At 36.4% G+C, this 72,089-nt stretch overlaps 3 protein-coding genes across 4 annotated transcripts; 2 read left to right on the forward strand and 1 right to left on the reverse strand.

The window, feature by feature from the left end:
* The first annotated feature begins 26,736 nt into the window (after nt 1-26,736).
* LOC113302605 (casein kinase II subunit beta-1-like) lies at nt 26,737-32,237 on the forward strand. Its single transcript, XM_026551550.1, has 5 exons — nt 26,737-27,287; nt 28,153-28,374; nt 30,976-31,085; nt 31,168-31,333; nt 31,793-32,237. The coding sequence occupies exons 1-5, from the start codon at nt 27,038-27,040 to the stop codon at nt 31,921-31,923; spliced, it is 879 nt and encodes a 292-aa protein (XP_026407335.1). The 5' UTR covers nt 26,737-27,037; the 3' UTR covers nt 31,924-32,237.
* An 8,090-nt stretch (nt 32,238-40,327) lies between these two features.
* LOC113302607 lies at nt 40,328-44,363 on the forward strand. Its single transcript, XM_026551552.1, has 3 exons — nt 40,328-41,736; nt 42,859-43,117; nt 43,623-44,363. Exons 1-3 carry the CDS (start codon nt 40,553-40,555, stop codon nt 43,800-43,802), a joined length of 1,623 nt encoding a protein of 540 aa, XP_026407337.1. The 5' UTR covers nt 40,328-40,552; the 3' UTR covers nt 43,803-44,363.
* A 613-nt stretch (nt 44,364-44,976) lies between these two features.
* On the reverse strand, nt 44,977-46,582 carry LOC113304351 (60S ribosomal protein L37a-like). Of its 2 annotated transcripts, XM_026553438.1 has the most exons (5): nt 46,444-46,582; nt 45,814-45,853; nt 45,623-45,711; nt 45,373-45,455; nt 44,977-45,274 (listed from the first exon to the last, which is right to left on the reverse strand). In XM_026553438.1, exons 1-5 carry the CDS (start codon nt 46,444-46,446, stop codon nt 45,211-45,213), a joined length of 279 nt encoding a protein of 92 aa, XP_026409223.1. In that variant the 5' UTR covers nt 46,447-46,582; the 3' UTR covers nt 44,977-45,210. The 2 variants fall into 2 exon arrangements, with proteins under 2 accessions (XP_026409223.1, XP_026409222.1); XM_026553437.1 differs by lacking the exon at nt 46,444-46,582 and having other exon boundaries at nt 45,814-45,859.
* Nucleotides 46,583-72,089: the final 25,507 nt, after the last annotated feature.

The following is a 72,089-nucleotide window of genomic DNA, read 5'->3' on the forward strand; positions in this document are numbered from 1 at the left end:
GGTCACCAATTCTTAGCTACATCCAATGCGATCATTAACTGCCGAAATAGTATTATGAATTTGTCTTTTGGTAACATGATCATTGAGATGAACATTTTCAATATTAGTAAGCTACCCTCAGAACTAGATGACTAGAGCATAGAAGAGGTGAACATGACAGGAGCATTAGTTGAGGAGTCATTACCAAATATTTTGTTAGAAGATCCATTAGAGAAATGCCTGGACCACTTTGGGATTGATTTTGATGATAATAGTGTGATTAATGAGGTGAATGATTTGTTAGATTACGTCCCTTTGATAGACACTAGTAATGGATGGAAACCAAAGTTCGAATCACTCTCAATTTCTAAGTATACCCTAGTCCCTTCTTTAGAAGAACATCCTGAGTTGGACCTTAAACAACTACCAGATACCCTGAAGTATGTGTTTTTAGGCATATCTGAGACTTTACCCGTGATTGTAGCATCCGATTTGGATAGTGATCGGGAAAGTAAGCTAGTAACCGCACTTCAAAAATACAAGGAAGCTTTAGGGTGGACCGTAGCAGACATTAAGGGTATAAGTCATGTTGTTTGTATGTATCAGGTTTATTTAGAGGAAGACACTAAACCTTCTAGGGAGGCGCAACGTTGACTTAACCCTAATATGAAAGAAGTAGTTCGAATCGAGGTTCTTAAATTGTTAGATGCAGGCATTATCTACCCAATTTCGGATAGTAAGTGGGTCAGCCCCGTTTAGTTTGTTCCCAAGAAATATGGTATTACTGTAGTCCAGAATGAGAACAATGAGTTAATCCCAACCCAAGTGACCACGGGATAGCGTGCTTGTATCGACTATAGGAAATTGAACAAGGTCACTAGGAAGGATCCCTTTCCCCTCCCCTTGATCAGCCAAGTGCTAGATTGGTTATCAGGACATAGTCACTACTGCTGCTTATATGGCTATTCTTGATATAATCAAATTTATATTTCCCCAGAAGACCGAGAGAAGACCATTTTTACATGTCCCTTTGGTACCTTTACGTATAGACGCATGCCTTTCGGGCTATGTAATGCCCCTGCGACTTTTCAATGTTGTATGATAAGCATATTTTCTGACATGGTAGAACGGTTTTTAGAGGTCTTTATGGATAACTTTTCAGTGTTTGGTTCATCTTTTGATGAGTGCTTGCATCATTTGACACTAGTGTTGACTAAGTGTACGGAAAATAATTTAGTGATTAATTGGGAAAAATGTCATTTCATGGTTAAATCAGGAATTGTCTTTGGGCATATCATATCTTCAAAAGGTATAAAGGTAGAAAATTTCAAAGTTGACCTTATTAAGACTTTACAATTCCCAAAAACCGTAAAAGACATTAGGTCATTCCTAGGGCATGCAGGTTTTTATCGTCGATTCATTAAGGATTTTAGCTTAATTAAGGATTCATTAAGTTTTTCTTTGATGATGCTTGTTTAGAGGCTTTTGAGAATCTTAAGACTTTACTCACTACCTCCCACATAGTCCAGGCACCTAACTGGAACCTACACTTTGAGATTATGTGTGATGCTTCAGATTATGCTATATGTGTTGTGTTAGGAAAAAGAGAAAACAAATTACTTCATGTGATTTACTATGCTAGCAAAACTCTGAATGATACCCAACTGAATTATACAACTACCGAAAAGGAATTGTTATCCATCATGTTTGCCTTGGATAAGTTTAGATCCTACCTATTAGGTTCTAAGGTCGTAATCTATACTGATCATGCTGCTTTAAAATATATTTTGTCTAAGAAGGATACGAAACATAGATTGATTAGATGGATCCTTTTGTTACAAGAATTTTCTCCAGATATTAGAGACAAAAAGCGTGAGAAAATGTAGTAGCAGACCACTTGTCTAGGATAGTTGTTAATTCCCTTGATGATTTCCTTCCTATAAGGGATAGCTTTCCTAACGAACAATTGTTCTTTCCCAATCACCTTGGTATGCAAATATAGTGAATTATCTTGTTACTGGTCGAATGCCTCAACACTGGGTAAACAAGATCATCTTAGGTTTTGGGCCGAGGTTAAACATTTCTTTTGGGATGATCCTTATATGTTTAATTATTGTCCATGCCATATTATCAGGAGATGTATACCCGAGAGTGACCAGTCCAGTATCATTTCCTTTTGTCATGATCATGCTTGTGGGAGTCACTTTACTGCTAAGAAGACTTCTTATAAGATATTGCAGTGTGGATTCTATTGGCCTTCGTTGTTTAAAGATTCTCATAGTTACTGTGTTTCTGGTGAGCGTTGCCAGAAGTTAGGGACCATTTCCCATAGAAATATGATTTCTTTGAACCCTATTTTAGTGATTGGGGTCTTTGATGTTTGGGGCATTGATTTTATGGGTCCATTTCCTAATTCTTTGGGTTATCTTTACATACTTGTCGTTGTAGACCATGTATCTAAGTTGATTGAGGAGGTTCTGTGTAAAACAAATGACCACAAGGTCGTACTCCAGTTTTTGAAAGATAATATACTTGCACGATTTGGTACACCGCGAGTTATAATTAGTGTTGGAGGAACACACTTACGTAATCGACCATTTTCACTTTTAATGAAACAATATGGTATTATCACAAAGTAGCTACCCCATATCACCCACAGACTAGTGGTCAGGTAGAGGTTTCCAATAGGGAAATGAGGCGCATTCTATAGAAAACAGTCAATCCTAATCGGAAAGACTGGTCGTCGAGGCGTACTGATCCCTTATGGGATTACCGCACTGCGTTTAAAATACCTATTGGAGTGTCCCCCTATCGACTTGTATTTAGCAAGGCATGTCACTTACCTATTAATTTAGAATATAGAGCATATTGGTCTATTAAGCAGCTAAACTTTTCACTTAACAAGGCATGAGCTCACGGAAAGCTCCAGCTCGATGAGTTGGATGAGATTCGTAGAGATGCATACGATAGTGCTAAGGAGTATAAGAACAAAATGAAGCATGTGCATAATAAATATATTTTAAGAAAGTCATTTTCTCCAGGTCAAAAATTTTTTCTTTATGATACTCGTTTGCATCTATTCCCCGGGAAGTTGCGCTCTCGATGGACCGGTCCTTTTGTGGTTCATAGTGTTTTTCCTCACAGCACTGTTGAAATTGAGACACCATATGGTAGTAGTTCTTCAAAGGTTAACGATCAGAGATTGAAGCCCTTTTTAGAGCCTTTTCCTACAGGTGGTTTTTAGGAGGTCCCTTTGGAGGACCCTGTTTACCTTGATTGGCCAACGAGGTAGTCGTATGTTGTATGTTGTATATTAATTTTGTTTTTATTTATCTCCTTATTCTCTTTGGAAGGATTATTACTCTTCACCCAAGTACTATCTTTCTGACTTCTCTTTTTACTGAATCCTCTTGTTACTCATATCCTTTGGGCATTGCTCTTTAATTAGAAACATTGAGGACAATGTTAGAATTAAGTTTGGGGGTGGGGAAAAAACTTTTTGTTAGCTTTTAGTTCAATAATTAAACTCCAGAGGCTAAAAATTTGTGCCAATTGAGGAAAACACTAACCGGTCTAAGTGGATGGAAGCATCTTGGCTGTAGGAGTTGAGGAACCAACAATAGAGTATATTCATAAAAGCACAGAGTTCATGTGTTAGAAATAACATGGTAGTTTCACCGTGTCTTGGAGTCTTCACCATATCACTTTCTATTTTTATTTTATTTATTTTGAAAACTTATATGTTTCTCTAAGTGATTTGGTGGGGAACATGCATCGAATTGTTACCACTGCTGGGATGAAGTAGAGTGATTGAGTTACTAAAAAAATAATAATAAAAAAAAATGTTACCGCAGATATGACATGGTGAAAGATGTTATCGCATACATGTGTTATAAAGCCGGAGTGGTGGCTAGGAAGGAAATCTTGTTAGGCTTTTTGTCTAATAAAGAAAACGCCCTTCGACCCGCATATCTTCTTGTTTACAACTGGATGGACGGGAAGGATGTTTGCATGGACGTTACCGGCGTGTCACCCTTCACCAGTGCTAGCACTCACACCTTTATACAAGGACGGAACTATTTCTGCAGCTGTCACTCATAAACGCAACAAATGCATAGAGACATGCACAACTCATGGATACGGTTTTGGTGTTTTGGTGTTCACTACTCTGGGTGAGCTAGGTGAATAAATGATTTCTTTTTTGAAAATTTTATGAAACTTCCTTGTTAGTCGACATACTAACTACAAGTTTGGTAATTCTCTTTTTCATAGACTTGGTATCGTGATTCAAAAAGGCATAGGAGCCCAGATTGTTGCTAGGCTGCCCGTTGCCGATGTGTAAGATGCCTTTTTTGCTTGTTCTATTAAAATTCCTGGAACATATCTCCTTTTTTATAATAATTAAAAAAAAACAGTTGGATAGCAATATGTTTGTGTTCTCCCTGTCTCCGTCGCCTAAACAAGCGTGGAATGCAGGATCCATGAGAGTTACCATGTAATGTGCTGACAAGAAGCATGCGCTTGGATCCGCAAAATATAATCATGTTGTTAGTTCTAAAAAAAAGATGAAAATTATTAGACCAAACCATCCGACCAACCAGAATAAATTGTTCAACAGAATCGACCAATGGTTCTCTTGTATATGCCAGCTGAGTTGATCTATAATTAGGATTATCGACCACTGGCTCCCTTGTATATGTCAGTTGTGTATCATTCCAGACCAGTATCTCAATCCATTGGGATAGGTTCATCCTTGAAGTGGCCTTCAGACAGATATGGGAAACACCGTTCACCTTAGTCAACATCATTGCAAACCATCTATTATCTCCATATCCATCTTCTTAATTTATTCACATGTGATTGTGGTTTGTCGACTCAAAATATTGATGTCCATAGTGCTACTATCTGAGTAGAGCTATGTCACTCGTATCAGAGTACTTCCTCTTGAAATCAATGAGAGTACGCCAATGATGAGTGCTAAAAAGTGCATATTTCTATATATTTTTCTTGGCATTTAACTCATCTTTTGTGCATTAATTCTACATTTTATCCCATATTCTGTATTTTCATTATTTTCAAGAATAAATATTTTTATTAATTAATTTTGCATTTTTAGGTTGTAAATAAAGTTTGGATGAATTGCGGAGCGAAAAGAGCAGAAAAGTAGTGAAAAGTCGGGAGGAATTACGCGCAAGGAAGCCGCGAGGAATGTTGTGCACAAGACCAAAAGGCTAGAAATGGGCTTAACAAGGAAGAATTGTTCTTAAAGAAGATACGGGCTTGGCATACCCAAGGTCCAAAACCCTTACCCAAACCCATTTCTAATATCCATACCCGCCTCCATCTTCAGCCGTCAGATTGGATCATCCCAGCATCCTACGGTCGCTTCATCATAGTGCATCAAAATCTGAAGCTCCTGTCAAACACTATAGCACCTAACTCCATCTTGAGCCGTCAGTTTCGTTGTGTCACGCATCCAACGGTCGCTCAAGACCTGCTTCCATCTTGCCGTTAGAATCAATCTAGAATTGATAATCCAACGCTTTCGCTTCGATGTGCATCGGATTTTGATGTTCCGCTCAACACTACAACACCTGACACCTATACCCTTCAGCCAAACGCACCTTACCCAAATTCTCATCTTCCTCCTTCGAGCAGTCGATCTCTGCTCCTGCCAACTCCACCCTCTCCGTCGCCTCAACCACCACCACTCTCCTCCACGAGCCGTCAAATCCCCAAACACTCGAACCCATCACTACCACCTAATCCCCCATCATTCTAGCCTACTATTCTATCACTTTATCCTCTTCACAGTTCCTGAAACCCTAGGAGAGAAAATGATGGAATAGCTCGAGCTAGGGCAATTGTACCAGAAGAGTGAGCAGGAGAGGAAGAGGAAGCGTGGGTCAAGCTAATTGAGTGGATATCAGAAGTAGTTGGTAAGAATTTTTGATTTAATTTGTAAACCCTAATTTTAGAAATTAGGTATTTTGGGGGAATTGAAATTGGGTATAAATAGAAGGCTTGTGTGTTGTGTTGGGGCATGCCTGGGCTAGCCAGTGCTTCACCCAAGAGGACTGGAATAGCCAGTGCCTCAAGGGTTAGTTCTTAATTTAAATTATTTTGTAAATTTCAATTGTATTTTTTCACCATGTATAGTATGTTCTAATTTACTTGTTAGGGCTTAGATGAAACTCTTGATTGCATGCTAGGATAGTTAGTATACATGTTATTGTTCTTGTGATGTTTAAACTGAAGTAGGACTGATAATTAGACATTTGAGCTAATTCACCTGTGATCAGTTGTGCTGTAAGAAGACAACTGATGCTAGGGGTGAAGTTGTGACTGTGCTTAAGAAATCAGTCCATTTGAAGGACTGTATTGAATTTCCTTAGGAATGATAGTTAACTAGTTGAGCCAAAATACCTGTGATCAGCTGTGTTGTAAGAAGACAGCTGATGCTAGGGGTAAGTTAGCAAGGTTAGTTAGTAAATCACTCATTGTAGTCTTCCCTGAAAGAACAAGACATAGCTTGCATAAGAACTTCCTTAGTTTAGGATCAAGATGTGGAATCAAATGCCTTAGTATCCTCCTAGTCTACCATCTGTATCTATAATCATCTTCACTGTCTTTGGCTCTTTGCCACTGTCATTCTTTGTCACTCACTGCCACTGTCACTCTTTGCTTCATTAGTTCACTGCTCAGAGAATTAGCTTAGGAAATTTCAACTCACACCCTAGTCCCTGTGGATTCGACCCGTATTTGCACAAGCTACAATCGACACCGTGCACTTGCGGTTAACAAGTAGGCTTCCTCTTTGCTCTTATTTTCTTACATCCTTAAAGGCCTATCAAGTTTTTGGCGCCGCTGCTGGGGACTGGTGCTGTGTAGTTGAAAGAAAAAAAAATTGTGCTCTTGCTTTTCGTTTTCAAATTTAGCTGTAATTTAGTTTAGTTTAGTATAACTGTTTGTAGCTTAGTGTAACTGTTTTAGCTGTAACTTAACTTAGCTATATTAGTGTAACTGTCTTTACCTGTAACTTATCTGTAACTTTAGCATGTAACTGTAGTTCTGCATCTCCTGCATCTGCATACCTGCATCATCTGCATTTTAGCTGTAACTTAGTTCTGCATTCATCTTGCATTTGCATCTGTGTCTGCCATCATAACTTGCATTCCTGCATCCTTGCTCTGCAGCCTTGATGCATCTGTAGCATTGCCCTTGTGTGGCTTTGCTCATTGCACCTGTAGCCTAGCACCTGTAGCCTCATAAACCATGCATCTACAGCTGCAAACTGCACTGCTTTATGCAGTTTTCCATTTTCCCTGCCTTTTCTGTGTACTGATCACACATAATGAGTGTCAGGTAGTTGGTGTTGCTGCTGCCTATCTGCTGTGTTGATGCTGAGGTGCTAAGCTGAGTTTGTGCTGCTGTTGTAGTTGGTGCTTCTGCTGTTTTCTGTGTTGCTGTTGCTGCTGGTGCTTGGGCCATTGCTGCTGCTGCTGTTTTCCTTCTGCTATTGTTGAGTTGTTGGTCTGAGCTTGTTGCTGAGAACCGAGCCCAACTGGGTTGTGCAACCAAAATCAGAGCAGCTGGGCTGTGCTTAAAGAGTAAGCATAAACCCATTAAGAGAACCCAAATTGTGGGCTTCCATTTTCTATTGGGTTTGTAATTTGAACTGAACTGTGGGCTTGACCCAACAAAAATTTGAAAAACGTTTTTAAGCCCAAGTGGGCCTCGTATTTTGGCTAACTGAGAGCCCAAAAATCAAATACCCAGCTGGGCCTCGTGCATTCCTGGGCTTGGTTCGCTGAACTCGTTAGTTGGGCCGTGTACTCAAATCTCTAGGCGTTCGCTGGGCTTGTCCCACAGAAAATTTGAACCAGTTAGCTGGGCCTCATCCCATTAAAACCAAAAGTTTTCAAAACCCATAAAAACCAAATGTTTTTCATTCCCATCAAAACCAAAATTTTCCCATAAAACCAAATAGTGGGCTTTGTGTCTTTTCAATATGGGCCAACCTCGTGCTCTCCATGAATACATGTATCCCACAATAAAAATTCCATTATCATGTATTGTCTTACCTCAAACCAATAACCCTTTTAAAATAAATGCAAGCATGATACAAATACTTCCTATATTTCGAGGGTTCGATTCTGAGAACCCCTATACTCATGTAAGAGAGTTTGAACAAATTTGTCGGACTATGCAACCTGATCATATGTCCGAAGACTCTCTGAAATTGCGTTTGTTTACATTTTCTCTAAAGGAAAGGGCCAAAACATGGTTTTACGGTTTGAGACCACAATCAATCAACACTTGGGACCAACTCACAGATCTATTTTTCAAAAAATTCTTTCCACATCATAGGACCATCGCTATTCGTCAAAGTATCAATTGTTTTGTCCAATTGGATGAGGAAACTGTTTTTCACTATTTTGAACGTTTTAATGATTTGTTGAGCGAATGTCCGCACCATGGATTTGAGAAGTGGAGACTTGTCGTCATCCTCTATGAGGGACTAGACTTTAAATCTCGAACCATGGTTGAGTCTATGTGTAATGGTAAATTTCTTGATAAATCTGTGGATGATGCATGGAAATTTTTAGCTGAGATTGCAGAGAAAACCCATCAATGAGAATCTGTTAGGGAAACAGGGACAACACCACATGGTATGAGTCACCCCCATGAGTTAGAGTCTTATTCTTGTGATAGCTCCGACCTTAGGATTGAAAATTATCCTAGATTGCAAAATCCCTATCATGATGATGATGATGATTATGATGTTATGTTAGAAGAACATGTCTATACTGAAAATTTTATGGAACCTTTGGGTTCAAATACATTAGGCTTCTCTGCCTCGACCTTCATGAATGATGTTTCTTCTAGTATTCCATATACATGTGATGTTGATACTGATTTTGAGCATGTGCATCTGTCCTATGAAGATGACTTAGGTAATATAGAATCTTCTGTTGACACTAATATGCATGAAAATATAATTCTTGTGTCTGATTCTCTACCTGGGTCACGTTGTGATGTTTCCACTGATTTGCCGATGCATGAGAATAATTCTTCTGATGATGTTGATGATTCTGATTTGTGTGAGCATGGTGAGCATGTTGTGACACTTGTAGAAGACTTAGGATATGTTGATGTGATTAATAATGATGTGCCTATCGTCCTACATAAGTCACAATCTGATGGCCTTCCACCCAACCTAGATTTGGTTTGTACCGATATTGTCAAACCAATTTTTCTGAGAATGCCCAACCTAGGTTTGGAACTGTGTGCTTCCCAAGTCCTTTTGGACTATTTTGCATCTAAGTATAATAATATCTTTGAGGAGCCACAGTTGGAATTAGCATGTTTTCCCGTCCCTAGCAAAGTTCATTTCGAGCTAGACCTTGGGCATGATGAACCCCCAAAACTGCGAGATTTTGTACCCAAAATTATATCTGTTGAAAAATCCAGGTTTGGGGGTAGCTCATTTTGTTTCACAGCCTCACTTGCATTTCTTTCCTATTATTATTGTGTGAAGCTGTTGAAATGTCTACACTCCGTCTTTTGGGTTGATCCTCAACTCTTTAGATTGTTAGTGTATGGTGAATTTTCTTGTATATAATCCAGTAGATAATATTCTAGATAAATCTTTTGTTTCTTTTGTATATATTGTGCTAATCCAATATGATCTCGGCTAAAAAATGTTGGATTCTAGCCTTGAATAACGGAGTTCTAATCTTGCTTTCGCCGTCAAATTGGGTAATCTCTTTCCTTTTTCTCTACTCAGCATGATCCTCTTCGTATGTTGTATTACAATTTTGTTCATCTTTTGAAACATTGAGGACAATGTTTAGTTTAGGTTCGGGGGTAAAGAGTAGATACCACGATAGCATGCAATAATTGAAAACAGAACTCTTTCTTTTTGAAAAAAAAAATAATAAAAAAATAATAAAAATGGAGCTCATTTACCTTGAAATGTTGACTCTTGTGCATGTATGTAAACATAAGGATTCTTAGTCTAGATATTTAGGCACCCTGATTCTAGCACAATTCACATAGTGATAAGAAACTTGCACGTGCACGATCTACCAATACATGTATAGCCTCGATCTTCAAGGTGTTTGATAGGAAGTTAGATTGCCAATCACTTTAGAATACTGAATGAGACTTGACTAGCTTGTTCTTTGGTTGGCTGGGATAGAAGTTGGAGGATACGTTAAGAAAAGCAACCATAGAATTTGACCGGATGCATTCGATAAGGGCCACCTCTTGCTAAGAGTCATGTAATTATGTTTTTCTTTTTGTTCATGTATCAAAAGTGTCACTATGTTGTAAAGATCAAAGTTATTTCTTCAAAAAAAAATCAAAAAAAAATCAAAAAAAATCAAAAAAATCAAAAAAAATATTAAAAAAAAAAATCAAGTATTTATTTATTCTATGTATTGTCATGTTAAAGACAATAGTTCTCTCTTGTTCCAAAAATAAAAGAGAGTAATCAATGTAAATAATAGTCATGTAAAGAGTCATCTTTTTGTTGTAAATAGTCTTGTAATAAGCAAGGAGGGTGCAACCATCGATGTATAACGCGGGTAAACTGAAATATCACCAACTCATTGGGTGAACATTCACAATTCTCGTAAAGCCGGACAGCTAGCTTGGCTTAGAATTCGGTTCTTAGCCTAAAAACTATCTCTTGGTGATTAGTAGTCATAACTTCAGGTCATTCTTGTAGATACACTTTACACTCTTATCACGTGTCTTTAGTTGTTATCAGTGCTAGGATTGTGCCTTTGATAGCTAGATTGACATCTCCATTTTGTTGTGAGCTTCTACTGTCTTGCACATGTCACATTTCATGGAATCTGAGCTTATATTTTGTCCTAGAACTTTGTAGGTACGTTCTAAGCAAACCTTCACGAGACTTCAACTCGTCCACTAGGGACACTTAGTGGTTTAAAAGGCTTAGTGCATACGCTAAATGCATTCGAGAGACCAGCGACAGTGGTATAGGTAGGATTTCCTTAGTTTTGTTTTACTTGAGGACAAGTAAAATTCAGGTTTTGGGGTATTTGATGAGTGCTAAAAAGTGCATATTTCTATATATTTTTCTTGGCATTTAACTCATCTTTTGTGCATTAATTCTACATTTTATCCCATATTCTGTATTTTCATTATTTTCAAGAATAAATATTTTTATTAATTAATTTTGCATTTTTAGGTTGTAAATAAAGTTTGGATGAATTGCGGAGCGAAAAGAGCAGAAAAGTAGTGAAAATTCGGGAGGAATTACGGGAAGCCGCGAGGAATGTTGTGCACAAGACCAAAAGGCTAGAAATGGGCTTAACAAGGAAAAATTGTTCTTAAAGAAGATATGGGCTTGGCATACCCAAGGTCCAAAACCCTTACCCAAACCCATTTCTAATATCCATACCCGCCTCCATCTTCAGCCGTCAGATTGGATCATCTCAGCATCCTACGGTCGCTTCATCATAGTGCATCAAAATCTGAAGCTCCTGTCAAACACTATAGCACCTAACTCCATCTTGAGCCGTCAGTTTCGTTGTGTCACGCATCCAACGGTCGCTCAAGACCTGCTTCCATCTTGCCGTTAGAATCAATCTAGAATTGATAATCCAACGCTTTCGCTTCGATGTGCATCAGATTTTGATGTTCCGCTCAACACTACAACACCTGACACCTATACCCTTCAGCCAAACGCACCTTACCCAAATTCTCATCTTCCTCCTTCGAGCAGTCGATCTCTGCTCCTGCCAACTCCACCCTCTCCGTCGTCTCAACCACCACCACTCTCCTCCACGAGCCGTCAAATCCCCAAACACTCGAACCCATCACTACCACCTAATCCCCCATCATTCTAGCCTACTATTCTATCACTTTATCCTCTTCACAGTTCCTGAAACCCTAGGAGAGAAAATGATGGAATAGCTCGAGCTAGGGCAATTGTACCAGAAGAGTGAGCAGGAGAGGAAGAGGAAGCGTGGGTCAAGCTAATTGAGTGGATATCAGAAGTAGTTGGTAAGAATTTTTGATTTAATTTGTAAACCCTAATTTTAGAAATTAGGTATTTTGGGGGAATTGAAATTGGGTATAAATAGAAGGCTTGTGTGTTGTGTTGGGGCATGCCTGGGCTAGCCAGTGCTTCACCCAAGAGGACTGGAATAGCCAGTGCCTCAAGGGTTAGTTCTTAATTTAAATTATTTTGTAAATTTCAATTGTATTTTTTCACCATGTATAGTATTTCTAATTTACTTGTTAGGGCTTAGATGAAACTCTTGATTGCATGCTAGGATAGTTAGTATACATGTTATTGTTCTTGTGATGTTTAAACTGAAGTAGGACTGATAATTAGACATTTGAGCTAATTCACCTGTGATCAGTTGTGCTGTAAGAAGACAACTGATGCTAGGGGTGAAGTTGTGACTGTGCTTAAGAAATCAGTCCATTTGAAGGACTGTATTGAATTTCCTTAGGAATGATAGTTAACTAGTTGAGCCAAAATACCTGTGATCAGCTGTGTTGTAAGAAGACAGCTGATGCTAGGGGTAAGTTAGCAAGGTTAGTTAGTAAATCACTCATTGTAGTCTTCCCTGAAAGAACAAGACATAGCTTGCATAAGAACTTCCTTAGTTTAGGATCAAGATGTGGAATCAAATGCCTTAGTATCCTCCTAGTCTACCATCTGTATCTATAATCATCTTCACTGTCTTTGGCTCTTTGCCACTGTCATTCTTTGTCACTCACTGCCACTGTCACTCTTTGCTTCATTAGTTCACTGCTCAGAGAATTAGCTTAGGAAATTTCAACTCACACCCTAGTCCCTGTGGATTCGACCCGTATTTGCACAAGCTACAATCGACACCGTGCACTTGCGGTTAACAAGTAGGCTTCCTCTTTGCTCTTATTTTCTTACATCCTTAAAGGCCTATCAAGTTTTTGGCGCCGCTGCTGGGGACTGGTGCTGTGTAGTTGAAAGAAAAAAAAATTGTGCTCTTGCTTTTCTGTTTTCAAATTTAGCTGTAATTTAGTTTAGTTTAGTATAACTGTTTGTAGCTTAGTGTAACTGTTTTAGCTGTAACTTAACTTAGCTATATTAGTGTAACTGTCTTTACCTGTAACTTATCTGTAACTTTAGCATGTAACTGTAGTTCTGCATCTCCTGCATCTGCATACCTGCATCATCTGCATTTTAGCTGTAACTTAGTTCTGCATTCATCTTGCATTTGCATCTGTGTCTGCCATCATAACTTGCATTCCTGCATCCTTGCTCTGCAGCCTTGATGCATCTGTAGCATTGCCCTGTGGCTTTGCTCATTGCACCTGTAGCCTAGCACCTGTAGCCTCATAAACCATGCATCTACAGCTGCAAACTGCACTGCTTTATGCAGTTTTCCATTTTTCCCTGCCTTTTCTGTGTACTGATCACACATAATGAGTGTCAGGTAGTTGGTGTTGCTGCTGCCTATCTGCTGTGTTGATGCTGAGGTGCTAAGCTGAGTTTGTGCTGCTGTTGTAGTTGGTGCTTCTGCTGTTTTCTGTGTTGCTGTTGCTGCTGGTGCTTGGGCCATTGCTGCTGCTGCTGTTTTCCTTCTGCTATTGTTGAGTTGTTGGTCTGAGCTTGTTGCTGAGAACCGAGCCCAACTGGGTTGTGCAACCAAAATCAGAGCAGCTGGGCTGTGCTTAAAGAGTAAGCATAAACCCATTAAGAGAACCCAAATTGTGGGCTTCCATTTTCTATTGGGTTTGTAATTTGAACTGAACTGTGGGCTTGACCCAACAAAAAATTGAAAAACGTTTTTAAGCCCAAGTGGGCCTCGTATTTTGGCTAACTGAGAGCCCAAAAATCAAATACCCAGCTGGGCCTCGTGCATTCCTGGGCTTGGTTCGCTGAACTCGTTAGTTGGGCCGTGTACTCAAATCTCTAGGTCGTTCGCTGGGCTTGTCCCACAGAAAATTTGAACCAGTTAGCTGGGCCTCATCCCATTAAAACCAAAAGGAGTTTTCAAAACCCATAAAAACCAAATGTTTTTCATTCCCATCAAAACCAAAATTTTCCCATAAAAAACCAAATAGTGGGCTTTGTGTCTTTTCAATATGGGCCAACCTCGTGCTCTCCATGAATACATGTATCCCACAATAAAAATTCCATTATCATGGATTGTCTTACCTCAAACCAATAACCCTTTTAAAATAAATGCAAGCATGATACAAATACTTCCTATATTTCGAGGGTTCGATTCTGAGAACCCCTATACTCATGTAAGAGAGTTTGAACAAATTTGTCGGACTATGCAACCTGATCATATGTCCGAAGACTCTCTGAAATTGCGTTTGTTTACATTTTCTCTAAAGGAAAGGGCCAAAACATGGTTTTACGGTTTGAGACCACAATCAATCAACACTTGGGACCAACTCACAGATCTATTTTTCAAAAAATTCTTTCCACATCATAGGACCATCGCTATTCGTCAAAGTATCAATTGTTTTGTCCAATTGGATGAGGAAACTGTTTTTCACTATTTTGAACGTTTTAATGATTTGTTGAGCGAATGTCCGCACCATGGATTTGAGAAGTGGAGACTTGTCGTCATCCTCTATGAGGGACTTAGACTTTAAATCTCGAACCATGGTTGAGCTATGTGTAATGGTAAATTTCTTGATAAATCTGTGGATGATGCATGGAAATTTTAGCTGAGATTGCAGAGAAAACCCATCAATGGGAATCTGTTAGGGAAACAGGGACAACACCACATGGTATGAGTCACCCCCATGAGTTAGAGTCTTATTCTTGTGATAGCTCCGACCTTAGGATTGAAAATTATCCTAGATTGCAAAATCCCTATCATGATGATGATGATGATTATGATGTTATGTTAGAAGAACATGTCTATACTGAAAATGTTATGGAACCTTTGGGTTCAAATACATTAGGCTTCTCTGCCTCGACCTTCATGAATGATGTTTCTTCTAGTATTCCATATACATGTGATGTTGATACTGATTTTGAGCATGTGCATCTGTCCTATGAAGATGACTTAGGTAATATAGATCTTCTGTTGACACTAATATGCATGAAAATATAATTTTGTGTCTGATTCTCTACCTGGGTCACGTTGTGATGTTTCCACTGATTTGCCGATGCATGAGAATAATTCTTCTGATGATGTTGATGATTCTGATTTGTGTGAGCATGGTGAGCATGTTGTGACACTTGTAGAAGACTTAGGATGTTGATGTGATTAATAATGATGTGCCTATCGTCCTACATAAGTCACAATCTGATGGCCTTCCACCCAACCTAGATTTGGTTTGTACCGATATTGTCAAACCAATTTTTCTGAGAATGCCCAACCTAGGTTTGGAACTGTGTGCTTCCCAAGTCCTTTTGGACTATTTTGCATCTAAGTATAATATATCTTTGAGGAGCCACAGTTGGAATTAGCATGTTTTCCCGTCCCTAGCAAAGTTCATTTCGAGCTAGACCTTGGGCATGATGAACCCCCAAAACTGCGAGATTTTGTACCCAAAATTATATCTGTTGAAAAATCCAGGTTTGGGGGTAGCTCATTTTGTTTCACACCGCCTCACTTGCATTTCCTATTATTATTGTGTGAAGCTGTTGAAATGTCTACACTCCGTCTTTTGGGTTGATCCTCAACTCTTTAGATTGTTAGTGTATGGTGAATTTTCTTGTATATAATCCAGTAGATAATATTCTAGATAAATCTTTTGTTTCTTTTGTATATATTGTGCTAATCCAATATGATCTCGGCTAAAAAATGTTGGATTCTAGCCTTGAATAACGGAGTTCTAATCTTGCTTTCGCCGTCAAATTGGGTAATCTCTTTCCTTTTTCTCTACTCAGCATGATCCTCTTCGTATGTTGTATTACAATTTTGTTCATCTTTTGAAACATTGAGGACAATGTTTAGTTTAGGTTTGGGGGTAAAGAGTAGATACCACGATAGCATGCAATAATTGAAAACAGAACTCTTTCTTTTTGAAAAAAAAAATAATAAAAAAATAATAAAAATGGAGCTCATTTACCTTGAAATGTTGACTCTTGTGCATGTATGTAAACATAAGGATTCTTAGTCTAGATATTTAGGCACCCTGATTCTAGCACAATTCACATAGTGATAAGAAACTTGCACGTGCACGATCTACCAATACATGTATAGCCTCGATCTTCAAGGTGTTTGATAGGAAGTTAGATTGCCAATCACTTTAGAATACTGAATGAGACTTGACTAGCTTGTTCTTTGGTTGGCTGGGATAGAAGTTGGAGGATACGTTAAGAAAAGCAACCATAGAATTTGACCGGATGCATTCGATAAGGGCCACCTCTTGCTAAGAGTCATGTAATTATGTTTTTCTTTTTGTTCATGTATCAAAAGTGTCACTATGTTGTAAAGATCAAAGTTATTTCTTCAAAAAAAATCAAAAAAATCAAAAAAATCAAAAAAATCAAAAAAAATAAAAAAAAAAAAATCAAGTATTTATTTATTCCATGTTTGTCATGTTAAAGACAATAGTTCTCTCTTGTTCCAAAAATAAAAGAGAGTAATCAATGTAAATAAGTCATGTAAAGAGTCATCTTTTTGTTGTAAATAGTCTTGTAATAAGCAAGGAGGGTGCAACCATCGATGTATAACGCGGGTAAACTGAAATATCACCAACTCATTGGGTGAACATTCACAATTCTCGTAAAGCCGGACAGCTAGCTTGGCTTAGAATTCGGTTCTTAGCCTAAAAACTATCTCTTGGTGATTAGTAGTCATAACTTCAGGTCATTCTTGTAGATACACTTTACACTCTTATCACGTGTCTGTCTTTAGTTGTTATCAGTGCTAGGATTGTGCCTTTGATAGCTAGATTGACATCTCCATTTTGTTGTGAGCTTCTACTGTCTTGCACATGTCACATTTCATGGAATCTGAGCTTATATTTTGTCCTAGAACTTTGTAGGTACGTTCTAAGCAAACCTTCACGAGACTTCAACTCGTCCACTAGGGACACTTAGTGGTTTAAAAGGCTTAGTGCATACGCTAAATGCATTCGAGAGACCAGCGACAGTGGTATAGGTAGGATTTCCTTAGTTTTGTTTTACTTGAGGACAAGTAAAATTCAGGGGGGGTATTTGATGAGTGCTAAAAAGTGCATATTCTATATATTTTTCTTGGCATTTAACTCATCTTTTGTGCATTAATTCTACATTTTATCCCATATTCTGTATTTTCATTTTCAAGAATAAATATTTTTATTAATTAATTTTGCATTTTTAGGTTGTAAATAAAGTTTGGATGAATTGCGGAGCGAAAAGAGCAGAAAAGTAGTGAAAAGTCGGGAGGAATTACGGGAAGCCGCGAGGAATGTTGTGCACAAGACCAAAAGGCTAGAAATGGGCTTAACAAGGAAAAATTGTTCTTAAAGAAGATATGGGCTTGGCATACCCAAGGTCCAAAACCCTTACCCAAACCCATTTCTAATATCCATACCCGCCTCCATCTTCAGCCGTCAGATTGGATCATCTCAGCATCCTACGGTCGCTTCATCATAGTGCATCAAAATCTGAAGCTCCTGTCAAACACTATAGCACCTAACTCCATCTTGAGCCGTCAGTTTCGCTGTGTCACGCATACAACGGTCGCTCAAGACCTTCTTCCATCTTGCCGTTAGAATCAATCTAGAATTGATAATCCAACGCTTTCGCTTCGATGTGCATCAGATTTTGATGTTCCGCTCAACACTACAACACCTGACACCTATACCCTTCAGCCAAACGCACCTTACCCAAATTCTCATCTTCCTCCTTCGAGCAGTCGATCTCTGCTCCTGCCAACTCCACCCTCTCCGTCGTCTCAACCACCACCACTCTCCTCCACGAGCCGTCAAATCCCCAAACACTCGAACCCATCACTACCACCTAATCCCCCATCATTCTAGCCTACTATTCTATCACTTTATCCTCTTCACAGTTCCTGAAACCCTAGGAGAGAAAATGATGGAATAGCTCGAGCTAGGGCAATTGTACCAGAAGAGTCAGCAGGAGAGGAAGAGGAAGCGTGGGTCAAGCTAATTGAGTGGATATCAGAAGTAGTTGGTAAGAATTTTTGATTTAATTTGTAAACCCTAATTTTAGAAATTAGGTATTTTGGGGGAATTGAAATTGGGTATAAATAGAAGGCTTGTGTGTTGTGTTGGGGCATGCCTGGGCTAGCCAGTGCTTCACCCAAGAGGACTGGAATAGCCAGTGCCTCAAGGGTTAGTTCTTAATTTAAATTATTTTGTAAATTTCAATTGTATTTTTTCACCATGTATAGTATGTTCTAATTTACTTGTTAGGGCTTAGATGAAACTCTTGATTGCATGCTAGGATAGTTAGTATACATGTTATTGTTCTTGTGATGTTTAAACTGAAGTAGGACTGATAATTAGACATTTGAGCTAATTCACCTGTGATCAGTTGTGCTGTAAGAAGACAACTGATGCTAGGGGTGAAGTTGTGACTGTGCTTAAGAAATCAGTCCATTTGAAGGACTGTATTGAATTTCCTTAGGAATGATAGTTAACTAGTTGAGCCAAAATACCTGTGATCAGCTGTGTTGTAAGAAGACAGCTGATGCTAGGGGTAAGTTAGCAAGGTTAGTTAGTAAATCACTCATTGTAGTCTTCCCTGAAAGAACAAGACATAGCTTGCATAAGAACTTCCTTAGTTTAGGATCAAGATGTGGAATCAAATGCCTTAGTATCCTCCTAGTCTACCATCTGTAGCTATAATCATCTTCACTGTCTTTGGCTCTTTGCCACTGTCATTCTTTGTCACTCACTGCCACTGTCACTCTTTGCTTCATTAGTTCACTGCTCAGAGAATTAGCTTAGGAAACTTCAACTCACACCCTAGTCCCTGTGGATTCGACCCGTATTTGCACAAGCTACAATCGACACCGTGCACTTGCGGTTAACAAGTAGGCTTCCTCTTTGCTCTTATTTTCTTACATCCTTAAAATCCTATCAGCCAACCAAGGAGATTCTTTAGTGCCGTTCCAAGGTTTTTTATAGATAGATAGGGTTTGGAGTAAAGGTTTTCTGGGTATACCTCTTGTAAACTCTCCCGAGACCATAATTCGGCCACTAGGACCACCTAGGGGTTCAAAGGCTTGTTGCACACGCTAAGTGCAATCGTGATGCCTGCGTCAATGAGTTAGGATTTTATTTGTAAATTATATTTGCTCGAGGACTAGCAAAAAATAAGTTTGGGGGTACTTGATAGACACATTTATATGTCTATTTTACTTTCAATTCTCTATATTGTTAGTACTCATTTTCGGTACTATTATGGTTTTTTATGTATTTGCAGGTATTTTTGGGAAAGTATTTTTTTTGCAAAAAATCGTCTCGAAAAAAATGTTAAAGGCACCCCACTGGAAATTTACTAAACGCACCCTCATTTTGGATAAGGGCAACCTAAGGGTACTCAAAAGGCACCCGAGTGTTGGATCAAGGCACTTCATCTTCAACAAATTCGAACTCACTTTTAGCGGGAAAATATGACAGTATCAAATCATAGTTAGGGTTGGAATTTCATATGAATTTTAAGGAGATTCAATTGCCTTTTGATTGGGTTTAATATATTAGGCCTAAACATGCTTGTTATACGTATTGGATTAAGAAAACCTGGGCTGGATCGTCGGGATTCGAAGTGAAACAGGGAATGGAAAATATTTGGAGTTTGGTTGGAAGATACATAAGTCATGGGAAGAGGGAAGAAAAATATTCGCATAGGATTCTTGTATATCACATCCAGAGAGTTTAGGAAAGCTTTGAGCAGCCCAGACACGTAAAGAGATAGAAATAAAAGTGTTTTGGTAAAACAGGGAATGGAATAATATTTAGAATCTGTGGATGTTAGTTTTGGAAGAATTACTCATGGTTGCTACAACAGAGATGGGGATTGGACGTGTTTGAGTGTGTCAACATCAACAGCCACGAGAAGCACATAAAGAAGGAAAATAAAACATGTGCCTGGCTGTAAAAAGGAAAGAAATATTCCCGAAAAGTAAACAAGGATCTGCGGAATTATTACATAGATTTTTGGGACCTTTCTAATATAAAATGAATTGCTGGGACTCGTAGAAGGGGATCGAGAGTTTAGGGAAGCTTAGGCAGAAAACATACCAAAGAAAATCGAGCTGCAGGAAACTGGTTCTGTTGCTGCAAGTGTTGAAGACGAAGAACAAAAATCAAGAATTGTCGTTTATTCTACAATAAAAGTGATATATTGTTTAATAGCAACAGTTACCATAGACCTCTAGCGACTGAGAGTACCCCTTTAGCAACTGCAGTTTGCGACTGTTTTCTCACTCTTTTCACCTTGTAATCACCTTTTTGAGCAATGAAAAATTCTTTTGAGCGTGTTTTCAACATAATGAGATAAACTTAATCTTAATTTATTAATTTGTGCAATTTATTTTACGATTGTTTGCTTAGAATAAAAATGGATTTAATGATTTTTATCAAGCAATTGTGATTTCTATTGATGGTATATGCTTAGCCTAGGGTTTTTGATATCCCATACTTTTGATTTATAATTTTTCTTCTAGAAATCTACTAGTGCAATAATTAGAATCAACTTGAATGTGTAGATTGCATAAATACAATTATTAAAATCACTTTGGAAATTGGTGAAATAGTGGAATCTTATCCCCAGTCTCTCCCACTCTTGAAAACAATTTTGATTCAACTGTATTAGGATTAAGAAATTAAATCTAGAATCGAGCTTTCACAAGTCTTGAACGAACTTTTTACCACTTGTTTATAACTACATCAGTATCCTACCATTTATCCTCCCATGGGGGAAAAGTTATGCTATGGAAGATGTGAAGGTAAATCAGATGAGATGTTACCTCGTTAGGATGGTGAGAGTGGACGGTTTTGTCGTTAATACCGGTGTTGATCAAATCTTCTGATTGAAGGCAATGACTGCGTTAAATTTCTAAAACTGAACGAGCCTTTCAGTCCCCAAGTATATATAGTTTACTTTTATTTGCTTCCAGACAAGAGATGATTTGATAAAATCACCATAAGTCCATGCTTATAGGATTTGATCAGGAAAGGGAAGTCAGGAAGGTTGAAGTCTCCCTTTGTTGTTGTTGTTTTTATCGCATTATGGCTGTAGCAAGAATTAGAATTGAAGTTAAAGCCTCACCTTTAATAGAAAGCCTATTGATTCCCCTTTCGATATGCTTCAGTCAAGGTTTGGAAATATGTTTGCAATAGGCAAGTCTAGCAAAACTCACGGATCCGGAATACTTACACTCTTATCAAAGGGAATCCTAGATCACTACCACCTCACAAGAATAATCTATAGAAATCAAATAAGAGTTTAGATATATATCTTATGGAAGCCCAAAATCTGGGAGGAAGAGAAATATATGATTTCTATCTATCTTGATCATGATCTAAACTTCGTGAACTTCAATAACCAGTAGAACAAGATATAAATGCAAGAACTATCGATAAAAGATAGTCTGACCAGGCTTCATGAGTCCCTAAATGGAGTCTTCAAAGTCGTAACCTAATACAGTTCCGTAAGGAAACCTAGGTTATAAAGGATGACTCTAAGTTTGAAACTATGACACAAGAGTGCCAGGTATTAAGAAATCTAGTTATGAGAGTCTTTCTATTTATAGATTTTCAAAGCTAAACACAGCTTTCAATTCAAGATAACGTTGCTTAGAATACCAACATTTTTCCAGTTTAAATGAAATTTCAAGTTAGGAATTCATATAAGTATAAGAAAAGTTCTCCTTGAAATTACATAAAAGAATAAGCAGTAAGGTCTGGACAGTAATGAAACCGTGCACTGCGATATTTCAAAAGACTAATTAAGTCCGTGAACGTCCAAGCAATAATGGTGTTCGTGAACACTCAAGACTAAACAATAAATCACAAGCTCAATAAGAATTGTAAATAAAGTTGTCATATAAGTGTTTATGAGATATATAGAGAAAATCTAAGGATCTCATAATAATTAGCGTACAAAAGTACAAGGGTCTTTAGCAAATATCGTTCTTTTTGATTTCTCAAAAGTATTCAGAAATATGTCAAAAGTGATGTGGTATATACACTGGGTATACATACCCTAGTACAGTTCATGAGTTTTTTCCTTTGTCAAAGATAAGGTATACATACTCTAGGCAGTTCGTGAACTTTTGCGTTTTATTGAAAAGCTGCATAACTATGTCGAAATTGACATGGTACACATACTAGTATACATACCCCTGGCATTTCGTGTACTTTTCCTTTAAAAATTAAAAGCTACATAACTATGTAAAAATTGACGTGTTATATATACTAGGTATACATACCCCAAGCAGTTCTTGTACTTTTTCTCTCATATTCGAATTCATAAACATTATCAATAGTCATAGGTTTACATACTAGGAATGCGTATCCTAAACAATTTGTGTACTGTTTGCTTGGGAAATGTTAGAGCACTGCTCGGTCGAACTCGCAAGTTTTTTTTATCTCAATCTTGTTGTCAATGTTAGGTGTACAAAACTATATCTTGATTTCTAGTCTACTAATGTCAAGTCTCATACTAGGTATAGAGGTTGGTAGTTGAGTATCAGACATCACTGAATAACCATCGAAGCCTGAAGATCGACGAAGATATTTTGAGAATTTCATCAATAAAAGAGGTATGTGAAGACTGAACCATTCTATTTATTTACATGAATTGCCATTCTATCTTTATGAGACTATATAGTATGACTTTTAGTCAATTTAATATTGTAAAGAAGAATTTCGAGTTAAGCATGTCTTGTTAAATATCTCGAAATATGATTTAAGAAATGGATATTCATTGGTCCTTAGCAATTCGAAACAATATATGGTGACCAGTAGTGGATTTAACGGTGGTGTTTGATCATGTTGTCATGTTAGCAAACGGTATCCGGAACTAGTGACGTATTTTTCAGATTTTGTGTATGTCCAATCGATCTTATCAGAAGGATCATCTTGAGGGAAGTGGATATTTATGATTCTGAGATGAGGCCTAAGGTGGAAGTTGTGCTGGATTGTCATGGATCAATGTATGTGTCTATGGGTCAATAAGACCAGCTACTATAGGTATGTACTGGCATTGATTTTGGTTAAGAAGTGGGTGGTCTGGGATCCAATTGTAGTGGTAGGTGTGGTATCACCATTGCCAATATGGTTGAAAAGGTAAGGTTTAATGGTTGAGATTATGGCTCGCCAGAATAGGGGTACGGATAACCATCAAGAAAATTAGTTCCTAATCTAGGTATTTTTCTCTACATAAGTTTACCCATATTGAGTCTGGTTGATCGTGGATCTTCTATGCACGTTTTATGAGTAGTATTTTGTTGTGAGTTGCACTTTTACGGATTTGTTGACATCCCTAGTTTTTCATCTTAGTTAACTTATCTTATCTCAAGGAATGTAGTTTTCTAACCGAAGAATCGTGGCCCTAGAAAAGCATCTGGTTATCTGGTCGATTTTACTGTAAACGTGCACTAGGAGAATTTGTGTCTGCATAAAGTGGTTAGCAGTAAGAGTGAGCACAATGTTAATGAGAACTAAACTTCCTGCAGGATTTAAACATTTTTTCTTCCACCCTTTTGTTTTTCTCGTCGCCTTTCAAGTATAAGCGTGAACCTATGAGCAGAAGACTTGTCATGCTTGGTGTGTACCCCTAGGACTAATTATGGGGTTGTCATTGCTGATATGTTGAAAAATTATTGTATCTCGTCGATCGATGCTTGGGGTAGTCGTGCGTGATGGATGATCGTTAACCTGCTTGTGTTTATGAGCTGAGCCGCTGAAACGGAGTATGATTGTAAAAGTTGTTGAAGGTGGTCACAAACTTTGGATAGAATATTTGTATTCTATGAGGTGGCCATCATCATACATTTGATGAAGAATTGGTGATTTTTTTTGTGTGGAGATAGTTACCGCTTAGATGTGTTTTTTTGTGTTCCTGCTGTGTAACCATTGTCGACAGCACCTCCCCGTAGATGATGAACACATATTGTGAAAGGGGATCCCCTTGTGTGATTCCCATGTAGGCGAAATATACTTATGAGGTTGATAGAGTATGTGCCTGCAAACATGATACACTCTATAAACTACAATTATATGACACATCACATTTAATATCGATGTATCATAAACAATGACAGAGAAAGAATCTACCTACTTAAAAAATTAAAATATGCATATCTAGATGGATAAACCAAAACCTAAATTCGACTAAATAAAATGTACAAAAGAGAAAATACTAACTGGGGATTATTTATTAAGTCTTATAGGCAGTATATACAAGATTTTGTCCAAGTTGCTCGCAGTAAGGTTGAAGAGGGTTATGTCGGTTCTTACATCAGATTTTCAGGGAACTTTTATTCATGACAAACAAATCTTGATGGATTTATTATAGCTAATGAATGTGTGGATAGTAGACTGAAGGATAAGAAACCTAGTATTCTTTGCAAGATTGATATGGAGAAAGCGCTCGATAATGTTAATCGGCATTCCATATTTACTATTTTTCAAAAGCATGATTTTGGAACTAAATGGATTTCCTGGATTAGATAGTGTGTTACTTCTTCTCACCTGTCAGTTTTAGCGAATGGAAGTTCTACAGAGAAGTTTAATCCAAACAAGGGGTTACGACAAGGAGAATCACTATCGCCGTATTTATTAATTTTATTGGTGGTAGAGGTGCTTTCCAAGTTGATAAATGATGGAGGGAATATTTCGGGGTTCCAGGTGATGGAGTACGACACAATAATTTCACACTTACAGTTTACGGATGATACGCGTTGATGCGAGTGTAGAAGAAGTTAGAAGACTTCTTATCATTTTGGCGGTTTTCGAAACAATTACTGGGCTCAAACTGAATTTAGGAAAAAGCACAACGATCAATGTTGGTGTGGATGAGGGAATTGAGGCTCTTTCTAATGAACTTGGATGTAAGACGGAGAAGCTTCCTTTCACATATCTTGGTATGCCAATAGGAGAGCATTGGCGTAGTACTTCTGTTTGGGAGTATGTTTTAACCACGATGGAGTATAAACTGGCGACGTGGAAAAGGAGGAAACTTAACAAAGCAGGTAGACTTATTCTTATAAAAAGTTGTTTTGCTAGTTTACCTATTTATTACTTGTCGTTATTTCATCTCCCGGTAAGTGTGGAGAAGAGAATGGTGAGAAATATGCGAAAATTCTTGTGGGGGCCAGTGGAAGGTAGGAGGAAGCTAGTTTGGGTAGCTTGGAAAAAAATTGTATGCCGAAAGAAAATGGAGGTTTGGGAGTGAATATTCTGAAAACTACTAATAAATTTCTGTTGATAAAATGGATTTGGAGATTCTCAAGGAACAAAAATAATCTTTGGAGGAAAATAGTGAATCAGAAGTTCAAGAGAAACCCAAATTTTTTAATGCCTGATGTTGACAATAAGCCTCAGTCTAGGAGCATATGGAAGAATGTAATAAATATGGATCTGATTGTTCAAGAAATTGCAAAGTTTTACAGTTAGAAATGGTAAAGGGATAAGGTTTTGGAAGGACAAATGGCTTGATAGAGAGAGACTCCAAGATTTATTTTCGGTCATTTTCAAGGCGGTCAAGGAGAAGGATGCGTCAAAATAGCTGATATGATTGTGAACAATAGTTGGAATTGTGAATTCAGGAGGCCTTTGAACGCAAACGAGAACCTAGAATGGGACTTGCTCAGACGTGACTGTTTCCCAGTACCGGTGTTAGAGGAAGCGGAGGATGAAGTAGAGCTTATGGAGAATTTTAGTGCTAAGAAGTGTTACGAGGTTTTGATGGGAACCTATCCTCCTTGCAACTTTGATGCTCATTTATGGAAGAACAATATTCCAAACAAGGTAAGCTTTATTCTTTGGGCAAGTTTTCATGATTCAATCCCTACTAGAGACATGTTAGTTCACCATGGTTTGACCATTCAAAGTTACTTGTGTGTCTTGTGTAACAATGAAAAAGAAACTTCTGATCATATGTTTCTTCATTGTTCGTATTCTTTTGAGATTTGGGATTACGTTATCAAGGCGTTTAAGATATCTTGGCCGATGGCGAAAAATTTGTTTCAATTTTTTGAAGCTTGGACCACTAATGTTTTACAAGGAAGGGGAAAGGAGGTGCAGAAGATTATTCACTACACCATTTGTTGGATCTCATGGAAGGAGCGAAATGGGAGAGTTTTTGGTGGTCGTAAGAAATGTGTTGCATAAAAATATAGATCTTGTTAAACAATTTGTAGTTTTATGGTCCCGTGACACCAATTCCTTTATATTTGTTCCCCTAATCTCATCTGGAGTAATTGGGAAGCTCTCATGAGTGAGTGATTATTCTTTTTACTTTATTATTTATTTTTCTTTTTTAATATAACATTTTCTTGGGGAAAAAAAAGGGGATTATTTGGTTTTTTTGTAAACATTTGTATCTTCAATATAATAAAAATCTTTATATTTTTCTGCCGGTGTCTACGGTGGTAAAGTTATTCGGTGATAAAACTAACGACCCGAATACGAAACTCGAGGTAGGGATTAAAGTTGGGCAGGGCTTCTGGCCCAGCCCCACGCTTCCAGGGAAATAACAATAATTAATGCCAGGTTCACACTAATTCTGGTTTTGTTATATCCTGGGTTCATTCGATTCGAATGGTCACTAACCAGTAGTTCTCTCTCCCCCAGGCCATGAAGGCAAAAAACGAAAAAAAAATCTAAAAATCCCTCAAAGCCGATAGAAAGAAAGAAACAAACAAATTCTCTTCTTCTCTCTCTTTCCTGTGTCTGCTAAGTTCGAAGCAACCGATACAGAACAGAATCAGTCCTTCTGAGTTCTGGACAGAGAGAGGGTTTTTCTTCCCCCTTCTGAAACCCTAACTTTCTCCATTTTCAAAACCCTAACTTTTTTGATAATTTTTTGAAATTTAAGATAGTGAAGAAGAGCAAATTGTTGTGGAAAGTTGGTAAAGAAGAAGAGGAGGATATGTATAGAGATCGAGGAAGTGTTGGATCGAAATCAGAAATCGCTTCGCTTGATCGTAAGAGAATAAATGATGCCCTAGATAAACACTTGGAGAAATCTTCACCATCTACTTCTAAAGGTGGTGGAGGAGGAAAAGACAAAGATAATAATAGGTTATCTATTCCTTCTACTTCTTCTCTCAAACAGCAACAACCTCCTGATCATAGAGATTCTCGTTCTGCTTCTCTCCCCAAAAACAAGGTTTCTGATGGTAAGCTTTTTATGATTTCTTTTATTCATCATTTTTATTTTTACGTATTTATTGTGTTGCTTGTTTTCTTATTTATTTTTTTTCCTTTTTGATTTTCTATGACTTAATTTTTTTCCATTTTGAAAGATTATTTACTATGTGGATTTGGTAGTGGTAGTTATTTGTGAATTACTATGTATAGCTTTATTGGATGCTTCAGTGAGACTGGCATTAATACAAAGTTATTTTAGAATGTTCTATGATTATCATGATTTGGCGAGTTTCCGGCTTATAGATAAAGTTTCGATACATGTTTTTGCAACCTTCTGTTATTTATGGTTAGTGGATTCCCATACTTGAAATAATGGATATGGATACCACACCAAAGTGAGTTAAGAAATCCGCTATTGAATGCAGCAAAATGGAAAACAGCATCCTATTTATTGCAATCTCAGTCCCCCTAGTAAGAGAATTCTTTATACTGTTCAAAATAATATGTAGATTTTAACTTACAGGTTCCTAAATGCGTGTTTTGGCTAGTTAAGCTTTAGTGGCTGGTGGTTATTACGGGAACAGTACACGTATATCCTGAACACACAAACAATGATATGTCACTTTTAGTGGGACTTTCAGTTTTCTCAGTTATATATAAAATTGATAAACCAATCTAGATTTCTTTGGTTTACGGTGTTTTTATCTGGAGTAGAATGATCTTTTCATATTAGTTCATATGCCTTAGGTTCTTTGACAACGGGAACACTCCAATCTCTTTTTGTGTTGTTTTCTTTTTCACTTAACAACCATCTATGAAGGTAATTTATGGTTAGCTTACCCTTTAAAGTTGTGATTTGCTGTTGTGCTGATGGATGTTCTTATTTTCATACAGCCGAGGAGTCTGATACAGACAGCGAAGAGTCAGATGTAAGTGGTTCAGATGGGGATGACACTTCTTGGATCTCATGGTTTTGTAATCTTCGAGGAAATGAGTTCTTCTGTGAGGTTGACGACGAGTACATTCAAGATGATTTCAATCTTTGTGGCTTAAGCAGTCAAGTTCCATATTACGATTGTGCGCTTGATTTGATTTTGGATGTCGAATCTTCTCATGGTAATCATTTGTCTTATCTTTCGTAGGTTGGTTCATATAGCTCGGTTTTGTTATCCAATGGGTACTTCTAGCCAAAGTGGCATGAGTTACATATGTGATTTTCGCTTGTTTAAATTTTGTTCATCCATGATTAAGTTGCATTTATGGACCCCCTGAATAGCTACCTAACGCAAGGTGGGTCCTTCTGTCCTTACACACGCTCACATGATTAGGATATTATCCAATAGTTCGTTTTGTGGTACTTCACGCTGCGTTTTATGTAGTCCAGATAGGAGAGTTTGTTAGACTGACAAAAATTACCATTTTATGTCTTTACTTCCACTGTTGTGTGCAAACTCTTTGGCTTTTTGGATGTCGAATCTTCTCATGGTAATCATTTGTCTTATCTTTCGTAGGTTGGTTCATATAGCTCGGTTTTGTTATGAATGGGTAATTCTAGCCAAAGTGGCATGAGTTACATATATGATTTTCGCTTGTTTAAATTTTGTTCATCCATGATTAAGTTGCATTTATGGACTCCCTGAATAGCTACCTAACGCAAGGTGGGTCCTTCTGTCCTTACACGCTCACATGATTAGGATATTATCCGATAGTTCGTGTTGCAGTCCAAATAAGAGAGTTTGTTAGACTGACAAAATTTACCATTTTATGTCTTTACTTCCACTGTTGTGTGCAAACTCTTAGGCTTTTTGAATTGTAGATCTGGGTTGTAGCGAAACCCAACAGTAGCATAGCGTGTGGATCACACAGTTTTATCGAACTAAGTCCTGCGCTGAACTTTGAACACTTGTCGACAATGTGACCTCGAATACTGTCTATATTCAGTATTGTCATCGTTTACTCAGTTCTGACTTATCTTAGAGTGTAGGAAAATTTTCAAAATAGGCCTTGTGTGAAGTATGGATCTTTAAGTGAAGCAGATTCTAATGGGATTTTATGAATAGTATTTTTGTTAAATTGATAAGTTTACTTGTAACAGGTAATTTAGTAGCTTTAGGGATCCTATAGGGAACTGGTTTTTCCTGTGTTACAACGACAAGGACACGGAGTCGGTGTCTTGTGTCCAGTTCGTTACTTTGACACATCAACTTAATAAACAAGAAAACGGGGACACGGTTTGCACAAAGTAGATAAGTAGTTTAACATAGATAGCGAGAGAAAATATCCAAGGCCAAAAAAGGGAAAATCTCTCTTTGTAAGGTGTATATTATCTTACAATCGTACTAAATGGAGATGATAGAGCTTAAAGAATAACTTTTTAAGTAAGACTTCTAAAAGAATATCCTAACAACTAAGTCTAACCACTATTATTGTAAAAGTTTAGAGTAACTGAGGTATTTTAGATTTTCTTTTATATTTTTTGGTGAGTGAGCCGTGTCCATGTCCAAACGTGTTGACGCGGCTCCAAAAAATAATTAGGCGTGTAGTCGTAACACAGGTTTTTTCATGAACAATTCTGAATTGGACATTCAGTTGGTGTTGTGAGCACTTGGTTTTGTACCCATTATTTTGGTTGACCTGCAATGTCTAACTTAAGGTGTTATAGTATGAATTTCATGATACACCTGCAACTTATAGGATAGACCTTATTTAGTAAATTGTGGACTCCACGACCACGATGAATCTGTAATTTTTAAGCAATTTTTTTTCTTCTTTTCATTTTTAGGTGGATATCTTATAATATAATTGAGCAAATAGTTAATTAGTAACTGAGCTTAATATGATACAGATGAGAGGAATTTCGTGGACTACAATGTTGATGATAGTGGTTTGTGCTATATAAGGTTGAATGAGCTATTACTAAGGATCCTCCTTGATATTAATTTGTTGCCAGTTCAGTTAGGGGAATGAACTCTATAAAACTTTGCCACAGAGTGTGAGTTTACCCATCAGAAGAGTGTCATATGTCGGAGTTTCTGTGTGGTTATTCGATCATTAGCTATTGAAGCATCCTAATGTAGTATTAGGTTGACTCTGACCGAGTTGTTCTTCATTTTGTCCAGTTGATGAGCAACCTTGTCTTACTTAGCCACACGCATAATCAACCAGCAACCATGTCTTACTTAGCCACCCTCACAATCAACCACTAGTTTTCTTGGGCAGGTCTTAGTTAACAATGCTTTGACTTGTGAGAGATCATCCAACCGTAGACCACTACTTTATTAGCCATGATAAGTTTCTCTTGAACGGAATGATCCTTATCCTGTTATGCATGCATGTATGATCTACAATATCATTCAATGCTATCGCCTCGTAACATTTGTCCTACCAGGTGTAAGCTGTATAATTTAAACAGAAAATAATTATCAAATTTTGGAGGACATCTCTCGGTGGTCCTTCACTGATTACTTTTAAGCATTTTATAACATGTCTCGGTGTTTCTTCACTGGTTATTATTAAACATTTTCAGTTCAGCACTCCAATCTAACTTATGTTCAGCTATTAAGAGACCTAGACGACCCAAGTGAGGAGACATTTCACTGTCCTCCCATATTTGGCAAACCATCTTGTAGAAAATGTGGACAGGAGTTGACTGAAACCAAAGTACTGATAGAACTTTTCCATCGCTTATTCTTGATTCATGTTATGGTTTTTTTGTAGGTGATATGTTCACCGAGGAGCAGAATGAATTGGTTGAATCAGCAGCAGAGATGTTGTACGGATTGATTCACGTCCGTTACATATTAACCAGCAAAGGCATGGCTGCAATGGTGAGTTTTTGCTAGCTTGCTTCAAATTACTTGTTTTTATGGTTTCGGGCTTTGGCTTAGATTGAAGAATCAAATTTTACAGCTTGAGAAGTACAAGAACTATGATTTCGGAAGATGCCCCAGAGTTTACTGCTGTGGACAACCCTGTCTTCCAGTTGGCCAATCTGACATTCCCCGGTCGAGCACTGTGAAGATCTACTGTCCCAAATGTGAAGATATTTACTACCCACGGTCCAAATATCAAGGCAGTATCCTTTTTCTATCGACTCTATTATTACTTTTACTTTTCGCTTTCCTTTCCACAGCACGTATTATGCTCGGCCCTTGCATATTTATTACTCCCTCCGTCCTAGTTTACTTGCCAAAATTGAGTTTTTTTTAGCAAATTTGTACCAAAAAATTTCTATATTTCCCACTAAAATTTTTTAATTATCAAAAATGAAACAAAAACTAGGATGTCAAAATTTGTATACGAAACAAGTAATTTGTGTATGTGAGAGTAATTTGAATTTCTTTCAAGTTTTTGCAAAATCCAATATAGGCAAGTAAAGTAGGACGGAGGGAGTAGTAAGTTTATCACTTAGATCCGTCCATAGATATTTCATGTTTTCATCAGTCATACAGCCGGAAAATAACATATTCATTCAGGTTGGTTTATGTATGTCTAATACTATCATGCAAAATTTCTTTAACTGAATTGCAATTAGACATTGATGGAGCTTACTTTGGAACAACATTTCCCCATCTGTTCCTGATGACTTATGGACATTTGAAGCCACAAAAAGCCTCGCAGAGCTATATACAAAGAATATTCGGTTTCAAGATTCACAGACCTTGAGGATGACGATGATGTGGTTACTGATTTTTGGCCTAATTCCCTCTTTCAAAGGGTAAATTTGCTCTTGGCAAGGATGACAAGTGGGTCTCAAAAACCCTAGTAGAGTTAGAGGTCCTTCAAAAGTTACTGGTTCAACTCTTTTAAAATCTATGAAGGAAATGTTATTTTGGATAGAAACTTGATTCACTTGGAAGCTTATTATTCCTTTTTTTTTTCTTTTCTTTTTTTTCCTTCAATTTTTATGGTAGTCCTGTATCACGGTGAGAAATCTTATGTTTGCCTCATTTGCTCTTCTATTTGTTTTCTTTAATCGATTGAAATTCCATTATTCCTCAGGGTCATTCAGCCCTGCTCTGAAATTTGACTAATCATAATGCGGAAAGTATTAGGATCCTAGTTGGTGCTTTGACTTGCAAATGTTGCTAGGATTAGGAGTATTCCAACTGTAACTGGATTTTTACCCCAGTCCGCCGCTCGATTGAATTCTCTCCAATTCTGTCCCATACTCTAACTGGATTTTTTACCCCCAGTCCGTCGCTCAAGTGAAAATTCTGTCCCAAAATTAGGAATTTTCTTAGGCTGTGTTTGGCATGACCAAAAATAATCCAAAATACCCCAGGGCTCTATCTACTTCTCATCCTCTTCTTCTTTCCTCCTGACCTGCTTGGTCGTGCCGGCTACCACTTCGTTCTCTTCCCCTTAGTTTTCCTCTTTCATGAGGTGGTGTGTAACTCGCAAAACATAAATTCCTTATTTCTCTTGAAACTAACTAGTAGTATACGGATAAGCGGGTTAGATTCTAAGGTAGAGTTGAGCTAAAGTTGTCGATTCGAATTTCTGAATGAAAATAATGCAAAGCTACGAAAACAAATATTAATGCAAAGCTACGAAAACAAATATTAATGCAAATATGAGGATGGGAATGATTAAGGATGCTTTTGCGTCCACGAAACGTGAATCTTATCGACATCACTATATTTCTGCAAAGTACCCATATACGACAGACACCTTGCGTGATCTAATATAGACAAAGACTATCAAGAAGATAGCAACTACAAGGTATAAACTTGGTATATACTGTAAGTCCAAAACCGAACCTAACTATATGGATCAAACGAAGTGTTTGGATATATGTATAAATACAATTACTTTATTATAACTAAAACAATAATAGTTATAATGCGAAAGTAAACTAAAAGAAGAATACAACATTTTGTTAACGAGAAAACCGTAAATGCAGAAAGACCACGGAACATAGTCCAGTTGTGAATGCTCTCGTAATTAAGCCGCTATATAAACACTACTACCAACTTCGTATAGGTGAGACCAAATAAACCATCCCTAGTTTCCTCATTATTTCTATTCCTTCAACCGATCTTGCCATCACACGTGATTCCTAAGATAGAGTACATTATCTTAAGTTGCTTCCCTAGTCGTAAAGACTTTTTGCACTCAATTTCTTTGGATAGTATTCCGAAATAGTAAATGACTAATCTGTTTTCGATAATTGTTCTTTCAACCTCAAGAAGTAAATTAGAGATTTAGTTGAGTCAAACAAAGGCTCTTCCGTTTAGTCTAATAAAACTCCTTTGTTTGGATTAGATCAACCAAGATCTAGATTATCAAGATAACTAGACCTAGGTTTATAAACTATCAGATTCAGATCCTGAAGAAGACCACGAAATGATAGCTTGACGATCGATACCACTGGCAATAAGATGTTTATCAAAAGATAAACAAAGATAAGTCGTATCTCAGTCGATCAAGTATGTGCACGAAGTAAACCACAAAGATCAAAAATCAATAAGAAATCTTCTTGTCTTCAATGTACCTTCACAAATAAACTTGATTTCACTTATGATCGATCACACATAAAACAAAATCTTTAACAATGGATGATCACAAGTCTATTGTCAGATATAAAGACAGATCTGAATTACTGTCAATCCCTGATCTAGTTTGAGCAACGTTATGTCAGAAGAGAAGGATTTCAAGAATAATAAAATTAGGTGCAATCAAGGTTTGGCAACTGTTAGCCAATCAAATCAATAATCGAAATTAAAAACAATGTGAATTCTAGTTTCCCACCAACGGTACTATCCAAACGCTTCTTGATCACACATCAGTCTTTAAACTAGCGGACATAAGAGAATTCGCCTAATTTTACTCTCCTCTCCAAGATAGTATTACAAGTAATACTATTAGTCAGCTACCACAGTGACTACAAAATGAAGTGCATGTGTCAACATAAGTTTGTAAGAAAAAAAACTTCACTATTTACAGATCAAGGTAGATTGGACACCAAGGAATTTACATAACCGAAAATATTCTAAATATATGCAATAAACACCAATTTTCGATTTTGTATAATTCCAACTGATATACAGAAATCCCTCATGGATGACAACTCAATATTAGCTAGCATACAAGTATATTTTACTAATATGTCTTCCAGATATATGTTTTAATTGTTGGAAAAATAAAAAAATATTTATTCGAAAATATCAAAAGAAGATTCTCAAACATCTCGGTTTGGGATATCACCTTGATTATCAAGGAATATCTTTGAATAATAAAATGTAAGAATTTAGCTCATGTTCAAATTACTTACAATGTCAACATCTTGAACTTTCATTAATATAATATCATATTCCGATATTCACAAAACTCTAAAGTATATGTAAAACCGAAAATAAGATATTTGTTATTGGGACCGGTCCTCCAAGAGATCTCAGTAGGGATCGGTCCTAATATAGATCCCCAACTAGGAGTTAGTATTGATATAGGTCCCCAATAGGAATCGCACCACCAATCCCATTGATTCCTTTCAACTACGAAACAACTTTCCCAAAGCTACTTCCTTAAACTTATGTAGATAAACATAGTTTTCTAGGTATGGAATCAATCCTAAGTTCATTACAAAATTTAGTAAAAAATTAGAAAGATAGTGTCTATGTCGCAATTATGAAGTTCAAAAGATAAGTGTTACACTTCGTAATTCAATACACAAGAGTTTCAAATACAACTTGTATATTCTTCCTTGACACTTTGATCATATACTAGAGTTATATATATATATATAACATCGCATGTTATGTTTTCAATATAAATGACTTGAAAGTAACATGGATATAAATAAACAAGTTAAGTCTTGTATTAACCTCGAGCAGAAGGATGATGTATTCGTTTATGTCGATACATCTTCAAATTCTCCTGGTCTTCGGAGTGATACTTGTACGTCTTAACATTTATATACTTTATAGTCTAACATAACGAAGTTGAATCTAGTAATCTAATCAAGCGACCTTGAGTTTTGGAACTAAAATATGACAACCAACTTTGACATACCAACGATTGGCGCATTCAACCGAGTAATAAGCTAAAAAAATCTTTATTCTAGGATCGATCCCTTAAACAAGGATCTATACTAAGACCTATCCAGGGATCTATAACAAGACCGATCGCTACCTGGGGATTTATAACAGTACTGATCTCTTACTTGGGGATCTATAATAGGACTGACCCCTATTAAGTTAGTTAACCAACTAAAACGTGTTTCCGATTTGTCTATTACTTTAGGGTTTGCATATATATCGAAATATGTTTTGGTTAACATGGAAAGTTCATTAATTTCCGCATAACATTTTTATCATGTAATAAACTATTATTACGTAATGTTCAAGTATTCCTTGCTACTCTATATGAGATCCCAAACCTAAATATTTCTCTTAATATTAAGAATTTTTATGTCTTTTAATTTCTTAGTAATTAAAGTATATATCTGGATAATATATTAGTAAAGTATACTTGTATGCTAGCTAATATCGAGTTATCAATGAGCTGCCATCCATGAGAGTTTGATATATTAGTTGGACAACAGTTGGAATTCGACAAAATCCAAAAATTGGTATTTATTGCATATTTTCATATTTGGAAATTCCTTGGTGTCTAAACTACCCTGGTTAGTATAAGTAGTGAAGTTTGTTCTTATTAAAAACTTATCCCGCAACACACGTACTTTCTTATGTGGTTGGTATGAGGAACGCCCACTAGTAGTATTCTCATAATACTCTCTCGAAGAGGAAAGTAGTCTAGGACTTCTTTGGGATCAAGAAGCAGCTAGTAGTACCATTGATGGAAAACTTGAATCGTAGTTTCAATTATTGATTTTATTGACTAACAATAATATAGATCAACCTTGATTGCACCTGGTGTGTTTGTTTTGTCATCCTTTTTTCTCTGGTATATATTCACTTGAACTTGATTAAAGATCAACAATTTCAGGAGTAATCGTGACATCCATTGTTAACAGACTAATTTTTGTGATCGATTACAAGGGAATCATGTTGTTTGTGCACGTACATTGAAGACTAGAAGATTTTCTTTCTGGTATTCTGATCTTTGTGATTATATTTCGTGCACCCTTGATTGACTGGGATGCAACAAGCTTTGATAGACATCTTATAGCTTGTTGTATAGATCGACAATCTATCAGTTGGTGTTTCTCTTTAGGAACCGGATTTTATAGATTGTGAACTAAGATTGATTATCTTTGATAGTATTTGTTCTTAGTTGATCTAGCCAATATAAAGGGTTTTATATTGGTTAAAGGGACAAAACTTTGTAACCCAATTTATCTCTGATTAACTTGTTGGTCTGGGAGATTGATAAAGCGGTTACTGAAATAGATTAGTTCTTTCCTGTTCAGAATACGATCCAAATGAATTGGGTGCTAGAATTCTTCATAGCGGGTGAAGCGACTCAATATAGTGGACTGTATCTTAGGTCTCGCATGCATAGTCCATATTGGTAGTAGGCGCGAGGATACTGAAGGAACTGAGTAACTTGGAGTCAGTTTACTTGTTCTCAACTATACGATGTTGGTAGTAATCTTTGTATAACGACTTAATTATGAGAGTATTCAAAATTGGACTAGGTCCCGGAGTTTTTCTGCATTTTCAGTTTCCTCATTAAGAAAATTTTGCTATGTGCTTTTACTTTACTTTTCGCATTATAATTATTGTTTTAGTTATAATAAAGTAAACGCACTAAGTACTTAATTAATCCAACACTTGGTTTGATCCTAATAGTTAGGTTCGGTCATGATACCTATTTTATTTACCAGTGTTACCTTATTGAAAAGTAATCTCCTTGACGGTACTTGTCTGAATTAAATTACACAAGGTGTGTCTTATATAGGTTGATACAAAAAGATTTTGGTGTACCTGATACCCTCGTTATTTCAGAAGGGTTTTCCTTCTTGAGGGTCAACATCTACCGAATCCTCATTTTCATGAAAGAAAAACGAAGGAATCAACTCCAATTCCAAATCGAGAGAATCATCTCCTTCTTCTGATGAAATTGGAGAGTTTTAAGAGAGCTTCACATAACGTACATTTCATCACCAAGATGGTCGTTATCTCTGATACATCTTCTCTTTTATTCTAGTTTCAAATCTTACTAAAGCACTCATCCTCATGAAAAACAATTCGACTTTTGTGAATCCTTGTTGATACAACTCTTCCATATTGCAACTTCTAAGGTTAAACTAGCATAATCGAATTGGCTCTGATACTAATTGTATTGTATCGGTACAAGATTTGATCACTTGAAGAGTAGCCTATTTCATTATGGAGAATAAAGTTTTTATAATTCAAGGGATTACCCAAAATCGATAACTCGATTGATTTGATTAATATTCAATACCTCTTTCGATTAGAGGCTTAATATTATAAAGCTAGTTATTGGTTCCTCTAATATCTAACGACTAAGATAGATCCCAAGTGTTTCTATCCAAGCCACCCATTATTAATTATACGATTAAACTAATTAACTTTACTTCATATACTAACTATAATTATTACTAAAGATGGACTAGGACAGGGTTACAGAGTCATGCCTGATGTTATAAATTTTAATGTAGAAATTCAGGATGTCGTCTTTAGCATTACAATCGGTATGGCTAAAAAATTATACAATATCGGTTGCTCACTAGATCTTAGAAAAATAAGCAATTTTTGATCTACGCCATATAAAGGGCTAGTTGCAGTTGGCACTGTTAAGTTTATTAACGCGTTAACAACTATTGATAATGGAGTACATATTTAATGTCAACAGTCGTCGTGGTTTTCATCATAGCCATGCTGACTGTTAATAATGTTCCTCATTTTGAAAATAAAAAACAACAAAGTTAACTACAGTCGATATGGGATTCATGATTTTTACAGTGCTAGCAATTACGGTCGGCATGTCATTTATCATCTCAGTAAATTGTTGTTGTAGAATTATTAGTTCGTATTTTGTTTTGTGTTTTTAACTTATTAAATCAGCTTCTAAGCCAGGCAAACTAAGTAAGGGAGCAGATTTATAGAGAAAAAAAGAGAGACTTAAGTCGGCACTAATTTATTGTTTAGCTTTAGATGTCATGTTTTATATTATTAGGATTAAGATTTGTATCAGGAGAAGGATATATAATTCAGGCGTCCCAAAGTTTTAGGAGGCTAGTTAGAAAATTACCTTAAACAACCAATTGAAATTGACAGCCCCAATCCAGGGTTCTATTAAATTGATTCATGCTCGATCCTTGAAATAAATGTTGTTTGCTTATCTCTCTCACTCTTTTTTTTTTCAACAAAAACATCACCAACAATAGACCGGATCTGAGCATATTACTTCACTATTTCTTGCTTTCTAGGTTAGTTTTTTTTTTTACTTATCTACACAATTATGGTGTTTTTATCTACTATTTTGAGGCTTATCTTCGCTTTAATGGCAGTTCTTGGTTATTGAGACGGGTTTTGAGATTAATATGCTCTCCAAGGACGATATCTTCATCTTTGTTGTCTCCGGCGACATAATCTTCATCATCAACTTATCCGGCGACGGAATTTTCATCGATAATATTTTTGACAACTGAAGCTTCATTACTAGTTATAAGAGATTTGATCAATTCATTCCTATTTTTAGAGCATATCATTTTAAAGAAGAAAAACAAACTAAAATGATTAGAATTTAATTTCGAGAAAATCCATTCTTCTTCCGATTTAATGGATCTCATTTATATTTGTATTTGTCTTACTCCGCTGATCCTTCTTTTTCTCTTGTCGAATTTCTCGGGTATTGTACTTTTACTTCTCTTATTTTCGACCCAAACTCATTGTAACCTCGAATTTCCATTAATGAAATGGTTCCTTGTTTATTAGGAAAAAAAAAGAAAGAGATGGAAGATCGACTTTGTTATGTGTTTGAAACTAGCAAAATCAGTTGTTGTTGTTTGATATTCGGCTAAAACAAATATACATAGTCAAAGGATTTTCATATGATGTATGTGGCACAGCGTGCCCGCTTGAAACAACTTGTCCCTGGTGCTCGTGCTCGCCTGGTCTTAAAAGATTGGATGGCTTGTCCTACTAGAGACGGTCGTTCCTTGATGGACAATACGTGTTGGCGCATGAGTGGTGCCTGGTCTTTTGGTGCTGATTGGCCCCCGTTCCACGCGTCGACAACAAGGCCAACTACCTCTTCAGCTTCTTCCCTGAGTCGCCTGAGGGAAAGGCTCGTTTGGTCCCTGTGCTATCTGTCGAAATGTTATCGACTATTGTCCCTTGAAACGATGAACATGTGAAATCATCCTAGCATATTGTGAAGGGAGGGACTTCCTCCTGTGACTATGCAGGCAGCAAGATCGTGAAAGTGGGGACTCCACCCTGTAGCCCTGCATGCCCCAGGTAGGGATAAAGTGGGTATGCTATTTTAACGATCGCGAATGCGTAAACCCTACTAAAATGATGTGACCACTCTCTGTTCCACCCGCGACACAGAATGTGCTTAGGATTTACTACTGTCTCAGTACAGGTTGCCCAAGCTGGTGAGCCGGCATAGAAACTTAACCATATTCTAGAGATAAGATCTTTACGAGATATTAACTCTGCCCTACCTGGTACTTGCTACTGGGAAAAGGGCTCTGGATATTGGTAGGTGGCACACGAATTTTGTGGGTCATACGAGATTTACTTCGACACGAATGAAAATCGCAACATTTTGAATTTCTCCTAGAACGATGCCATGATAGTTTCTCTTCTCATTCGAATCTGATGAAAGCACCTCAATTTAACAACATGTTCGCAGCATTACAGATTAGCTTACAATTCACGTGCAAGATCTACATATTCAGGCAAAAATCACGAGCAGAAGCTTGATGTTCCCTAGGATGAGTCCCCAGGCTTCCCGAATGCTAAGTGGTTAAGTTGGTTCAAAAATACAGACCATTTAAGACCAGTTCAAAAATATTAGCGTGAAGCCGTGAACAAGTAAAATAAAAATCAATGTGGCTGGTATTTCTGTAATTCAAAAACCAAACAAAGGGCATTTCATACAATCATTTATCATCCCCTAATTGAGTTCTTTCGCCTGAATTTCCCTCTTCTATCTTTTCTCCTGTCTGATTTATACCCCTTCTGCACAAATCCACCACCAAAAAAAACGAATACCAAAACCAGAATCTCTCGAATTACACACTAGTTAGAGCAAGAAAAAAAATCAGAAAAAAAAAAGATAGAAAAAGAAATAAAAATTCAGAAGAAATACAATTTGTAAGGGGAAAAAACTAAGAAAGATATATTAAATGTAAATGCATCAGAAGAAATCCGAAGTTCAGATCGGGAAAGAAAGCAGCGGTTTCTCTTCCGATTTTAATCCTACTCCGCCCTTTCTTCATCATCTTTATCCTCCTAATAACAATCAATTATTCATACAAACACATCTTGAATATCATCAATCCACCCCACCATTACCATCACCACCACCTCCACCACCATCATCACCATTGACGACGACAACAACAACAACAACACAAGATGAGAATTCAATATCAAACCCAAAAATCCTCCTCTCTACACCTCACAAAAGACCCATAATGAATCACCACCATCAACACTCTTCTGGCACTCTTACTCACTCACCTACTTTATCATCACTACACCACCACCACCATCAACAACAACACCAACATCATAATCAACCCTTTTCTCAATACCCAACAATTTCATCAACAAATTCACCTTCTTGTCCATCTCCATATCTAATAATCTCATCAGCAACGAAAGCTGCAGTCTTTCGAATACTACGTCAAATTCGACATATACGTCGTCTACGTCTTCATCTTCGTCTTATACTTCTTCTATCCTTACCTTCTTTTTACTTCTTTCTATCAAACCCTCACTCATCTTTCTTATTAGACTTTTTGTCAGCTCTTGCATTCTCCTTTGCGCTGCTTTTATCATTAAATCTTGCTCTACCTCGTCTGCCATCCATTCGTCTACTTCTTTCTCGTTCATTTCCATTAAAAATCTCATCGAATTCCAATTCGTCATCTGCTAGATCACCTCCACCTGTGTTTTGGTCAATTGGCTCTAAGCCCAAATTGGAAACAAGGGTTGTCAATTCTGGATCTGGGGTTCAGGCTTACAGCAATGGGGATGTATATGAAGGTGAATTTCATAAAGGGAAATGTTCAGGGAGTGGTGTCTATTACTATTATATGAGTGGGAGATATGAAGGGGATTGGGTTGATGAGAAATATGATGGCTATGGTGTTGAAACATGGGCGAGAGGGAGTCGATATCGTGGGCAGTATAGGCAAGGGTTGAGACATGGATTTGGGGTTTATAAGTTCTATACTGGGGATGTTTATGCTGGTGAATGGTCTAGTGGGCAAAGCCATGGATGTGGTGCTCATACTTGTGAGGATGGGAGTAGATATGTTGGGGAGTTTAAGTGGGGTGTCAAACATGGTCTTGGCCACTACCATTTCAGGTTATTTTCTCTATCTTCTCAAGCTAGAGAGTGTTTGAGTATAGATTGGGGTGTCAAACATGGTCTTGTGAGGTGTTTGAGTATAGATTGCTTTGTGGTATCTGATATTTATTGCCTCTGGAGAGTGTACAGTATGCAATTTGACTTGTCACTGTTGTGCTTTTGATATTTATAAATGAACTGGATATTACATCACTTCGATTAGGATGGTTGGTGTTACAAATTACCTAAGACCAAGTTTATGTATTAGGAACTAAGGTGTTGACAAGTTTGGATACTGATTGTTGGTGTTATGATTTAGTAGGACCAGAGTAGCAGAATTTCATTTTAGGTTCACCTGATATAGGACGGTTGAGGGATAAGTTCTTAGATTTTCCTTTTGTCAGTGTTGGCCTTCAGAACTCGTGTTTTAGTTTGTCTCATGTTGTACTATGGAGACACTACCATACCAGTTGTACTTATAACTCAGGTTACTTAATTGTACTTGGATGAATTCCAGTATGCTTTTGAGTGTTATCTTTCTTTCCTGTTATACACATTTAAAAAGTTTTTCTTGCATGTCAGACTTTCCAACTGTCTGAATTTTTAGTTTATTTGATATAGCTTAGTTTGATGCATACCTCTGGTCTGCTACTACCTGCCCGTCACTGGTTGTATCTTGGTATCTATATCATGTAAAATCTGGAGTCTTGTCAGATGATATTTCATTTGCAAATTTCTCAGTTTATCTGAGCACAAGTTTATGGGGGTTAAAATGACTAGCGGCCTTCTATTATGGATCTACCAATGGAGCCATTTTGCTGGTGGGCGGGTTGATGAATATATTTTTAAAACATGCATATATGGATCTACCAGTTGGGCTCCACTTTGTTTCAGAGTGGGGTATCCTTTTTCATATTGGCATTAAACAGCAATTTACTTACAATTGCAGAATTATACTCAGTTGCATGTATTAGATTAAGTTAAGAATGCTAAGATATTCTTGCAGCGATTATTTTTCTTTTCCTCAAACTGTTTACATGCTCTTAGAATCTATGTCTTATTGTCTTTAGTGCGTTGTTTAATGCATGAATAAACCATTTAATTCTGTTTGTGCGCCAATCTGGTGTTTTTGGTATGTAGAAATGGAGACACATATGCTGGAGAGTACTTTGCAGACAAAATGCATGGATTCGGGGTTTACCGTTTTGCCAATGGGCATCGATATGAAGGAGCCTGGCACGAGGGAAGGAGGCAAGGGCTTGGAATGTACACATTTAGGAATGGAGAGACACAATCTGGTCACTGGCAAAATGGTGTCCTTGATATCCCTAGCACTCAAAACATCCATCCCGGATCTCCAATTGCTGTTAACCATTCTAAAGTGTTGAATGCAGTTCAGGTAATAGTAACCCTTTCCTGTTCTCGACAAATATTTGTAAATTCGAAAGTAACTGCTTATCTGTCAGCTTATGTGGCTGAATATCCAAAATTTTAAATAGTCCACAAAATTAATCTGTTAGTCAAATGGTAAGATCCTAATAGGGTAAACCTAGACTACAGGGCACCTGAATGTGGTAATGTTTTCTCTGTACAAGTTACAAAATCACTTAACGACCAAGAACGTAAACTTTGTTCTATTCAAGTTGACATGTGTCAGCTTAGAAAATGGGCGCTCTAGATGTACATTTGAATGAAGGGCATCGATTTTGAAGATGTCAACTGAAACTTTATTTGTCGTTAACAGTGCCTCAGTTTATTGCCGAGGTGGTATTTTATGGTATAAGCAGTATGCTTTGCTTGATTGGTAGTGGTTTTCTTAAAGTGCGGGTAAAAGGGTTATTCTATCTTTAGACAAGAACAAAGTAGGGTATTGTTCTGACAAGGGCCTGACTTTCTATTATCAGGAAGCAAGAAGAGCTGCGGAGAAAGCATATGATGTGGCAAGAGTGGATGAGAGGGTGAACCGAGCAGTAGGTGCTGCGAATAAAGCCGCAAATGCAGCAAGAGTTGCAGCAGTGAAGGCAGTTCAAAAGCAAATGCACGATGGCGAAACTCAAACTGAAGGCATCCTTTCAATGGTGTAGTAAACGAATTCTATGTAGTATAATATGTAGGCAACTTATCCATAGTGATGCTTGGGTAGCTTGTTTTGCAACTAAGAACAAGCAAAGCTGTGAGGAAGATGGCAAAGCAAAGTGAAACCGAAAATTTCCAGTGCTGTTGTCTTGCGATATCGGTAGAGCGTACTGCTTTTTCGTATTGTTATTTCGTTCCTTTTTTTTTTTGAATCACGAAGATGCAACTAGGAGGATGCCATCTTGGAACCACATTTTGGTTGTAGATGATGAGCAGCTGATTGAGGAGCAGGCTTGGTTTCCTCTTGTTTTTGCTTTCACTGTAGTATGTACAGGATGATGAGTAGAGAAAGTGAACAGTGCAGCACCACCTCCTTGGTTGATGTAGTTAGAGAGAGGAAGAAAGGTGTCCTAATTTTGTTTTTTTTCTTGTTTTCCATTTTCTTGATGATCCTTCGGCTGTAAGTAAATGCAGGTGCTGGTGCTAGAGGTGAAACCTAGCTTCTGTTCTGTTGTGACTATTCATGATAATATTTTGCTCTTCTATGATTACATAAGATATATCAAGGATCTCTGATATGCCGCACTAACAAATATCAAATACTAAGCTAAGCTTCCTAGCATAAAACATAATTTTTGAAATATCAAATACTAAGCTAGCTTCCTAGCATAAAACATAATTTTTGGTTCCCTCGGGATGTTTGCTTAAATAATATCAAATGAGGTGATTGAAAAAGAAGTAGCACCAGACCCTTCCTAAAGAACAACGAGAATTAGAACAGGAAAACAAGCTGGAGGCACATTCTCTAGGCAACGGTTAATTTCAAGTATATAAGCACAGCATCATGTTCTTCACACGCCTCTTAAGTATGTAAGCAGTTAAATCAGGTACAAATCAGGTACTATTGATTAACAAGACAACGACAGGAACCATAACAAGATTAACATCCTTTGATCAGCACACCTTCCAAAAATTTTCCACAGCAGAAAATTTTACTACACCTGGCCTTTATCAGCTTAGCTAGTGCACTTCTAGATCTTTCTCTGTAACCTCATGCACTAGCTCATTACAATTTTAGTATGTGCAGTCACACCTCAAATCGAGATTGAGGAAAATCTCAGAGAAGGAAATCATCCTCGAAACCCTACCAAGTAGGAAAATATTTTTGACATACAAACAAAATTTAACATCAAGAAAGCGAATAATATAAGATTCATCAGAATTCCATAATTTGAAACAAAGAGATAGTCTGCTCAAAATGTAAGATGCTAGATATTATCTTCAATATTCAAAAATATCTGAATAACAAAATGACTAAATAGTTCTTGAAGACCAGAAAAGGTGATAACACTAAATTAGCTCTGATGGTACCTCTCACCAAATACCAAAATACAAAATATAGATAACGAGATCAATCTATGATTCAGTTTGCTCCCTCAACCTTCTAATGGTGCTTCTAACTGTCACGGCACTGGCGGTGCTGGATTAGCAAAAACAAGAACAAGAAACAGTTAGTACATTGATTAAACAAAAACTAACACGGAAACAGACCAAAAAGATTGAAAGCGAGAAAATTACTTCAAAGTGTAAGCACCACCAGCTTTAACTTTGCCACAATCCTTGCATCCCCAGATTCCAACAGCTTGTCTCTTCACAGCGTACTGCAACATTAAACAAAACATAAGAATCTGATGGAAAAGACTGACGAATAGAGTGAACTAGTCCATCATGTAGGAGATAATAATCCCAACAATGGACATAACCAGTACCAGTCTTTCAGGTTAACTAATTCACCAGTTACTTATTTTACCACATGAATGAACATTACCTTTCCGCAGAACTCACAGAAGTACTTTGCATGCTGACTCACTTCCATCTTCTTAATCTGCTTCCTTAATGAAGCTCCGTATCTGGTACCTGCAGACAACATTTTCAATCAGCAAACATCCAAACAGGTACCAAATATGATCCTACATAACCATTACTACAATCCAATGCAAGGTGCAGGTCAGCACTTACCATATTTACCGACAATTCCAGCCTTCTTGGTACGCTTAGTCTGCATTCACAAGCAAATGAACTGACATTAGCATATACCAGATTTGATACTACCTAATCACACAAAAGATACAATCCATGTAGTAATAAAAGCAGAATAAATCTGAAAACCAGTGAGCACATTCAAGCAGAATAGTAGCACCTCATACACGCTCACGCAGCATTTAGTAACAAAGATATCAAGATAGTTTTCCCCTCACTGGTGAAAGTAGAGAATTCTTATTCCAAAATAATCTTAATATAGTTGATTGCTGTTTAACGTTCACAAGAATCTATCATTGAATCGCATGCCAAACTATTTACTTCGGTCAAAGAAACACACATTAATACCCATATCACCAGTATCATTTCTCTCTACCTAACCAAATGATGAACACTAACCTATAATATGCACCCACTGTATTGATAAATAAAACATCTAGTGACAAACAAGGATCTAGAAATCGGCTAAAATGTATGAAACCCTATATATTCGAAGCAATCAGATATGAGGATTCAAATATAAAAACCCTAAAAAGGAACGGAGAAAACCATTTCGATTTGATCAGTAACGATACATTTGAGAATGATAAAGGATTAATGATTACTCACCATTGCGAAAGATTGTTGCTGGTGAGCTCGAACTAGGGTTTTGGCGAAGAAGAGTTCCGGTCTCCTCCTCCTTCAATCTTACCTTGTGCTTCTGAAAGCGAAAGCGTAAACGGCTGTGTTTCTATTTATCTGTGAAAGTCGGGAGCTAGGGTTTTGAAATACTTAGTTTTTATGACTTGTTTAACCTCGTTTTGATTTGTTATGGCTTCTGTGCCCAGCAGTCTAACACTTATTTTATACAGACCGTTCTTTTTAACACTTGGTGGATAGACTAGACCTCTAAATAAAATCTACGGTTGCTGTTTATTCTATGTTCTGATACAAGTAGATGCGGATGTACATGATAAGGACCTCAAACTACCCTGAGGCTAAGCACCGTGGAGACATCCTCGGCCATGCCACGTCGTTGTGAGTGCCTCACTGGCCGCTGTAAGGGGTACCAGGTTACAAGGGACTCTACCAAAATTATATAAGATAAACTGTAAAGTGTTTTGTTTTACATAGATTTTAGTATTCTTTCTGATAGTTTTGTGCCCATGAACAATGTTGTGTTATGAAGGTAGGAGGGGTAAAGGATAAGTCATTCAGGATTTGCTGCACTAAGGTGTTTATGTTTTTCTAGCGTTGGATCAGTCAAATTTAGTCAAACACTAAATGATTTAGTCTTCATCCTTATAAGTATCCAAAAGAAGTCGATTTCTTCTCTTTCGCTTCTAATCTTCCCATTTTCCATTTCTTTTTATAAAAGAAAATTTTATTAACTTCGAGAGCAAGAAAAGTTTTGGTCTACATTCAAAAATTTACAGACTTTAGCAGGATGATTATTATATGCTTCAATATGAGTAGTAGACTGTCCAACCAACTTTGATATGAGAACATCCACCTGATTATCATTTTGACTAATAAAATTAAAGTTGCAAATGTTAAAACTAAAAGCTAAATGTTTAATTTCTTTTAAAAGATTTATATTCTCCGATTGAATAAGAAGAGAATTTCATATTATTGATTGTATGACCAATTTTGCATCAGCTTCTACTTGAATATTCATTAGTTGATTGGACTTTGCCCACGCCAAAGCTTCTCGTACAACCATGCATTCTCTCATTTCTGGACTCAGTATTCCACTTGGATACGTTCCTCTGATTCCTTAACATATACCTGTGTAATCACGTAACACAATACCAATACTAAGTTGATTAGTGTCTAGATCAAATGAAGCATCAACATTAAGTTTTAAAATGCCTTCTAAAGGTGGTATCCATCTAGAAAGTCTTATAACAATAGAGTTAATGCAGGTGTGCATAGAGTTATGCATATAGGATGATAAATGGTAAAGTATCTTATGAATCGAGTTGAAGGGTTTAGAGATACTCCCTGAAAGACATAATTACATTTTTCTTTCCATATTACCCAAATGCTATCATTATTATATATAGTCATTTCTCATCAGTGTTGCATGTGTCCATCGAGAACCAGCTGAGTAAGCATTCCTGAACACTGCCACAATTAGTTTTAACTAAGTCAATGTTGATATTCACTCCCCTCCACACATATCTTGCATGTCTGCGGTCAAAAATAAGATGCTCCGTTGTTTCCATGTTGTTACCACATATACTGCACTGAGTTTCTTGGTCACTGTTATACAAAACTAGTTTGGCTCTAGTGACATTGACATCTCTTATGCATTTTCAGGAAAAAAAAGTTTAATCATATGAGAAGTAGCACAACTCCATAGTCTCTTCCAAACCTTAGTCTCTATAGTTGGACCATTAACTTGAACCTCCCTACTGCACTTAGTGAGCATATTGTATGTACTATTCACTGAGAACTTACCATCTTTGGCCGCCATCCACGTCATGGTATCTTTTTTTGACATATCGATAAAAATAGCTTGAATCTTACTTGGAGTGGCAGAATCAAAAAGTTGATGCAAGATATTAACATTCCATTTGTTAGACTCAGGGATGAATAATTCAGCAACATCCTCATAGAATCCGTGAAGACCATTAATTGGTGTTGGAGGAGTAATCATACTTGGAATCCACTTATCCTTCCATATCTTGGTTTTCCTTCCATTGTTGATTTCCATGAAGTAGTTATGTTGAACAACTAGTAAACTATTCCAAGTACATGAACAATTTTTAGCTTCCAATTTTTGATGAATGAGATTACCATATGAAGTATTTTCCTCTTAGAACCTGTACCATCAGATGACTTGACTCAGTGCATAATCTCCAAGATAGTTTAGTGAAAAGAGAAAGAATTAATTTATTTAAATCTCTAAAAGCAAGACCTCCCATTTCTTTTGGTTTGCAGACTTTGTTTCAGCCAATAGGATTAAGACCTCTGTTGGAGTTATAACCCCAGAAGAATCTTCTTACAACAGAAGTAAGTTGACTGATGAGATTATTTGGCAACTTAAAAGTCCCCATTTGATAAACTGGTAGAAAATTTAAAACATGTTTAATCATTGTTGATCTTCCTGCTTGAGTTAAAGAGGTAGAAGACCAAACAGAATACATGTACTCGAAACTCTCTTTGATTGATTTTAAAGACTCTTGTTTCGAGTGTCCCAAAATCAGTGGTGAACCAAGATACTTTTCTTTGGCATTGTTTTAACTCCAAGAATGTATGTCAGAGCAGCTGCAACTTCAGGCTTAGTGTACTTGCTAAAATGAACTGCATATTTATTAAAATTGATTCTTGTCCTGATTGAGAACTGGAATTTTAAAGAAGTTTAAGCAAGTTGTTTACAGTAGAGATGTTATATTGAGTAAAAATCAAGCAATCATCTGCAAAAAAAAAAGCAAATGGTTAATGGCTGGGGAAGAATTAGTCACTTTAATACCTTTGATGTTGTTCTGTTGTTGTGTTGAAATAAGATGTCTTGATAAGAATTCCATAACTAGAATGAACAAGTAAGGTGATAATGGGTCACCTTGCCTTGTTCCTCTTTTGTATGATGAAATTCTGCATAAGGGGAACCATTAAGCATCACAGATAAGGTTGTAGTACTGATACATTGAAGCACAAGGTCACATAAATCATCACAAAAGCCAAAGTATTTGAGAACCTTAATTAGGAAATTCCATTCTAGCCTGTCAAAGGCTTTTGACATGTCTAACTTGAGAGCCATCCATCCAGTTTCACCTTTCTTCTTCTTAATATAATGTATAATTTCTTGATCAATGATGTTATTGCCACTGATTAACCTACCAGAAACATAGGATGCTTGGAAAGGAGAGATGATCTTATCCATTAATAGTTCAATTGTATTTAGTAGAATCTTGGATATTATTTTATAAGAAGTATTATACAAACCAATTGGTTTATAATCAGCTGCACATGTGGGCTTTTTCTTTTTTGGAATGAGTGAGATGTGGGTTTTATTGCTTTGTCTGAGAACGTGTTTTTTCTGGAAAAAAAGCTTGTAACCATCATGCATACATCTCCTATAATGTTCTGCTGACTCTTATAAAAACCTGCTTGAAAGCCTTCTGGTCCTGGTGCACTCCAATTTTCCATGCTTTTAATAGTTGAATGTACTTATTCATTTGAAAGAATCATGGTAAGAAAATTGTTGTCTTCATAAGTAATAATGATTGGCAAGTATAAATATAGACTTTCATCAAGTTCTTGTACTACTGAAGTACTTATATTCTTGAAATGATGAGTTAGGTGACTAGAAATGTCTTTTCTTGTTTGAAGCCAATTGTTGTTGATGTCTTTGATGGCATCAATGTTATTCATGGCTCTTCTTCTATTTGTGCTGGTGTGAAAGTACTTGTTGTTATTATCCATGCCTTTGATGAAGTGATCTCTAGATTTTTGCTGATATAACTCACTCTTAACTTTGTGCCATTTATTCAGCTCTTTGTTGATGTCAACAATATGATTATGAGAGTCACTGCTTTGTGGCTGAGATTGGAGCAAATCCAGTTCTTTCCGTAAAGTATCCACCTTAACATTAATGTCACCAAAATGCTCTCTATTCCATTTAGAAAGGTCTCTTCTAGTAGTTTGAAGTTTCTTGACAAGCTGAAAACCAAGAGAGCCATTGACTCTATTTTTCCAAGTACTAGCAATCACAGTAGTGCAAGAATCACCATTTAACCATGTTGGAAAAATTTAAAAGGCTTCCAGCAATTTTGAATGGCAGTATCAGTTACTAACATTATAGGACTGTGGCCACTACCAACCCGAGTTAAATGGTAAAGTTTAAAATTTAATCTCCATTTCCTAGAGCCATATCAATGCTAGTTCTTTTCAGTCATGTTCCTAGATTATTACTAGTCCAAGTATAGTCCTTACCAACATAATCTATGTCTTCGAGACCACTATTGATGACTATTGTATTAACCCAACTATCTATATAAGTAGTAGCTCTACTTTCACTATCTATTAAATGAAAGTTTAGATCACCTAAAAGAATCCATGGACTAGTATTGGCTTTACTAAATTCATGAACATAGTTTCATTGTTCTTTTTTTTTCATAGTTGGTATAGTCGTACATACAAGTAAGGAGGAATTCAGATTTACTAGGATCAACTTGGAATAAAGCATTAAACATGTTATTGGTGGCATCTCTTACATCACATTGAAAACCATTTTTCTAAAGTAAAAAAGACCTCCAGATAAACCCACTGGGTCTATGTAAGCATAATTTGGGTATTGAAATGGTTTTAAGAATGGTTTAAACTTAGCCTCGATAATCTTTGTTTCACACAAAAAGGTTATATCAGGATTTTGGGTTCTGATCAAGTCACTCAAATAATTTCTGGCAGTGGAGTTCTTGAAACCTTGAACATTCCAAGATATGATTTTCATTGTAAACACTTCTTATTTTTCACTCTAAAAACAACAAAATCGTATGCCTTAAACCCGTGATTTTCAAAAGTAGCCTTTTCTTCTTCCTTTCTCCTTTTTAGTTTCTTTTCAATGAATGATCATTGCACAACTTCTTATTTTTTGAATCTTGAAGGTTGGTGAAAATAGAATCATGAATTGATATTTATTTAGGGTTTGTTCCCTTTTATCTCACTTTATCTACGAAAAGAGTTTCTCTACTAAATTGTAATTGCTATGCATGTAAGAGATCGAATCACTACTTGACATTTTGCATGTTTTTCATCGATATTACATAATTGAATAAAGCATATAAACAACCATACCGACCAATCAATGCAACGATATCTAGGATTTTTCTTGATTTAAGCCATTAATTTTTCAATCATCTGATCAGTTGAAGTTATTGATTAGTGATTAATTTGTTACCGATACAGTAAATGAAGATTTATTTTGTTGGTTTGACTATACCAATTCAAGGTACGCGTAAAGGTTAAGATGAAACCCAAATTTACAAGATTAACACTATACTTTTATGTCCATACGGATGTAAACCAATAAATTTATCATAGACTCAACAACCAGACCCACCGATGTGGGAAAAAATACCCAAATTATCTTTGTATGTGTTTGAAAAAATTTAATGGCCTCATTATAAAAAAAAAATATTATACATGATGAATTTTACAAGTAAAGTGACGTAAAAATCATTTAATACATTTCTTAAGCAAATATCCATGCGCGTATAAATATGGTTATATATATGATACATCCATGTATAAATCTTATTTTCATTAAGATATTTCTTATATTCTTCAAAGAGGAAACAGTCTAAGAGCAGGGGAAAGAAAATTAAGATGGAAAAAAGATGAAAGAATTTGGGTCGCGAGTCTCCTAAGGAAGCCAAATAAACCTGATCAAAATCAAAAGATCTTGCTTGTCTTTTTTATGCAATCTGATAGTTTATACAACCTGCGAAATAGTGCAAGTTTATGAGAGTGTAACATTTTCATCCTGATATTTAAGTTGGTGCAGTTTTAATGTATTTTTGTGCACTAAAAAACATAGAGTTGAGTACGTATTTTCGTGCACTGCTAGTTTAAAGCATAAGTGGTTAACATAATACACATTTTCGTGCACTGCTTATTTAAAGCACATTTGTTATGGTACGAATTTGTTGCGCTGGTTATTTCTAGTCAGCGCACAAGTTTATGTATTAGCTATTGAATTATGCATGTTTTTTGTTTTATCTAGTGCATCCCTTGGTGCACAGGTTATTCCTGATGCACGAGTATGGACGCTAGTATCTGAAAAGGAGAAGGTCAAACACACCACCAACTTTTTCGTTCCGGACCTTGTATGGATAAACTTGTTACAATCAATAAATATGTATCAATAATAAACATTCTTGTACCTACTCGTGAAATAAGTTCATTGGGCAATATAAAAAATCAATATCCAAGTGTTGATGGTTGAAAATGATTTGTTGGTTTTTAGGAAGGTGGAGACTCGAACGTACGGGCGGAGACTCCTCGACCGAGCAAATTGACTAAACGTTTAGCAAACAGATGCACTGCACATGAGTGCTTTGAGTTTGAGAGACCAATCTGTAAGACTCCGTCTTAAACCAAGACAAATTTTATAGTCAATTCGGTTACAAAGAGGGATGAGGGTTGATTTATAGGAGGGGAGCTCAGAAGTGTGTGAGATCAATGATGATCGAAAGATTGTGGATGTGTTGTAGACTTCTGCAAGTTTTGTGAACTGTTGTGTTCGAATAAGATAAGTTCTGACTGATTAAATTATGTTCTATCGAGAATGTTTGTTTAGATGAGAATTCTTCTTGTTCAATCGTGGATTCAGAAACTTATTTATATTGCAAGAATAGTAGACACATTGATCCTTAGTAAGTGCGACGGTTGCTGGAGTGAAAGAGTGGGAAAGTGCGAAATTGTGGTTAAACCAGTACCACGTGCGTGGGAGAATTGGTTGATTGTCCATCCACTACTTTTATAACTACGCTCACGACTTACTCACATTTATGATCGTGGGTGGACACACGTGTCGTAGGCCGCCAGACCAAAATTCTAGTGGATATCCCTCCACGTGACATAATTGATGTCTCATGAATGTGGAGTCTGTAAGGCAGACGTGTATTTAGTTGGTCAATTGTTGACTTGACTAGACCATGAGTCTTAGTATTGCTGAGTCAAGCATGACTGATGAATGCTTTGTGATTCATGAATTGAGCATGTTGCTGGGACAAATGCATAAACGTTAATTCTAATAAATTGTGAAATATATGCGCCAGCTAAGGCGTTGATACTCTGATGATTTGGATCACCGACGCTCTAATGAGATTGCTCGATCATGGACCTGTTGATAGGAAATGTTGTTGAGCACTCGTCTGCATCATGAATTGTTACATGACTAAGAGAGATTATAACGGTCGACTGACGAACCAAATATTGGTTGATGAACCAATGAAATATTAATAGTTGTGGAATTCTCGAATGTTGATAGTTAAATCAACATGAGGAATATGGCTACTTGAATATTGATAGCTGAATCAACATGAGAAATATTGCTCGGTTGAGCAATTAAATATTGATAGTTGAATCAATATCAGAGAAAATATTTCTCGATTAATGAATTATTGGTAGCAAAACCAAATAAAAATGTTAATTAAAAATACTGGTAACTATACCGTGTATAATTAATTAAAATATTGATTGCTGGATTAACATGAAATTAATGATGTTTGAACTTGTTCAGAATTATGCTTTGCAGAGCATTTGGTTTGAAACCCTAATTTTTGACCATAGTTGATCAATGGATGATTTACTGAAAATCAACCAACGAGTGAGAAAGAGTCCGGCTACATGAGATGGTGACCGACCATGCAGCACCCGGGTGTTCGAATGAGCATGCACCAAAGTCCTTTGTAGACCAGTTGGTGAAAGGATGATTAAATGCTTGTTTCATCATTATTAAAATAGTGCTCGTCTGAGCATTAGATGGTAGAATCTAATTATTGAGAGAAGAGAGACCGACCAAGGGGTATGAAACCGCCTTTGGTGGTTGTGGGACCAGCTGATGGTCGATAGATCAAATTCCAAATTGTTTAGAAAGAGTTCGAATCCAATGTGAACTGTAGAAGATTAATTAGGTCAAAATCATCAAAAGGAGTAAAACTGGCTTTTGCAAGCCAAAAGGCCGACCAAGGTGATATGCCCGTGCCACCATGTTGCTCGTGGATCAATCTTGTGAATTTTGATATTTTCTGATGTGCGTTCGAGCAATGTTTTGGATTTTCATAAGAGTTTGATCTTGACTAAAACTCTCAATTTTGCTTGAATGAGCAAGTAGGACTTTGCTCGTGCGGCCAATATTTTAAGAATATTAAAATAATGATATTTCAATATTTGTCGTGAGAAGCCCGGACGGTCATGTGACCATTTGACTTTTTAGCTTTTTTGGAGATTTGAGCAATATGGAAACCAAGAGTTTGCTCAAACGAGGGAGTTTCATTAGATGAGAGAAGAAATAATAATAAAATAAGGAATTAGAGAGGTGTGGGACCGGCCACGACCAAGGCATGGCCGTCCGGACGGTGGACCGGGTCCCATGACGCTCATCCCTATTTTTATTATTATTTTCCATTTTGTGTGATGAAATATGGAGAAACTAGGAGTTTTGCTCAAACAAGGGAGTTTTCAAGAGATGAGGAAAAAATATAAAATAGGTGTAAAAGAAAATGGAGAGGCGTGGGACCAGCCACGACGAAATGGCCGGACGGTTGGTGAACCCTGTCCCGTGAGCGTCTCTTAATTCTTTTTATTTTATTTTATTTTATTTTCTTTTCCTTTCCTATTTTGCATAGGTATCCATACTTCCTTGTTCATCCATATTTTTGAATGCTCGTTTATGCATTTGGGTGCTCGTTCGTGCATTTACACTCGCACCGTTTTCTCGGGAATTACTCGGTGGTGGTCTAAATGCCCGAAGAGTGAATATATATTACTAATCCATGGAATTCAGCTGAGAAAATCCATGAAACAAAATAATGATATAAAATTGATTATTTTCTAGGAATCCAATTGATAAATATTGGGCTCGAATTAACCAATGAATGGCCCTATACTAGCAGGCAATTTAATTAGGAGCATTATGTTTATTCGAGAGTCGAGGTATGAGATAGTAGAAGCCTCATACTCGCTTTGAATGTATATTTTATATAGTCAGGGAACACTGCGACATCCTGAAGACGTTATCGCTTTATACTAGCATGCAATATGTCTAGGAGCCATCCAATCACCATCGATTTTATACATAAGTGAATACTAAAATTGCTCAGTACTGATGAAATATGCGAAATATTGAAATCTCAGCTGAGAGGCTTTAATGATCACATATTCATGCGTGCTCTGAGAAGTTTTACGCTCAGTCAGAGATTGTGACATGAGCTTTCACGTCTAATCCTACAATACGAATTTCACATACATGTCTAAAGCTAGGTCAGAAATATGCAAAATTATGATTTTACGATTTTAACCTTTGTCAAAAATCTACCATCAACATTTAGTCCCCTTCTTAGTGTAGGACAGTCATGTTTCGTAGTAAGCACTGGATGGTGATTTTTATAAGTATAAACGAAATAAGTAATTGAACTTAGTCGTAAGATATGTTACCATGTGTTAGAGTATTGCTCGGTTGAACCCACCAAGCGTTGGTATGTCAAGTTTGGGTCATATTTTAGTGAAATAAAAACTCATTTAAATAGTCACTTGATTATTTACTAGAGTCAACTTCGTATAGGTTAGCTAGAAATGTATTAGGATATGAGACTTACCAGTATTACTCGAAGACTTGAAGAATGCGAAGAAGTAAAGAGCTACATCGACGACATCATCCTTCCTCTTGAGGTTAGTAATATTTTGACTTGAACTGTTTAATTCTTAACGTATCTTTCAAGTCCTGCTATATTGAAAACATAACTGTGAAGCTGTGAATGATTATACTCTAGTTAAACGTAGTATTAAGGAATTATAATACGAAGTATAACGCCTATCTTTTTAACTTCGTAAATAAGACATCATTATAATCGTATGAATGTTATATAAGACATCAACGTAATCGTATGAATGCTATTGTGATTATGTATGGGTATGGGTGAAGATATCGTCCTAGGAGACAATGTTTTACATTCGTTTAAAAGAAGTACAATTCATAAACTTGTTTTGTGAATCGAAAGGGAAATCGCTAGGCTTATTGGTATTGTTATTCACTGCAAATCTTTGGATTACCAATATGTGTGTTTAGTATAACCGCTCGTAACTTGTTTATGTATCTTGGTAAAACTATTCACAATGCCTGACTTATGTATCGGTATGACTTTTACTAGTGAAACCAATCTTAAGTAATCACCTGAGATGGTATGATCGATATTTGTAATTGGTATGACCATTCCTAGTCATTGGGTAACCGATACTAGAACTTGGTGGGAATAATCACAAGATGTGTAATCGATCCTTGTAGTAGGTTAACAAGTTTTAGTAATTGGTGTAACCGATCCTATAACTTGTGCAACCGATCACAAGTAATACCATGAGATAGTGGTAACCGATCCCGGTACTTAGTTAGCCATTTTATAGAAACTAGTGTAACCGATCCTAGTAGCCACTTGGAGGTAGAACCGGACTTTGTGTTTGGTAGAACCGTTAAACCCATGAATGGTGACTGAATGTTTTTGATCAATCACATAGTTTTTGGAAATCATATGAACCAATTCTAAACTCGTTTGGAAGTGTGGCAAATCGGTTCCAAGACTGTAAATATGAAAAAGGATTTACAAAGTAAAGATGTCGACATACTTTGAACATGTGCAATAATTCTTATATGTCATTATGCAAAGATATTCCTTAATAATTAGAGGAGAATCCCGGATCGAAATAAATTGAGAATCTTTTAATTAAGGTTTTTAATTTTATATGCTTTTAATTTCCAGCAATTAAATGCATATCTTTAGAAAATAAAAATTGGTAATGTGCATTTACTAATTGGAGATTTTCTACTGAGATTTCGGTCAATATCTGGACAGAGCATTTCCAGGAATTATAAAAACCGATTTTGGATTTATTGCATATCTTTGAGAATATTCGGTTTTGGAAATTCCTTGGTGTCCAAACTTCCTTGGTCTATAAATATTGAAGTTTGCATTTCGAGCAAACTAATCCTCAGAGCCAGCAAAACTACCTAGTTGTGTTGTTACTGGTGGATTCATCTATTCGGAGAGGAAAGTACCCTAATTAGGCGAAATATTTTACGACCGCTCGTTTTAAAGACTTATTTGGGATTGGGAAGCTCTACGAGTACCGTTGGTGGGAAATTAGATAATTGCAGTTTATTATTAGTTTTCCATTGATTTGATTGACTAACGGTTGTTGAACTTTGATTGCACCTAGTTTGTTTATGCTTGATAATCTTTTCTTATGATATAAGATTCACTCAAACTAGATCGAAGTATTGGCGGGGATCTTAGACTGTTTGTAGAACTAAAGACGTCTTGTGATAATCCATAGTTAACAGATTCCCTTCTATGTGTGATTGATCAAAAGAGATTCAAGTTGTTTGTGTGCAAGTGTTTATTGAAGATCCAAGAAGATTTAAAGACAAAGAAGATTTCTTATTTGAGTTCATAATTTTTGGTGTGCACAAAACTTGATCGGCTGGGGATCCAACTATAATCGGTTTATCTTTTGATAGATTGGATTGATTAGTTGCATAGATCGACATCAATACATTTCTTTGGGATTCATATTATTGATTGCATAGTCTAAACAATTACTTTGGTAGTTGTTGAATAGATTGATCTAGAACCCGACAAAAGAGTTTATTGGTTAAACAGAAGAGCCTTTTGTCAAACTCATATCATGCTGTTTAAAAATAGTTGTCACCGAACATATTTGTTGTTCTTTTACTGTTTGGAGTACGATCCACAGAAATTGTTCCAAGTGCGTGACTTATTGCAAGTTGGAGGCGCAGGGATACTGAGGGAACTAGGTGAACTATAGGTTTAGTTGCTTGGTCTCAACTATACGAAGTTGTTTCCGATTTTGTATAGCAGCTTAATACCGAGAGTATTCAATATCTAGACAAGGTCCCGGGGTTTTTCTGCATTATCGGTTTCCTCATTAACAAAAGCTTGATGTGTCTATTACTTTTCTATTTCCGGAATTATAACTGATTTATTATAATTAGAAGTAAAATACACAAACGTTAGTTCCTAATTACTTGATAACAATCCTATAGTGTTAGGATAAGTCCGAACACTATACATAGACGATCACATGAGTGTGAACCGATTCATTGTATTGTCTCGACTCAGTCCGTAAACAATCACTTTCGGAGAAAGTACTTATAGGTGGAAAAGTTTTAGATTGAGGTATATTTGGGTACCCTCGTCTTTTAAATTGGTATTAGAGCAGGCAAACACGAAAGATCTAACAATATATGTTGGGTGCGATCCAACCTATAAGATATGAGTCAAAATAAGAAAAGCAAAGCTAAACTTATGAAGAACTCAGTTAACGTATGTCAAGATAATGAGAATAAGATCTCAGAAAATATCAATGGAAATTGGTCTCGTAAGTCTTATTAAGGAAAAAGTCTATGACTAATACAACTTGATTGAAATTCAGGTTCCTGAAGAGAAAAGAATGAATCTGAAACTCAAGAAACATGTTTTGGATCCGACTCTAATCTCTAGTGAAAAATCGTCTGTTTCCAAATATGAAAAGAGATTAGATTCACTAGTCTGCCCAAGTTCTGAATTTCGTAAAATGTTAGAAAGATTTTTCAAACATTTTGAAAACTATTCAGAAAAGGGAAAAACTATTGACATTCTAGATGATTTCTTAGAACTTATTATTCAGTTAAATGTAAGAATCTGTGAAGGAAAGCGAGAAACACACAGCCTTCAAAATAATCTGGCAGATTATTTGGAACAAAAATTGCCTCTATGCAAGGAAGTTCATCAACAGACTACAGAGTGTGAAATTCTTACTCAATTGTTGGAGCATTCACAAATAAGGAATAAGATCCTTATTGAAGAACTTCTTACAGAGACATGTTGAAAGGTATATCTAGACAAGTGTTTAGAAAAACATTTCCAACAAGGAATGGATACCTTAAGAGGACATCTAGAATGTCTTGAGAAAAAGACATCAGCGATTTGTCGAATGGCATATCAAGATTACACGGGTTCAAGTTCAAGGAACATACCATCTTGTGCTCAAGATGTAATAAAGGATATAACATCTTGCAATATTTCTAATGAAGAGGATGGATTCAAAACCCACACAAGGGAACATGATAATGCCCCTAAAAATAAAAAGGAAGAAATTCCTCAAAAGGTATTTGGTGAGGAAGATCCTCACCCCAACACTTGATTGCGTTGAAATGTGCATCCTTGCAATCCCCAATATACTGATGTAAGGAAGCACACATATCCGGGCAATCTGTATCCTGTCAATAATCTCTTATTCAGCATAGAGAGCTTACACAATCTACCTAAAGATGCTTAATCTGTCTCCATGTGTAGAAAAGATGTCTAAAAAACAACCTGTGTAAACAAGATAAGTTTTCTTATCTAAAGTATTTTTATATATTTGATCTAGAAGTTTGATTCTTCAAAAGAATCTTTGTGATTCTATAACACATAAGATGCGAAAATCCTTTCAAATCTGGTCAGAATTTTTTTACTTAAGGCTGACACTTATGTTTGGTATGTGTTAAACTCTTCCCGTATGTATGTACTCATCTTATTCGAGAACTTATGATAAAGGATGTATCCTCAAACCAGATCTCAAGCCAAAATTCTGAAAGCATTAAGTGGAATGACTTCTAAGGAAACTGTTCATCTTAATGATACCTTCAAGAAATCTGGTTGTGAAGATAAAGAGAATGAAAAGGAAGATATAACTCATCCCCTTGTCCAAAACAGTTTGGATGCTAAGATTGATATTATCAATCTACGACAAGTCCTCCTCAGTACTATCGGAACACATCATAGACAGGCAGCACTACTAAGAACTGTTATTCGTAACCAAAGAAAGCTGATTAAACTTGGAATCGGTAACATGGAGTATGCTCATAATATTAATCGAAAGGTTGATGCTTTAGCCTGTGAACATAATCAAGATAATGTGTGCAGAATACGAGATATCAGTCGAGATGTTGTTGATGAAGATCCTGAGTATGTTGAGGAAATTGAAGATGATCTTTGAAAAATCTGTTGAAAAAATAGACATTAGTTTTTGATTATTTCAATAAGGTCTATTTTGAATAAAACTATCTATCATTAATGAAAAAAATTAATTATTTTATAATTTTTCTTGTGATAGTTTTTCGTTTACATAGCATGTGCTTGGATGCTCTATATTATTGTTATGTGTTTATGGGATGTTTGTTTTCGGTTTTCATAACCTTAATATTTGATCTCATATTGTGTGAACCCTTATGGTTTGGGTGACTTTTTGATTTAGCGGGATTGAAATCTAGCCCATGTTGGTAGGCTTTATCAAAGGATCATAAGGGGTTCCGATTGATACTCTTGTGTGAAAAAGTCACAATATGTTGAATCGTTTTTTGGTTTAGCATAAAAGCATGTGTGTTTCGGGTATTCAACTTTTGCATCGCATTAGTTAAAACCGACTTTCAACCTTTCTCTGGTAAAGGTTTCCTTTTTGTTGTTGTTCTTTGGTCTTGCGAGAGGATGACAACACAACGGGGGAGAGTTCTATGTGAACTTGCGCTTAATGATATATCTTTCTGGGGTGAAAAAGTATGGAGAACTTGAGGTAACGAATTTGTTAGTTAATCGTTTTCCTATTTAAAAAAAGCCTGATTTTATTGCATATATTTTTGCTTTTGCTTAACAAAATTTCGGTACAATTGGTGTTTATTCCATTATTTGTGTATGGATGTGTGTGTGTTTCAATTGTTTCCGGTTGAGAAAAACTATTGTTATCTTGCTTTATTGTTTAGTATCAATTGTTTAGGCTTAACGAAATTTCGGTGCAATTGCGGTGCTTTAATATCTATGTTTGTTTCAATTGCTTCCGGTTAAGATAAATAATTATGCAAGTTGATTTATTTGGTTTGTATGAATTGTTTATGGCTTAACAAAAAAAAAATTCGGGATCATTCGTTTAATCCAATTCGATTCCAGATAAGAGAAACTAAGTTAATTCTGATCTTAGTTAGACTTATCAAAGTCGAGGATTCGGTTATTCAAGTCTAACCGAATGCCTTAACAAGAAATACTAGTTAACTAACCTAGTATTTGTCTTGTTTAAAGTGAAAGGTCTAAGTTATTATTCGAATAATTAGAAACTGATGAGAAAAATAAAGTTAATTCTGATCTTTATTTCGGTCTTATCAAACAAGCGATTGTATTTGTGCAATCGGTTTAGCAAAAGAACTAAGGTGCTTAGTCAATTTTTAATTTGCTAAACTATTAGGGAAAATTGCTTCGGGCAATTGTTTCCTTGATAACATATCAAAATAATTACTTTGTAGTTTCGGTTTTGATATTGGTTATTTAAAATGGTATGTGAAACCTCCGTGCTTATAACTCTTATAGGTTATGCAAGTCTTTTAGATTTGTAAGATCCTTTCGGTTTGTCCTTTATTTGCTCGTACCTTTGTCATTTTTTGACAAAAAGGGGGAGAAATATATGGAGTAAACAAGTGATGTGATTCACTAACGAAAGGACAGTGGTGCTAAAACGTTATATCTAACGAAAGAGTAAAGCATTGACTAAGGGGGAGAAACATATCATATGATGATTTATAGTTATATGGACTACAAGAGGAAATCATTCTTATAAAAATAAATGTGTTTTTCGAAATCCGACGATTATGAATAAGACTTTTATTGCTATATACGGCCACCATTCGCTCTCAAAGTTGAGAAAAGTTGAGAGATAAATCGTGGTTGATAATCAACCCATGTTTGACTCCCACAACCAACAGCTCAAATTCACCCATTCATTGTTATCCGTTTCCGTTACAATTCCCCAACTACTCTTATAATAGCGCCAACCTAGAGCATCAATCTGCACAAATATTCTCCCAATTTTATTATCTCTTCCGTTACAATTCATCCCCTAATCTTCTCTACTTGCATAGCTCCTCTAATCTTTTTAAGGAAAACAAAAAAAAAGGATTTTCTTTAAAGTTCCAGTAACACCTTCCTCATACGTTACATGCAGTTGCATCCCTACATAAACCCTAGACGTTATCATCTTACCATATTACGAAGGTTCTCACTGCATTTTTTCTGGGTACTCCCAGAATCTTTTGATTATGGTTTTAATTTACAGATTTTTGTTGGTGCATGACCTATTTGCACTTTTTTTCCAGAATCCATCGGGTATGTATTTTTATCAATTTATTTTATTTTATTTTGGATTTCACCTGATTTGGTTTTAGAGGATGTAAGATGTAGGAATTAAAACATTAGAAAAGTCTCCAAGTGTGTTAAGGTTAGTAGGTTGCCTGCGATCTTCTTCCATTATCATTTGATGTATGCTTGATTTTTCATCAGAGGTATTTCCAGTCTCTTAATCAAATGCATCATATGCAGATGGGTACACTACTCACCTTCAATGCTCCACCTAGGCAAACGCTATTAAAATGCTATTGATGCAAGTATCTTCACAACCATCTGACAAAGATTAGAGGATGCAATTGATCTATCCCAACCAATGTATATATTGTGCACGCAGTTATGCATTTTTTTTTATATGGTTAAGTAGATTTTTACATATTAGCTATGTACGTTCATAGGAAGCTTGATAAGCTGCAAACGGTAGATCTCTCTAACAACAAGTTCAGCAGTGGAATACCAAGTTCCATGGCAGGCCTTAAGAGCCTGAATTATTTTTAAGTTTGCGGATTGTGTAGAAAACTTTTATAATATAACTACAATATAATTGTTCATCATTTTGGTATTCTACTTATTGTATCTAACTTCATGTCAGCGTAAAGGAAAGTTTTGGTACTCATTTATCTTCCTTGCCATTTGATAGCTTTTCTCTTTGCTACAAGGAATGCAGAAATTCCATCCTCTCAAAGAGTACTTATCCGTACGTTTTCTTATAGTAAAAACTTTGGTTTTCACTAATCCATGTTGCTAATTTATATGCAGATGTTTGCCCAAATCTTCTTTGATAAGTCATAAGGTATGGAACCAACTAAATCACAAGGTATTTTACCAAATATGGACTCCATCACTTAATTTTCTCTTATTAATGTTTTTGGTTCTCTTAGTAGTCAGTATGTTATGTTTGTTTCCTCCACATAAACCAAACATATGCCGACTTCCTACAACCATTACTCTTTGGTAGATGGTGTGGAAGGAGATGACCTGCGTCCATGATGCCATTAAAGATACAAGGATTTTTGTGCTCAATATTAAAGTTGTCGTATGTTGTAGTACTGGATAAGATCATTCACCAACCTTTGACTGATCTCTGAAAGAACCGAAAGACTATTTTTGGTCCTGAAATTTTGTGCGTAGTTGCACATATATTGATTGTTACTTGAATATGAAACGGGACAGAAATAAACCCATGTGTTAATTCTACAGAATAGTCAATAGTGAATAGATAAGCTTGATGAAGCATGAAATGACACCTAATACTGTATTGAATATTTATAGAAAAATGATCCCTGAAGAGAGGGAAAGACACGCCATCATGATTTTAGGAAAGCCATGTGCGACATATACAAATGTCAAAAGAATAGTGAAATGGCATAGAGGCCGTGGTAAATGAGGTCAGTAACTATATGAAAGTAAAGTACAGTTTTTCACATGGTAAATATCTTCATTTCCTTATTCGTTTCCTGTATAGAAATATCTCAAAGTCTTTAGTTTCTTATCGTCAGTTTACTATCTCAACATCACTCGCAGAGAAAACGTTAACAATTTAGTTTTTATCCATGTATATGAACGAGCAAGTTGTCTTTGTCTTTGCTTCAAACTATAATGTATCTGTATCTACAATGCTTATTCTAGGGAGTAAACTATCACAACATTTCAGTACAACATGCATGGACGCAAGTGGCATGAGCAACATGAAGTTTTCACTAAATGGTTGTCTCATAGTCGTAATACTAGATGGTTGATGTACATGTAAGAGAGGAAATTGGAGAAGGTAACTTTTTCGTCTTTGGCACTATAACTGATGATTTCCCAAAAATTTGCAAGGATATAGATAATAGGCCAGTAAGAAAATGGCAGACACCGTGTTACCTTGGCGAAACAAGTAATGGGGTGGAGGATTCGCATTCGATGGGGTCTTTGGATTAGCACAGAAAAGAGCTAGCGTTAGAAGAATTTTTAATTGCATGATTGTGTTTCAAGCAATCATATCTTATTCATATCAAAATTACTCTCGAATATGTGTAATAAGATATATAGTAAAAGATTATTCCTCGCATCTACTATTTGTTCTCCCCTGGAAGATTATTAAAATTTGAAGATATGTTTGAAGTACTAACATGGATGTCAGCGATAACAAAATTGTCACCGTGATCATATCTAAAACAACCATGATCATTGCCACTATCTCTAAGAAGTGCGACCGTGTGCTCAAAATGATCTAATTAAATTGGGAGTGGATATACGGTAAACCATAAAAAAGAATTTAATAAAATTACCGCAAGAACTTGATCTCTTCTCAGAGCCCATGTAAACTTGGAGAATCAAGTAACCAAACGGGTGGGTGTTTAGAGTCAGCAGTAGGAGAAGTATTTACAAGATTTATTTCAAGCATTCGGGTGGCATGTTAGTACATGTAATTGTGATGCAATATTTTTTACATATACGACTTATTTTTCAATGATCATTGCTCAAAGTCATTTGATTATGTTGGGCATGCAATGACCGAAGAGAAAAAAACATACAGTAAACAATGTAATGGACATAGTGAAATTACTACAGGAGCTTGATGATTATGTTTTTTTTTTTGGAAGTAAAATTCCACTACACTTCTAGGGTGTTAGTCCTTAAGGGAGTTGGGGGAGTTGGGTGTATTTGGGTTTTTACCTGTTAGTCCTGAGGGAGTTCGGAAGAGTCTCTCAAAATCCGTGTTAGTCGTGGGAGAGTTTAGAAGAATCTCCCGAACTCCCTAGAAATCACCTGTTAGTCGTGGGGGAGTTTGACAAAAACTTTTAAACTCCCTGTTAGTGGTAAAACCCTAGAAAGCTAGGGAGTTGGCTGTTTTGGGAGTTGAGGGGAGTTCATAGTGTAAAATTGCCTCACTACATCTCCAAAGAGTAGAGATTTGGGAGGGAGTTTGGTCGGAGAAAAATAGGAGAAGGAGAAAATGCTTCAGCTTTCATCAGGTATGCTTTTTTTTCTTCTTCTTTAATCGCCCAGATGGTTTTTTTTGATTGTTTGTTTGTGTACTATTTTGATTGTTTATTCATATTAGTTTTGGGGTTTATCCGTAAAAAGTAAAAACCATGTTCTTCACTATTAAAAACCCTATTCGTCACATATTTTTATTAGGGTCTCAATTATCACCAACATCAATAGTAAAACAAAAAAGTTGTTTGAAAGTTGATTTGTCCTTAATCTGGGTATGTTGTCTTGATTATGTTGATACTACTGCGTTGAGTATGTTGCATTTTTTTTTTTCTTTTGTGGAATTAATTTTAACCTGATGAGTAGATTCACAAAGTACCACGACACCATTTCCATGATTTTGTCACAGGCTATACCTGTTACTTATTGAATTTGTAACAGTTATAACCGTACTAACTAAGCCGATATAAATAACTGTGATTATATTTTGTAACGGTTTTATCTGTGACAAAACGCAGAAACAGTCACACTTGAAAAGCGTTACAATAACTAATACCACAACTGGCCTAATTTTATGATAGCGACACGTGTCTTGTTTGTCACATTTATCGTAAAGGTTTTAACTGTTACTCTCTATTAACCACAATTCAGAGTATGGCACGTGTCTTTAAGGGTCACATTTACAGCAACGCTTATAACTGTTACTGAATCTTTGCAACGATTGCTCTGGCGACACATGTCCTTTTTTGTCACGCTTAAAGTAACATATGATTGTTGCATTAATTTGTAAAAGTTACTCAGAGGACACATGTCTTCCTTTTGTCACTCTTATGATGACGCGTGCTGTTTTTTCTTCACAATTTGTGTCACAGTTATAACCGTGACAAATGTTTCTTTTACAATTAATAAAAAATGGGTAGCCCAGAACATTTTCATGGACCTGGACTTCCAGTTTACAGGCCTGTAATGTAATTAAAACTGAACTTGGAACCCAGGCCTGCAATTTCTTATTTTTCATCAGTTCATGCATTCTCAAAGAAGATTCATGCATTCATTAGGAATACAAGTACAACATAATCGTTCCATTCGTTATGAAATTTAACCCAAAACTATTCAAAGCTAACACTCTGAGCTGCCATAAAGCTCCTCAAAGTAATGCAGCCCTTTAATGACGCGTAATCTGTCCAGCATGTGCCTCGCCATTCAGCTTTCAGTATTTAAAAACCCAAGCTGATGAAAAAAAAGGTAGTCAACAATCAATGACTGACATGATGACCGATTCAATCATTCAAGAAAGTGAAAACACATTGTTCCGTAAAATTTTATTAAGAGCAGTAATTGTACGCTGTCCTAGTGTTGGTGGCAATTGAAATGACTTGGTACAGGTTTGGCCACTCGGCATTACTGGAGAATAAGAGAAATGCTAGTCACTACTAACTAGGTAGCACCTAATCTAGGCTCCGCGTAATTTTCATCTAAATGTCAATATACAGCATATCAAAGTCTTTTTGTTCGGGAAGGATTACTACTCTTCTCAAACACTCCAACAATAGAAGGTTCACATCAGATTAGTATCACACCGCCCTGAAGTTATCTATCAGTGAAGTAATCTATTGCCTACATTCCGAAAAAACAGAAACTGACCATCTTGTACCATCTAAAGTAGTGATCAAAGTCATGATACAAAGATTCTTACTTGAGCCAAGTAGTTCACAGATTGCTCGCTGGCGGTGGAGGGCATCCATATTTCCAAATGATCTACCTTATCACTGTTTAAAAGAATGCATTCCATTAGTGAGAAATCATAACCATGCCCGTGAGGCACTCATCATCCATGATATATATTTGTAAAATGCCCATCCCATTGAAATTCCAAATAAATTAGACAGTGCACATACACCATATGGCATTGCTCAGAATGATGAAGAATAAAATAAACAGGACGCTCAGAATCAACAAATAATTATATTGGTGAAATCAAAAATAAATCTACACTAGTTTTTAAACTTCATTAGGAAGATGGTTGCGAAATAGCAAGGCCAAGAAAATTATTAACATACTCGATCTCTTCCTTGTTACTATATTATGCAGCCATACACCTGACTAATACTGTCGCTGTGAAGGTTATAATTAGGAACAAGTTCATCAGGAAATGGTGGAAGTTCATAACCATACTCATACCTACCAAAGCCTCCTCCAGAATCACCACCTTGTAATCGAAAGTAGAATAGAAAGCTGGACTAACAAGCATAATCTTGTATTGCAAAAGTATGAATGAATAGCAGATAAAACTTACATCGTGTCAGCCTCCTCCTCTATTATCTTGATAAATGCCTCAACCAAGTCTGCAGACGGACAATTTGTCTCAGTTATCTTGCAATGCTTTTGATTATTATTTCTTTGAGTAACTGCAGTGCCTACAAAAAGAAAGTTGGGGTAACATTAAGTCTACAATGGTGGATCAGCGAAAACCAAATGGTGTTGTTTCTCAGTTCAAAGACAATCTTGATATATTACAACTTTGACATTTTTTTTGTGCTTTCTTCAGTTTTGGAGTTTAAGAGCTGGAGTTAGTGCTTTTCAGATGTTATACTGAGAAACTTCAGGATTAAAAACAAGCAATTTATGTTCCTTTATTGCATGCTACCGTTGCAACTTTTTTGGAACAGGTTCTAAAGTAGACATGGATAAATCTATTGCGCAGAAGTTAAATACATACTAACACAAACCACACTTATTGGAAATAACAATAACAATTAAACAGATAAAGAATCTTAGTTAAAGTACATAGTTGTGTTATCCTGTTGAAATGCTAACCACATAAATCAGAGTTTGACAGACACTTGGTAACAAACGGTTGACTTTACTTTCTGAAAACCTTCATTGTTAGATTATGCCTTCAACTTGTTAAAATCTACAGGTTTTAGTATAATACCAGTACGTTAGTTTAATGAAGCTAACAACAGGGAAGTTGTAAATCCCCCCTATGCCAGCTCGAGCAAGGGAAGGAAAATACGTCAATGATAGACAGGGGAGTTGTTAATCCTCCCTTCCAAGAAAAATAAAAGAACATATATCTCCTGGCCATTGATAGACAGGACACAAATAGCATACATAATTGCACAGGAGCTAGGCAAAGATATAACCATAAATGTAAGTAGACAAAAATTCTTACTTCTTCGCTAAGTATAGTTAACTGATCCATTTGGACCAGTTGCATGCCATAATGGAATACATAACTTCACAAACATTATTTTCGGTTAATATCAGGTATATCAGCTCTCTTCTTTCTCATTACCTGCTCCAAATAAATCAGTTTGGTAAGAAATTTCATTCGTAACAAATTAAACCCAACACATAGGATACAAAGGCTACTTTTTAATAGGACACAATACCAAATAAGCTCACATTATTAAATATTGTGGATCACACTGGTCCATGGCCATTTTTGTCACGAGGTGACTGCACAAAAGTGGTCCTTCAATAACTTTAGAGTAGTTCTCTTAGGAACATGACCTAATCCTTCCTCATTTAAGCTCTCTGACTCAGGCCAGATACCTACAATTTCAAGTATAAAACTCAAATTCTCATTCTCAACTCATAAAATTTCAAGGGCTAGTACATACTACAACTCAATAGGCTGCAAATTAATCAGGAAAACATTATAAAATCATGACCGACTTGCGAGTTACAAACTCTATTATCATGATAGACTTGCGCGAGTTACAAACTCTTACGATTTATGATTTTTGGACTAATTCTTTGTATATATCCACAGGTTTCTTTGCAGTTTATGCAGGTATATAAATGTCACAAAAATGCATTCCTGGTCAAATTTATCATTTTATAAGATTGCAGAGCTTACTCCACAACTTCTAAATATTTACCTCGTCAAAATGGAGAAACATGTGGACGATGAGATAGATGAACAGAAAGATCCTTCCAACCTGATATCAAACAAACTTGCTAGAGTCAAATATCGATCATGCCACTACAAAGATCTTTATGATAACTGCAAACTAAGGTATAAAAACTTCAAAGGCCGCATATACTTGCATCCGTCATTATGAGATAGAAAGGAAATTGATGTCAAGCAATGTGAGGGAACACCCACCAACTTCAATAGTAGAACTTAAAGTTTAGGTTTTATATGCAATTAGAAAAACATTTCGTAAACTCTATACAGAATAACCGCATTAAAAACATAGTATTCCCTAAGAGGGTAAAGAGTACCAGCCAAGACAGGAACATAGCTATGCGATTAAACATGTAGAGTTTAGATCCCATTTGTCCAGCCAAATCCAAGTACCTGACAAATTTGGTTGACAAGGCAACAATAAATTGGTGAACATAATCATTGTAAAAGTGAAGCATACAAAGTTAGGTTATTGAAATTTACCATCTTAAATTGACTAATGGAGTCGTGCATTCTGAAAATAGAACCATCAATATGTATATTTGTCCTTCGCCACTTATAAGTGAGAGAAGGATCGAAAACATGGAATGTCAACGATCACGTCAGGTTAGGATTTAATTTCCATGAGTTGGTTATACAACGCAGCACCGACTTTGAGGGACGCCCAAGAATGAGTAGTATGGAGTTGGTTAATCCTACTTTTAAAAGAAAAAGTAAGGGATTAGTAAATACAATTACTCTGCTAAAGATATATATAAATCGAGTGCAAATCAAGCTTACTCCGGAGATGTTTTGAATCAACCATGTGCCTGCAAAAAATAGCACACCTTTTTCCCTCTTCCTTTATCCGGGCTTGGGACCGGCATTGCAATTGCAATGGCGGAGTTAAAAAGGGTGTGATCAACAAAGACAATAACAATAAAGAAACTACATTCCGTAATTAAAATAAGAGCACAAACACTGTCTTTCAGAAAGAAAAAAAGCCGCACGGAACAACTATGCCAAAATGCATTTGCTTCAGAAAAATACATGCACTGTCACACATGTAGCTAAACAAGCAAGAACTAAACCATAAGAGATTTGCTCCACAAATACAGTTAAGCATGTAACTTAAGGATCTCAGAAAGAGAAATTAGCCACATCATATTCATTTAGGTGATAGATGGTGCCATGCCATTTCTTGTGCTACTCTAGGTACAACATTTAACCTCTTGACTCTTGGACCAAGGGGAAAATATGTCAACATTTCGGGAGGTTCACTCGAGGATGACTTCATCCCATCTTGAGGATCAACAACAGGCTTTGGTAGAAGGCGAGCTTCTTAAGTAGAGTTTTCACCTTTACTCATCTAAAACAAATGAGTTAAACTTCCATCAACAAGGTATTATGAGGTTAAGCAGCTACGATATTAAAATGCTTCTAAGGACAATAGTTGTTACAACATTCTTTCACACACATGACTTACATCAGTATACTCTGAATCTTCTCCAATAGAGGCCTCACAACTGGCTTGGTGATTGGCATCACGTGGTTTTTCCATGTACTCCATGGCATACCCGACTGCTTCATTCACGAGGTTGTCCTCCTGGATAGACCCTTCAATGTACCTTGCCCTGTATCAGTTTGTACTCATCAGAAAAAATAATTTTATAAAAAATAACAAACATCACATAAGCAAGGCAAAATTCATGCTAAGAACTCCTGCATTGCACTTTCAATCGTTAACTCTACTTAATTGTTACATGCTCAGAACTCTGAATAACCGAATATCAACAACATACGCAAAGATTTTTTTCTCCCCTAACGATATTATAAACAAACCAAATTTTTTGAATAACTGAATATCAACAATCTAATTCTCAAACCCTAATTGAAATAGCATAACAAACCTAATTAAAAACTTTGAACGAAAATTAAGAACCCTAATTCTTAGACAACAGATCGAACGAAACAAGGATATAATCACAAATACTCAAACGTCAACTAATAAAAACACTAAACTTGAACCAAAGCGTATAGATATGTAAGAAATAACTTACATTTTTGAGCAAATCGGAGTTAGGGTTCAGAGAAATTAGGTCTTTGAATAACGAAGAAATTAGGTTGGAGACGAAGATAAGGTTTTTTTAGAGAGGATTTGAGAAAGATTTGGGTTTTTAGTTTGAGGAATTGACAAAGACGAGAGGGTTTTTTTTCTTCTTCGTTACAGGTTTTGAGAGTGACGATAGGATTTGGATTTGATAAAGTGAAAGGAGTTAGCGATAAGAGAAAAAGAAGAAAGAGAAGAGGATAAGGAAGAGGGATAACGAAGTGAAAAGTGAAGGAAAGGTTTAACGGCTGAGATTTGTCCATCAAAAAACATGGACGATTAACATTTTGTTGATGTTCTCATACGGATTGAGGGGGAGTGTGTGAGAAGCATGTGTGTTCTTTCGAGAATTACGTGTTTTTTTGACCTGAGTTTCTCGTTCGGATGAACTACAGACGAAATATATCAGACTTAAACA

Source organism: Papaver somniferum, chromosome 8 (assembly GCF_003573695.1).
Source record: "Papaver somniferum cultivar HN1 chromosome 8, ASM357369v1, whole genome shotgun sequence".
Lineage (NCBI taxonomy): Eukaryota > Viridiplantae > Streptophyta > Magnoliopsida > Ranunculales > Papaveraceae > Papaver > Papaver somniferum.

Excerpts from the sequence above, each read along its gene's own strand:
- LOC113302605 (XM_026551550.1), top strand. The coding sequence starts at position 27,038 with ATGTATAGAGATCGAGGAAGTGTTGGATCGAAATCAGAAATCGCTTCG. Across the intron at positions 27,288-28,152 it reads CAAAAACAAGGTTTCTGATG|CCGAGGAGTCTGATACAGAC; the intron begins GTAAGCTTTTTA and ends ATTTTCATACAG. Across the intron at positions 28,375-30,975 it reads GGATGTCGAATCTTCTCATG|GTGATATGTTCACCGAGGAG; the intron begins GTAATCATTTGT and ends GTTTTTTTGTAG.
- LOC113302607 (XM_026551552.1), top strand. The coding sequence starts at position 40,553 with ATGCATCAGAAGAAATCCGAAGTTCAGATCGGGAAAGAAAGCAGCGGT. Across the intron at positions 41,737-42,858 it reads CTTGGCCACTACCATTTCAG|AAATGGAGACACATATGCTG; the intron begins GTTATTTTCTCT and ends TTTGGTATGTAG. Across the intron at positions 43,118-43,622 it reads AAGTGTTGAATGCAGTTCAG|GAAGCAAGAAGAGCTGCGGA; the intron begins GTAATAGTAACC and ends TTCTATTATCAG.
- LOC113304351 (XM_026553437.1), bottom strand. The coding sequence starts at position 45,859 with ATGCAGACTAAGCGTACCAAGAAGGCTGGAATTGTCGGTAAATATG. Across the intron at positions 45,712-45,813 it reads TGGAATTGTCGGTAAATATG|GTACCAGATACGGAGCTTCA; the intron begins GTAAGTGCTGAC and ends TGTTGTCTGCAG. Across the intron at positions 45,456-45,622 it reads TCTGTGAGTTCTGCGGAAAG|TACGCTGTGAAGAGACAAGC; the intron begins GTAATGTTCATT and ends TTAATGTTGCAG.